The 71533-nt window shown below is 52.4% G+C and overlaps 2 protein-coding genes across 2 annotated transcripts; both read left to right on the top strand.

Moving 5' to 3' along the window:
• The first annotated feature begins 27219 nt into the window (after positions 1-27219).
• On the top strand, positions 27220-29750 carry LOC149346424 (uncharacterized). The gene has a single exon (XM_089586429.1). The coding sequence runs from the start codon at positions 27257-27259 to the stop codon at positions 28811-28813; it is 1557 nt and encodes a 518-aa protein (XP_089442555.1). The 5' UTR covers positions 27220-27256; the 3' UTR covers positions 28814-29750.
• Positions 29751-31185: 1435 nt separating this feature from the next.
• Positions 31186-38604, top strand: LOC149346423 (uncharacterized). Its single transcript, XM_089541325.1, has 2 exons — positions 31186-36960; positions 37089-38604. Exon 1 carries the CDS (start codon positions 31186-31188, stop codon positions 32488-32490), a length of 1305 nt encoding a protein of 434 aa, XP_089397451.1. The 3' UTR covers positions 32491-36960; positions 37089-38604.
• The last annotated feature ends 32929 nt before the right edge of the window (positions 38605-71533 follow it).

Here is a 71533-nt window from a genome sequence, read left to right as displayed (position 1 = left end):
CAAAGTAGCGACCACCACCAGCGGAATGACTCTGCTCTTCTATTGTCGATAAGGTACGCCGCTATGGCTTCAGACAAGACGGCGTTTTAAGGCGAAAGCCTTTAATGGCTCATACAGTCGTCCGTCCGTTAACAAAGCGTGTCGTTTAAATCGGGAACTAAAAAAGATAGAAGAAAATCAATGGTTGCTTCAGATAGAGGAGTAAAAAAAAGTAACCTAGAAGCCAAATTTGATGACTGTATAGTAAGTAGTTAAGTGATTGTAGGCAAAAATCTCGAAATTGCGTCCAAATAGTGCGGACGTCGATATAGCGACGGTAATGGTGTGCCGTCACATCCACCGGAAGTAGTCGCGGCATAGTGAAAATTGTCGCAGAATGGTCGGAAAAACGTCGGATTTGTGTCAAATTAGATGTAAAAAAGTGTAATTAAGCGTAATTAACACTTAATATCCCTGAAAGATGCATGACTTGGGTATCAATATAGCCACGGAAGCGGTGTGATGTCACACCCACCGGAAATCATCACAGCATAGTGTCCTTGGCTTTCGCCTCTCAACTTGCCAAAGTGCCCTTGCAATTTTTTTTTACGGTTTTTAGAAAAGTCGAAATGCATGCCGACATTTCTATATGCGAAAGATTTGTGTCTTTTGCGTCTTTTTCTGCAAGGGCGCAGCGTCCATAGAATAATATGTTTACATTTAAGTGCAAATTCTGTTCACCTTAGAATTCTGCTTTGTCCAGTAAAGACTTTTATATCAATCACAGTTTAAAAGCATAAAACTAAATGCCATGCTTGGTCCTCCTGATTGTGTTCAAAACTTCCCTTTTCACAGGTTTTATACGAAGAATATTTGACAGGCATTTCAGTTTGCCGCTACCTTTACAGGAGGCCTGTGGACGGTAATGCATACGCTCATCCTGTTCCAGGTGTGTGTTGTTTTAAACAAACACTGTGTAAAGGGATAATATCGTGAAACAGAGAAAACAGCTCATTTTCTCTTTCACAGTGTCCTGCAGGGTCGAACAAGAGACTGAAGCTCGAGCATGCGGACAGTTCGCCTTTCAGTTGCATATCGCCTGGCATAGAAACAACAGCGGTGTTGCATTTGCCGCCTCATTGAGGCTTGCTGAGGTTTCTCTTCATGGAGGCCGTATTTGCCTCAAGTATTCCCTCTCAAATCCAAGCGGAACCGATCTTCTCGCAGTCGAATATTTAACATCTCAATATACAACATCTCAAATCTCTCTCCAATACAAACTGCCCCCATTAGAAAGAGCACCGTCGTGAGTATGGAAAAGATGAAAAGAAAAATAAGGAAAGAAAGACCTGTCGCCCTTAGGTTGCTAACACAAAGATTTTATTGAGGCAGAAAGATAAAAGAACAAGAGAAACGGTGGAGGCCTACTTCATCCGAAAATGACAATCGCTGTCTGTAAGCTAGCCTTCTGTTATGCCGGTTGATAAAGAGGTCTCGTTCGTTGATAATTACTAATCTTGTCTTTATGTTCAAGGGAGGGAGCAGGATTCTGTTGGGTAAGGTTTAGTCCAGTGATAGCGATTTTTCCTCTTGCAATATGTCTGCACAAGTGCTCTAACTTGTTATCACATGACCCAGTTCTATAAAACGTGTATTTTTTTCTAATAAAAAAATTAGTTGCCAGCCAGTCAGCGCTTGTCTATGTCCTTTTTCTGTACGTGTTGCGTCTCTATTTCCGCTTTACCTTCCAATAGGAACCATTACCAACTTGCCCAACTGTCCATCCTTCTTTAGTGCAGTTGTATGGTAATTAAAATAGAATACAACACTTAATTGATCAACAGTTGATAAGCAACATATATTCATTGATAGCAGTGAAAGTAAATATTTAAAAATAGTGGTAGGTAATGATAATGATAGCGACTGATAGTGAAAGTGCTAGAGATAGATAGCGATATTGTGGTTTGGTTTGGTTTATGGGGTTTAACGTCCCAAAGCGACTAAGGCTATGAGAGACGCCTTAGGGAAGGGCTCCGGAAATTTCGACCACCTGGGGTTCTTTAACGTGCACTGACATCGCACAGTACACGGGCCTCTAGAATTTCTAGAAGCGATATTGTGATGGTATTGATATTGATAATGAGAGCAGCCGATAGCTGTACTTAATGCTGCAGGTATATGGTAGCAATGGTCTTGATAGTGGTATTGATAGCTGCTGAGAGCGATAGTGACAGCGAAAAACAGAAAAACGAATAAGGGAGGGAGCAAGAGAGGAAAGGAGAATGCTTTCACATTTCCGCTCTTAAGCAGACTTCAGTGCCACCCTGTAATTTTTCCTCCTTTCGCTCACACCTTCCCCTCTCTCTCACGTGAGATGCCCAGCGTGAAGTGAGAAGCCCCGCCAAGGCTTTGTTGCAAGCTTTTCGCCTCCATCGAATTCCGGCCGCACTGAACGCATTTCGATGGAGGGGAAACGAATCAGTGCTTAAGGAGCTCGTCTATTCAGCAAGAGTAACCACATTCGAACCCGACCATGGCGGCCGTGTTTCGATGGAGGCGAAATGCAAAAAGAAATCTCTGCCTCTCCCGTAACCGAGAGTAGAGTAAGCATGAAATGTTTACGGGCATAACACAAGTGTACGCGGACACGACGAGACGCAGGCCTGACAAGAATGTATATGCAGCGCGTTCGAAACTGTCTAAAGTGCGAAGAGGCGAAAGCGTTTTCCGCGCCACTTTGTCTATGTGACACTGGTGGCGTCACCACTTAATTACGTCACACATAATTGATGACAAAGTAATGAGACATTACTAATTAGTGACTAATTACTGAATAATTACTAAATACTAACTAACTGCTAATTAATGACGCTTAAGCTTCGCCTTTAGGAGTGGAACGCGACAGCGTGTTTGTAGGGCTGCCAGGCAGTCCACGCCACCACCAGTTCGGCGCGACGCCTTGCCCTTCGAACGCGACGCTTTTCGAGGAAAGGAAATTACGTAGTAATTCTCTATCATCTCTGTGGACACCCGAACCGCACAGTACAGCAAGGGAGGAACGCCACCACCCGTTCGGCGCGATGCCTTGCCCTTTGAACGCAAGGCTGTTTGAGGAAAGGAAATGGCGCAGTAATTCTTTGTCATCTTGGTGGACAGCCGAACCGCCCCCTAAAGGCGGGAACACCACCACCATTCGGCGTGATGCCTTGCCCCTTGAACGCAACGCTTTTTGAGGAAAGGAAATGGCGCAGTAAATCTCTGTCATCTCGCTGAACACCCGAACCGCATGGTACAGGGAGAGAGGAACGCCACCACCCGTTCGGCGTGAAGCTAGCGGCGCTTGTATGCCGGTCCTGTAGGAGAGCTTAGAGAGTCTCGTTAAATCTCGTTAAATCTCGTACGGTGTCCGGATATTCTCGTTTCAGTGCCCGGATGAGTGTAATTCAGTGCCCGGATGTTGGCTGTCGGTCTCGGCGTGACGTCACCACACTGCCGACAACGGGAGCTAAAATTTTTGCAGGCGTTATTAGAAATCGGAAATTACAATTCCGTGCAATATCAAATGCACAGCTCGACTGATATATTGATAAACATTGAGAAGACACTGACAGCAGTTATTTTTTGTGACTCGTTTGGAGAGCAACCGGCTCTTGTATGCTGGTCCCGTAGGAGGGCTTAGAGAGTCTCGTTGAATCTCGATAAGTCTCGTACGGCGCCCGGATGTTCTCGTTTCAGAGCTCGGATGAGTGGAATTCAGAGCCCGGATGATGGCTCGGTCTCGGCGTGCCGTCACCACATTGCCGACAACGGGATTTCAGTGTTCGACTTGAGAACCTTAGCTACGGGAGCTTCAAGTGTTACATCGGTGTGCTCAGCAAACATGGTATAATTGGTTTTTGAGGAAAGGAAATGGCGCAGTATCTGTCTCTCATATATCGGCGGACACCTGAACCGCGCCGTAAGTGAAAGGAGGAAGCTAGGAGTGAAAGAAGAAAGAGAGAAAGAGGTGCCGTAGTGGAGGTCTGCGGAATAATTTCCGCCACCTGGGGATCTTTTAACCTGCACTGACACCGCACAGCACACGGGCGCCTCTTGCGTTTCGCCTCCATCGAAACGCGGCCGCCGCGGTTGGATTCGAACCCGGGTACTCCGGCTCGGTAGACCAGCGCCTTACCACTGAGCCACCGAGTGGGGAATTCGGTAACCCGCGACACGTGTCCAGATCTTTCTCTCGTTAAAAATGCTAGACCGGCTGCTTGGGAGATTCTCTAGGCAGCGATCACCTCCTTCTCCGGATTACACTCATGGCGAAGGCAGCGCGCAAAAAATGGGGTCTGGCCAAGCTGACCGAAATTCCGAAATCACACTATCCCTCCCGTACTATTTTCCGGCGGCTACACGGAGTGGGCTAACCACATATACAACATTCAGAAACAGCACGTCACAACACTTCAAACCACCGAAGAGATCCCCGCAGTGGACACCCACCACCTGCATTTTTGGGAGGCGCGCCGGAGCTTAACTAAACGGTAGAAAAAGCAGAAAACTAATCGCAAATTACTCGACCGCATAGCCAAACTCACAGAGCAAGCTGCAGCGTATGCTGCCGAACTCTCAGATTCAAATTGGATAGCACGCTGCGACGCCGCAGCTCATCAGGAGGGGCGCTAGCGTCGGTGACGGGAGCGGTCGCATACCGCGTCGGCTCCGTGACAAATCGCAATCAATTGCGATACACCAACTTTTTCCCCTGCAAGCCTGGTATTATCGTCTCCAGGAACCTCAGCGGCACCCGTCTACACCACGTTTGTTAAGGTGGGGCCAATTTTCGACCACTTTTCGGTCATTTGAAGCTTTCGTCACGCCGCGGTGGTGCTAAGCCTAACGGCGCCGGGGCCTGCAATGGCCCCGGTCGGCGATCCCTCGGCCTTGGCGGCTCCAAATCACGTCACCGGGTACGACCCACAGTCCTTGCGGATCGTAACAATGGATACAAACCAATCCGAGGGTACTACTCAAGGCGAGGATCCTCTACCAACCGAGGACGATTACCTTGAAGATATGGTCCGCGTCTGGCGCGGAAAGAAGAACGCGGCGGCGGCATCGAGGGACGCTGGTGCTGGTGCCACCCAGCAACAGGCGCCGGCTAGCTCTACGAACGCAACCTCGAACGCAACCTCGAAGCGCTCCAGGCAACTCCGGTGGCGGCCGCAGAACACGCCGCGTATCGAAAAAGACGACATCGTCGTGGTGCTGAAACCGCGAAACACGGTCGACCTCAGAGCAACTTTTGGTCCCGGACAAGCCGGCGCTGCAATCCGCAGCATCCTCGGGGACGACGCAAATGCAGGACTTGCGGTGTGGCCTGTTTGGGACCAAAACGTGCTGGTATGTGCGTTGAAATCAGTCGACGCCGCGGAGAAGCTACTCCGGGATGTTGTGCTGCGGGTTGGGGAACGCGAGCTACCGTTCCGGGGACACCCCAAACTCTCCGGTGCGTTCTGTCGCGGCGTCGTGAGTGTTTCGCCTGACGAAACGTCTGAAACCGTTAAAACTCTGTGCGGAACCAAATGTGGTGTCTGTGCGCAAGCTGGGGAGAACCCCGGTTGCGGTGATCACCTTCGCGGGGACTAAGGTGCCACGGACGGTGTTGTACAGCTACGAACGGCTCCCTGTTCGCCTGTACAAGAAAACAGTGCCTGCATGCCACCGCTGTGGCACAGTGGGCCATCGGGCCGATGCGTGCCCGCGACCGCAGCCGGGGCGCTGCAAACGCTGCGGAGTCCAGGTTCCCGATGCCACTCCTGACGGCCCGGCGGAACATGACTGCGTTCCGAGCTGCCTCATCTGCGGAGGCGGCCACCCTACCGGAGCTCCTGGCTGTGCCGGGCGGTTCCGGAAACCCATCAAACCCAGCTCCCCATCAGGATCCAAACCGAAGACAAAGACGGGGCCCAAGCAGGCTCCTCCGCCCAAGGCCAAGAAAGCGTCAGCCGATCAGGAAACCAAGGCCAAGGCCAAAACCGGGCCATCGAAACCTGTCAAGTCCGCGACCCAGGCGGCGCCCCCGGTCCTCAACGCCAGGGACTTCCCGCCCTTGGCACCCGTCCAACCACAGGTGAGCAGTTGGAGTAGGGCAGTCTCCGGGCCCACTACCCGTCCCTCCCCTACCCGTCCCTCCCCTACCGAAACCGCCCTACAGCAGCAAGTAGAGGAGCTCAGGCGCCAGAACCAAATTCTAGCGCGCAAAATTCAGGAATTAGAGGCCAAACAGGCCGGGTCATCTGAACCAATGCAAGAAGCTGAGCCAGACGACGAGGATGACGGATCATCCGTAACATCTTGCCTCACTAGCGTCTCGCGGCAGAGCGGGGACACGGTAGTTGGATCAGCTGGTCGCGTCGCCGGCCTAGAGGCACTGCAGCGCCAAACCGAGCAACTGGAGGAGCAAGTGGCGGCCCTCCCGAACCAAATCATGTCAGCAGTCAGCGAGTCCTTCCAGGATATGTTCAAGGCAGCTTTAACGCAAGCACTTCCCGACCTTATGGCCCAGGTCACTGACTCGGTCCTTAAAGCCGTGCAGCCCTGGGTCAGCACCCAAATTAAGAACGCCACAAGCTGCGAATCCCATCACCTCAAACGTAAGACAGCCTTCCGTCAGGCAGCGGAGGAACATGGTTCAGGCTCGGCAGCTGGTGGGTCGGTGCGGCCCCTCACTGGGGTTGCGCCGGCTTCCGGCCAGAGCTATTCCGATCACCCTTAAATAAATACGACAAGATGGCTAGCAGATGTAATAGGAATGCTAAAAACTTTGAAAAATTCCAGATCATCCAATGGAACTGCAGGGGTTTCAGATCTTGGAAAAAGCGGTCACACCTCCAGCTTTACCTGCAGTCCCTAGGTGACATGCCGGCGCTCATTGCCCTACAGGAGCCCGGCATAGACGCTAAATTATCAGGCTACAGCACCTTTCAGGGGGGCCCCTTTACGTGCATCCTGGTGAATAAGGCTTACACCGTGGTTCAGGTCGACTTAGACTTGAGTACCGAGCAAGAATATACAATGGTCCGAGTATTGCCTCTCAGACGCCGCGACCCGTCAATACATATCCTCAACATATACTGCCCTCCGCGTAAGCCGCGCGTAACTTTCAATGAAATCTTCCTTCGCGCGATAAAATTGACAGCCAAAGAGCCTCTAGTGATCGTTGGAGACTTCAATGCTCCCAGCCTTCATTGGGGCTACCACTTCGAACAGGCAAGAGGACGTAAGCTGGCGGAGCTCATCTCCACCCTCAGCCTCACGTTGCTCACGGACCCGGCGTATCCCACTCGAGTGGGGAATTCGGTAACCCGCGACACGTGTCCAGACCTTTCTCTCGTTAAAGATGCTAGAGCGGCTGCATGGGAGAACTTGGGAGATTCTCTAGGCAGCGATCACCTCCTTCTCCGGATTACACTCGAGGCAAAGGCAGCGCGCAAAAAATGGGGTCAGGCCAAGCTGACCGATTGGCACAAATTCAGGAATCACACTATCCCTCCCGTACTATTTTCCGGCGGCTACGCGGAATGGGCTAACCACATATACAACATTCAGAAACAACACGTCACAACACTACAAACCACCGAAGAGATCCCCGCAGTGGACACCCACCTCCTGCATTTGTGGGAGGCGCGCCGGAGCTTAACTAAACGGTGGAAAAAGCAGAAAACTAATCGCAAATTACGCGACCGCATAGCCAAACTCACAGAGCAGGCTGCAGCGTATGCTGCCGAGCTCTCAGATTCAAATTGGATAGCACGCTGCGACGCCGCAGCTCATCAGATGAGCTCGAAGGGGACGTGGCGTCTCTTTCGCAGTCTAATCGACCCCTCCCAAACGAGAGGGGAGACGCAAAAGCAGCTCCGGCGGGCTCTGCAAGGGTATCAAGGTACGACGGCGCAACTTGCGGACAATCTGTGCGACAGATATCTCTGTCGTATGGAGGACCCGCCTGGGCAACAGTACATGTACTCTGGCAGGCCTAATGAAACACTCGATGCCCCTTTTGAGTTGCACGACCTTAAGGCGGCCTTAGCAAAAATGCGCCGAGGTACGGCTCCGGGACGGGACCACATAACAGTGAACCTGTTGGCGAACCTATCGGACTCAGCCTACCTTCATTTATTAGAATACATCAACCAGATCTGGGACGGGCGTCCACTCCCTCCCGAGTGGAAAACGTCACTTGTGACGTTTATCCCTAAAACAGGTAAGGCCGTGAATACGGACAACCTGAGGCCCATATCACTGACCTCATGTACGGGCAAGCTTATGGAGACGATGGTACGGGATCGCCTCTTTCCATACCTGGAGAGTAAGGGCTTCTTTGCAGTCACCATGTTCGGGTTTCGCCCTCACATGTCTGCACAGGATGTCCTTCTCCAGCTGCACAGGGATGTAATACGACCCACAACTATGCAACACAATGACAAAGCCATCCTCGCCCTTGATCTGAAAGGGGCTTTCGACAATGTGAAACACGGAAGCATCCTGGCCAACTTGAGTTCTACCGATTGTGGGGCTAGGACCTACGCGTATGTAAGAGATTTCTTGTCAAATCGCCAGGCCTTTCTTCGGATTGAGGGCGAGGAATACGGCCCTTACATGATGGGAACACGGGGTACCCCTCAGGGAGCAGTGTTATCACCGCTCCTGTTCAACATTGCTATGATGCGCCTCCCAAGCCAATTGGCCCGGGTGGAAGGCATTCAACACGCGTTATATGCAGATGATATTACAATTTGGACCACTCAGGGGAGCCTTGGAGACATGGAGGACCGCCTTCAGCAGGCTGCTTCCATAGTCGATGCGTATGCTAATGACTGTGGGCTCCAATGTGCTCCAGCGAAATCAGAGCTTCTGCATGTCAGAGCGAACCCAAAGGATAGGACAGCAATACACATCTCTCTGTCAGGAGGTCCTATTAGAGAGGTGGAGGAGCTCCGTATCCTGGGCCTTTTCATTCACCAGAGACTCAGACCGGACTCCACTATTGCGAAACTCAAGAGAGTAGGCGAACAGGTAGGGCGCATGATCCGCCGCGTTTCCAACAAGCGGGGTGGTCTGCGGGGCAGGGACGCGCTTCGGCTCGTCTATGCCTTCGTGACTAGCCGGATCCTCTACGCCGTGCCATATCTCCGAACTACTAAGCAAGACGAGGCGCGAATAGACGCCATCATCCGCAAGGCAACTAAGCGAGCCCTGGATCTCCCGGTGGCTACCTCTAATGCCAAACTCAAGGCATTGGGGGTGCTAAACTCCTACCAGGAGCTGCGGGAGGCCCACCTCGTGAACCAATACACGCGGCTCACGCAGACGGCTCCTGGGCGCCGCCTGCTAAACCGCTTACACATCCAACACGACTGCACTCCAGAGGAGGCGGAGCGTATCCCAGTACTATGGCGTCATATGCTCTGGGTCTCCCCGCTCCCCCGTAACATGGACACCGACATGCATGAAAACAGACGACAAGCGCGGGCTCGGGCTCTTGAGAGACAACACGGCTCCCGACCCGGTGTATATTATGTAGACGTAGCAGGGCCATCGCCCACGGGATTTTACTCGGCCGCTGTCGTTCACCAGGAAATGCACGTTGATGGACTCTCCTTTCGAGCCCCGAATTCAATGCGGGCCGAGGAAGTAGCGATAGCGCTTGCTGCCGCCCACGCCAATTCGAGAATAATCATCACCGACTCCCGAAAAGCATGTGAACATTACTTGGCAGGGGAGATCTCCCCCTTAGCTGCATGTATTCTACGACGGACTGCCACTGATCCAACACCCAAACGAATCATTTGGGCTCCTGGCCACCAGGGCTTACGAGGTAATGAGGCCGCTGACGCGGCTGCCCGAGCGCTTACTCACCGGGCTCCTCATCCCAGCTCTTCTGGCTCGGAGATTAACCAGCCGCTGCTGCGATTCAGGGAAATATTAACACATTATAGCGACAACCACCGCCTTTTCCCGGCCCCTGCAAAAGGGCTGAGTAAGACGGAGGAGCGAACTTTAAGGCGCCTGCAGACAGGTACTCTACTCTGTCCTGCAATAATAAAACATTACGATCCTAACACGGATGGGCGATGCCCACACTGTGGGGAGACCTGTGATATCTTCCACATGGTGTGGGCATGTACTCAAAATCCCCACCTCCCCCCTTCCCCTACCCCTTCCAGAGAGGCATGGGAGACTGCCCTCCTCAACTGCTCCTCGCTTGAGTCCCAAAGGGCTCTGGTGAAACGGGCGAGAGACGGGGCCTCGTCGTGCGGTGTCCCGGACTAGGGACGCCGACCATGTAGCGGGGCCACTCTGTGGCTCCCAAACTCTTTTTTACAATATAAAAGTTTTCACCACCACCAGCTCATCAGATGAGCTCGAAGGGGACGTGGCGTCTCTTTCGCAGTCTAATCGACCCTTCCCAAACGAGAGGGGAGAGGCAAAAGCAGCTCCGGCGGACTCTGCAAGGGTATCAAGGTACGACGGAGCAACTTGCGGACACTCTAGGCGACAGATATCTTTGTCGTGCGGAGGGGAGAGAGAGAGAGAGAAAACTTTACTTACAAAAAAATTCGGGGCACGCCCCAGGGTCTCCGCACGACCCCACTGCACTCAAGTGTTTATGTTCCTGAGGTCCATAACACTGGCAGCACGGCCGGTGGCGATGGTCTGCACGGCCGGGTCCTCCGAGCGCAGCAGGGTCTCCCAGTCCTCCCAGGTCTTGAGGTTCTCTAGGTCCCGCGGGGGAGGGTCCGCCGGGCAGAGGGAAAGGATGTGGAGGGAAGAAGCGAAGGGTTCTGGGCATAGGGCACATGCAGAACTGGGAAAGTATGGATGATAGTGGGCAAGGTTAAGGGGTGAGGGGAGAGTGTGTGTCTGTAGTCTGCGCCAGTGTTGCGTGTTTGTTATCTAGGGAGGGGTGGGGCGGGGGGTAGAGCTGGCGTGAGGCTCTGTATGCCTGGGTCAGCTCAGTGAATGTGTGCATGCGCTCCTTCGTGAATCCCCGATCCGAGGCCACCTGCCCGGGCTAAAAGGTTGGCAGCCTCGTTTCCGGGATTCCCGGAGTGCGCAGGCACCCATATCAGCTCCACATGGCGGGGCGGGGGTGCATCGGGCGAGTCCAGTATGCCAAAAGCAGGGACATGAACTCGGCCTCGAGCAAAATTTAAAATCGCAGTTTTGGAGGACCCACCTGGGCCTGAGTGCATGTACTCTGGCAGGCCTAATGAAACACTTGATGCCCCTTTTGAGTTGAACGACCTTAAGGCGGCCTTACCAAAAATGCGCCGGGGTACGGCTCCGGGACGGGATCACATAACAGTGAACCTGTTGGCGAACCTACCAGACTCAGCCTACCTCCATTTATTAGAATACATCAACCAGATCTGGGACGGGCGTCCACTCCCTCCCGAGTGAAAAACGTCACATGTGACGTTTATCCCTAAAACAGGTAAGGCCGTGAATACGGACAACCTGAGGCCCATATCACTTACCTCATGTGCGGGCAAGCTTATGGAGACGATGGTTCGGGATCGCATGTTCGGGTTTCGCCCCCACATGTCGGCACAGGATGTCCTTCTCCAGCTGCACAGGGATGCGATACGACCCACAACTATGCAACACAATGACAAAGCCATCCTCGCCCTTCCCCATCCATCCCCCCCAACCCCAACCCCACCAGAGAGGACTGGGAGGCGGCCCTGCTCGGCTGTCAGGACCTAAAGACCCAAAAGGCCTTGGTTCACCGGACGCGGGCGGCGTTGCTTGCCAATGGGGCCCCGGAATAGGGGCTCCACCTAGTATTGTTAGGGGAAAGGGCCAATAGGGCCTACCCCAATCACCTCTCTGTAAATATTTATTGCATTATAAATGTTTTTCACCACCACCGCCCTTGATCTGAAAGGGGCTTTCGACAATGTTAAACACGGAAGCATCCTGGCCAACTTGAGTTCTACCGATTGTGGGGCTAGGACCTACGCGTATGTAAGAGATTTCTTGACTAATCGCCAGGCCTTTCTTCGGATTGAGGGCGAGGAATACGGCCCTTAGATGACGGGAACAGGGGGTACCCCTCAGGGAGCAGTGTTATCACCGCTCCTGTTCAACATTGCTATGATGCGCCTCCCAAGCCAATTGGCCCGGGAGGAAGGCATTCAACACGCGTTATATGCAGATGATATTACAATTTGGACCACTCAGGGGAGCCTTGGGGACATGGAGGACCGCCTTCAGCAGGCTGCTTCCATAGTCGATGCGTATGCTAATGACTGTGGTCTCCAATGTGCTCCAGCGAAATCAGAACTTCTGCATGTCAGAGCGAACCCAAAGGATAGGACAGCAATACACATCTCTCTGTCAGGAGGTCCTATTAGAGAGGTGGAGCAGCTCCGTATTCTGGGCCTTTTCATTCACCACAGACTCAGGCCGGACTCCACCGTTGTGAAACTCAAGAGAGTAGGAGAACAAGTAGGGCGCATGATCCGCCGCGTTTCCAACAAGCGAGGCGGTCTGCGGGGCAGGGACGTGCTTCGGCTCGTCTATGCCTTCGTGACTAGCCGGATCCTCTACGCCGTGACATATCTCTGCACTACTAAGCAAGACGAGGCGCGAATAGATGCCATCATCCGCAAGGCAACTAAGCGAGCCCTGGATCTCCCGGTGGCTACCTCTAATGCCAAACTCAAGGCATTGGGGGTGCTAAACTCCTACCAGGAGCTGCGGGAGGCCCACCTCGTGAACCAATACACGCGGCTCATGCAGACGGCCCCTGGGTGCCGCCTGCTAAACCGCTTACACATCCAACACGACTGCACTCCAGAGGAGGCGGAGCGAACCCAGTACTGTGGCGCCATATGCTCTGGGTCTCCCCGCTCCCCCGTAACATGGACACCGACATGCACATAAACAGGCGACAAGCGCGGGCTCGGGCTCTTGAGAGACAACACGGCTCCCGACCCAGTGTATATTATGTAGACGTAGCAGGGCCATCGCCCACGGGATTTTACACGGCCGCTGTCGTTCACCAGGAAATGCACGTTGATAGACTCTCTTTTCGAGCCCCGAATTCAATGCGAGCCGAGGAAGTAGCGATAGCGCTTGCTGCCGCCCACGCCAATTCGAGAATCATAATTACGGACTCCCGAAAAGCATGTGATCATTACTTGGCAGGGGAGATCTCCCCCTTAGCTGCTTGTATTCTAAGACGGACTGCCACTGATCCAACACCCAAAAGAATCATTTGGGCTCCTGGCCACCAGGGCTTACGAGGTAATGATGCCGCTGACGCGGCTGCCCGAGCACTTACTCACCGGGCTCCTCATCCCAGCTCTTCTGGCTCGGAGACTGACCAGCCGCTGCTGCGATTCAGGGAAATTATAACGCATTATAGCGACATCCACCGCCTTTTCCCGGCCCCTGCAAAGGGGCTGAGGAAGACGGAGGAGCGAACTTTAAGGCGCCTGCAGACAGGTACTCTACTCTGTCCTGCAATCTTAAAGCATTACGATCCTAACACGGATGGGCGATGCCCGCACTGTGGGGAGACCTGTGATATCTTCCACATGGTGTGGGCATGTACTCAAAATCTCCACCTCCCCGCTTCAACTACCCCTTCCAGAGAGGCATGGGAGACTGCCCTCCTCAACTGCTCCTCGCTTGAGTCCCAAAGGGCTCTGGTGAAACGGGCGAGAGACGGGGCATTGTCATGCGGTGTCCCGGACTAGGGACGCCGACCATGTAGCGGGGCCACTCTGTGGCTCCCAAACTTTATTTCAGTAATTAAAAGTTTTCACCACCACCACCACCGCGGGTGGTGGTTGTGGTGAAAACATTTATTACGAATGAGCAGGAGGTATGTTTGGATCAGCCCGTAAGGGACCGATCCTTACAAACACTAGGTGGAGGTCCCTAGTATGGGACCCCAGTGGCGGTTGCCGCGCCCGGGCGCGCCCGACTAAGGCTTGTTGGGCCTGTAAGTCGTGGCAGCCGAGCAGGGTCGCCTCCCAGTCCTCCCGGGTTGGGTTGGGGATGGGGGGAATAGCGGGGCGGATTCGGCAAACGTGGACAAGACCAAATACAAACATCCACGGATGTTTACTTTTCGGAAACATCTCTTCAAGACACAAACAGTGCTGTCTACCTCATGAATTTTGCACTACTATTGCGATTTACAGCCACCTTCGCTATATCCGGGATATTTCCTCATTATATCAATTAATAAATTTTAAAAACGTGTGCATCACAATACAAATCGTTTGACACCATCCGAAACACCCCAACACAAACGGTTCGGCCGTAATGGCCGTCTGAAGGTTTCCGAATGCACAGTTTGGGGGCGGAAGCGTCGTCGTTGCGAATCCCGCACAGCTTCGGCGAGCGCGGCTTCGGCCGCTTATCTGTTTTTTGAGCAGCGTCCGCTCCGGCGGACGCAGTTGTTGCTGCGACGCGCGTTTTTCTTTCCTTTTTCTTTTTCCTCTGCTCTTTTAACTCTCCTCTATCTGCACGTGGCAGCGGTGGTGGCTTGGCTCGAGCCAATAGCAGGCCCGTGCAATTTCCTTTTCATCCTTCTCTCAGTCACAACAACAACAACATATTTCTGACTTCATCTTAATTAGCAGTTTAATCCTCAGGATTTGGCGAAGACATTCGAGTCACTTGGAACCTTCCAAGGTCCAACGGGGGGTCTCACTTAGATGGCCGTTATACTAGCGGATGTATAACGGATCGAAAAAAATCTCTGCCTCTCCCGTAAACGAGAGTAGAGTAAGCATGAAATGTTTACGGGGGGGGGGGGCTAATGTCATCTCGGTGGACACCCGAACCGCACCGTACAGGAAGCGAGGAACGCCACCACCCGTTCAGCGCGATGCCTTGCCATTTGAACGCAAGGTTTTGAGGAAAGGAAATGGCGCAGTAATTCTCTGCCATCTCGGTGGACACCCGCACCGCACCGTAAAGGAACGGAGGAACGCCACCACCCGTTCGGCGCGATGCCTTGCCCTTTGAACGCAGCGCTTCTCCCCCGGGCCCCTGTGCGCCTGCGCGGCTTTGCTTCGATGCGCGAAGCCCCTAAGAGATCACGTATGACAACGAAGTGTAACGTGGCATTTATGTGCTTTTTGCACGCGTTATTAGAAATCGGAAATTATAATTCCGTGCGTTATCAAACCCAGAGCTCCACTGATATCTTGATAAACATTGAGAGGCACTGGCAGCAGTTATTTTTTGTCTCGTTTGGAGACCAACCGGCGCTTGCATGCCGGTCGCGTAGGAGGGCTTAGAGAGTCTCGTTAAATCTCGTTAAGTCTCGTACGGTGCCCGGATGTTCTCGTTTCAGAGCCCGGATGACTGGAATTCAGTGCCCGGATGAGTGGATTTCAGTGCCCGGATGACTGGAATTCAGTGCCCGGATGAGTGGATTTCAGTGCCCGGATGAGTGGATTTCAGTGCCCGGATGATGGCTTTCGGTCTCGGCGTGACGTCACCACACTGCTGACAACGGGAGCTAAAAGCGTTTCATGCTTTAAAAAAAATCTCTGCCTCTCCCGTAACCGAGAGTAGAGTAAGCATGAAATGTTTACGGGCCTAATGTCATCTCGGTGGACACCCGAACCGCACCGTACAGGAAGGGAGGAACGCCACCACCCGTTCAGCGCGATGCCTTGCCATTTGAACGCAAGGTTTTTTGAGGAAAGGAAATGGCGCAGTAGTAGTAGTAGTAGTAGAAAACTTTTATTTAGATCTTTTAAGAGATTCGCGGATTCGAAGCCTCCGTCGTCTTTCGTGGCGCCGGCGACTTGAGGCTTCTCTTCAGCAAGGTTGGGCCCCTAGTCCAGGGCTCCACTGAGTCGCGCTGCATCAGTAGCGTGCCGCACTAAGGCCCTTTGGGCCGCGAGCTCGCTGCTGGTGAGCCGGCTCTCCCATTGCTCCGCACTCGGGAATTCGTGTTGGTGGAATGCTTTATTTCGTTCGCACTCCCATGTGATGTGGTATAGTGTGGGTGTGTCGCCGCACCAGGGGCAGTTTGCTCTGTATTGTGTTGGTGACATCTTGTTATAGATGTACAAGTTGGGGAAGGAGTTTGTTTGTAGCCTACGCCAGCCGACTGCTTCCTCCCTCGTGAGGGCTTTGTGTGGTGGTGGGTACTTGAATCTAGTCCCTCTGTATAGTTGTAATGTCTCTCTGTATCCCCCCTCGCATGCTAGTAGCTGAAGCTCCAGAACATCTGACATGCCTGCTCGGTATGTAAGCCCTCGAGCTAGGCTGTCTGCTGTTTCGTTCCCCGCTACGCCTGCGTGGCCTGGGACCCAGATTATGTGTTGTATGGGTGTCTTCTCAGCAGAGGCTGCTGCCCCACTGATCATCCTGAGGGCCATGCCGCTAATTCTGCCCTTCGTATAGTTTTTACACGTGTCTTTCGCGCCTGTTAAGATGTTTAGGGATCGGCCTTTCCTATAGCCTTGTGCTACCGCCAGCGCGACGGCAATTTCCTCGGCCTCCGTTATGCCCACGACCTCCACTGAGGCGCATGTGGCCATGTCTCCTGTGCTATTAACTACCACCGTAGCGGCTAAGCGCTTCCCTGCATGTACGTACATGGAGGCGTCCGTATAGACTGTGTTCTCTGATCGGCCTAGCCTCCTTTCTATCTGCTCGGCCCTTGCTTTTCGTCTGTCCTCGTGTAGGTTAGGATCCATGTTTTTAGGCAGGGGTCCTACATTAAAGGTCTTTCTAAGGTCGTCCGGTACGTCCGCGTATCTGTCTATGAGTCCGCACGTGTTCCGACCCAACCTTCTCAGGAGCGCCCTTCCCGTAGAGGAGCCTCTGAGTCTGATGAGTTGTGCCCCCAATTGAGCCTCGGCAAGCTCATCGAAGGTATTGCTGATTCCGAGTTGGAGTAGCTTCTCGTTTGATGCGTTTCTGGGCAGGTGTAGAGCAATCTTGTATGCCTTCCTGAGAATACAGTCGGCTTGCTCTCGCTGCGCCTTTGTTGTTGCGTGGTAGGGCAAGGAGTACATAACTCTGCTAACGATTAGGCTGTTGACGAGTTTGAGGGTATCTTCTTCTTTCATCCCGTACCTTCTCTGAGAGACTCTACTGATCATTCTGCCAACCTGCTCCGCGGCTCTTCTCAACAGGCTGATGGTATGGTCGAACCCTTCAGCACGCCAGAATCTTACGGGGAGGCAATGAAGGCGTTGTTGGGAGCGCGCAAGAAGTACTCGGCTCCGGCGGTTATCCTCGACAGAGAGCAGCAGGCCACCACGCTCAGACGACTACAAACAGACACCTACCCAAGCAGAGCCATGTATCACAAAATGTGGCCGAACAGATACGCGAAAGAGTGCGTGTGGTGTGGGGGCTACGCCACAACGTACCACGCCACCTGGGGCTGCGAAAAAAGCCCTTTACTACCAAAGGTAAATAGCCCTAGTCTAGAGCAGTGGGAGGCCCTCCTGGCTGACTCCGACCCGAGCACACAGCTTATGCTGGTGACGAGGGCCAAGGCAGCGGCGGAGGCCAACGGGATCCTGGACTAGGGAATACCGACCACTGAAGCTCCACATCTATCTATCCCCATCCCCCTACTCCCTAACTCTTCCTTTAAAAAAAAAAGAAAATAAATGTTTTCACTACTACTACTACTATGGCTGCATTTTCGGCTGCTCTGCAGCCACATGCCTAGGATTCGTACCATGTTCTGTTCTTGGATCAGTTGCCCCTCTAGAACTACTTCCAGCGAGGCTTTGGTAGGATTTCTTCCGATCCTGATGATTTCCGACTTCTCCGTCGAACATCTGAGGCCTCTCTCCCAGACGTAGGTCTCTACGCAGGTCGGTGGTGGTGGTGAAAAACATTTATAACGCAATAAATATTTACAGAGAGGTGATTGGGGTAGGCCCTATTGGCCCTTTCCCCTAACAATACTAGGTGGAGCCCCTATTCCGGGGCCCCATTGGCAAGCAACGCCGCCCGCGTCCGGTGAACCAAGGCCTTTTGGGTCTTTAGGTCCTGACAGCCGAGCAGGGCCGCCTCCCAGTCCTCTCTGGTGGGGTTGGGGTTGGGGGGGATAGATGGGTTTGACTGACACGCCCAAACCATGTGGAAGGTGTCAGCCACCTCCCCACAGAACTGGCATTCGCCATCAAAGGATGTATTGAAATGTTTAAGCACCGCCGGGCTCAGTACAGTGTTAGTAAGAATTTTGATGAGGAGGCGCTCGTCAGCGCGATCCAGACCCTTACAAGGGGCCGGGTAGCGCCGGTGCTCCTCCTTGTAGTAATTGGTGATTTGTTTGAATGTAATGGCCAGATTGTCTGATTGGGAGTACCATTCCAAGGACAGGGAGATAGCCCGGGGAGAGAGTGCGCGGGCGGCCTGATCGGCCTGTTCGTTTCCCTGGAGTCCCTGGTGACCGGGGGCCCAAATCAGGCTGCGTGGAGTTGGATCTTCAGATCGACAGCTATATTCCAGTATGCGCCAGGCAAGCGGGGGAGCCCAACCCAACTCGTAGTTCCGACAGGCCCCTCGCGAGTCGGTGATGATGTGTTTCGACTTGGGAGTAGTGAGAGCAAGAGCAATGGCAATCTCCTCCGCGTGTGTTGCGCTGTAGGCTTTGAAAGTGAGCCCGTTGACTGTGTTTGTGTTGTGTACGACTGCGGCCGTGTACCACACCCCGTGGTGTGGGCCGGCAACGTCCACGTAATACACATGTTGTTGGCTACCATAGTATCGCGCCAATGCTTCCGCGCGCGCCTGGCGACGACCGCTATGGTCTTCTCTGGACATGTTGCGGGGAAGGGGTCGGACCCGGAGGGCGCGTCTCCAGGGTGCTGGCACTCTCTCCCTTTCCTCAATATGGTAGTCATGTTTGATGTGTAGCCGGTCCAAGAGGCGGCGACCGGACGTGGTCTGTGCAAGACGCGTGTATTGGTTGACTAAGTGGGCCTCTCGAAGCTCCCGAAATGTGTTCACCACGCCCAAGGCCAGAAGTCGCTGGTTGGACGTGGTGACCGGGAGGTCGAGAGCCCGCTTGATGACTTTCCGGTGGATGACCTCCAGTTGGTCATCATCATGTTTGCGCAGGTGCAAGTAGGGGGTTGAGTAGAGGATTCTACTCGTTACGAAAGCATGGGCAAGCCGCAGTGCATCCTTGCTTCGTAATCCGCCCCGCTTGTTGGAGACCCGGCGGACCATGCGGCCCACCTGGTCTCCCACCGTGCGAAGTTTGGCTAGGGTGGTGTCGACTCTGCGTTGGTGGTGTATGAAGAGACCAAGGACGCGGATCTCCTTGGACTCCCGGATCGGTCCCGAGGGGAGACTGATGCAAAGCGGAGTTGTGTCCCGAGGGGAGGGACGTATGTGCACAAATTCTGATTTAGACGGGGCGCACTGGAGTCCGCAGTAGGCCGCGTAGTCGTCGACTAGGGTCGCCGCTGCTTGCAGGCAGGATTCCATGTGGCCCAGGTTACCTTGCGTGGCCCAGATTGTAATGTCATCCGCATAAAGAGCGTGATGTATCCCGGGCAAAGAGGACAATTTGGAGGGAAGATGAAGCATTGCCAAATTGAAGAGGAGGGGAGACAGGACCGCGCCTTGAGGTGTTCCCCTCGAGCCGATGGTGTATGGCCCGTGTTCCGCATCTTGTATGCGTATGTAGGCTTGACGGTCTGTAAGAAATTGTTTTATGTAGTTGAATGTTTTGTGGCCACAGTTGGTGTTACTGAGGTGGTCCAGGATTACTTCGTGTTTGACGTTGTCGAATGCGCCTTTAAGATCCAAGGCCAGGACCACCTTGTCGTTGTGGGGACATTCGACAGGATCTAAGATGTCGTGGTGAAGCTGCAGAAGTATATCCTGTGCAGACTTGTGAGGGCGAAAACCGAACATGGTATCCGCGAAAGTGTGCTGTGTTTCTAGAAAATCGGAGAGTCTGTCGCGCACCATCGTCTCCATCAGCTTGCCGACACAAGACGTGAGGGAGATGGGGCAAAGGTTCTCCACATCAATAGGTTTGCCGGCCTTCGGAATAAAGGTCACGAGAGCCGATTTCCAATCGAGAGGGAGAGGAGTCTCTCCGTCCCAAATGCTATTGATGTATTTGAGGAGCGCGGCGTAGGCTGCGTCGGGAAGGTTGGCCAAGAGCTTGACCGTAACCTTGTCGCGCCCGGGTGCAGTGCCCCGCTTCATTTTGCTCAAGGCCGCCCGGAGGTCGTGGAGCTGGAACGGCTTGTCCAGCTCCGTGTTCTCTTCTCCTGCATACGAGTACGCCGCCTGCCGGGGGTCCTTAGTGGTGCACAGGTAGCGATCCCTGAGCGTGTGCGCTAGTTGTTTTGTCGTTCCTGTAAAGTTGTGCAAGGCCCTACGTAATTGGCGTTGGGTTTCCGTGCGTGTTTGTATTGGATCGATGAGAGCGCGGAACAGGCGCCACGTGTTGCGGCCAGACATCTGGCGAGCAGCCGCGTTGCACCGGTCCACCCAGTTAGTGTCGGCTAGCTGAGTAGCATATTCCGCTGCCTGTTGTGTGAGTTCGAGGATGCGGTTCTTTAGGCGTCTGTTATGTTTCTGTTTCTTCCATCGCTTCGTGAGGCTGCGACGGGCCTCCCAAAGGTGGAGAAGGTGGTTGTCCACGTCTGTTTGTGTTTCTGTACGCTGTATCTGCTGTTCGTGTTGTGTGAGTGTAGAAGTGAGCGATCTGGACCAGGCGTCGTATCCCGACTGGAGGGGGTCTACAATAGGTAGAGAGGTGCGGAAAGTCGTCCAATCAGGGATACGAGCTTGTTTTAGTGGGCGTTTCAGGGGACGCATGTAAATGGTTGTGTTGATTATACAGTGATCACTACCTAGAGTGTCCTCTGTATTCAGCCAGTCGGCATGTCGTATGTTGCGTGTAAATGTAAGGTCCGGGCAAGTATCTCGTTGAATGGAATTGCCGACACGTGTTGGGTTGGCGGGGTCAGTGTGCAGGGTGAGTCCAAGTGTCGAAATAAGTTCCGCAAGCTTCCTCCCACGCCTGTCCTCCCGGGGGTATCCCCATAGCCTGCTCGGGGCGTTGAAATCGCCGACGATTAGGAGGGGATCCCTACCCGCCACCTGCATAGCTTGAGTGAAAATTTCATTGAACGTGACGTTGTTAAGTTTCGGTGGGCAGTAAATATTTAGAATGTGTACAGGTGGGTCAGACCGCTTTAGGGGCAGCACTGAAACCATCGTGTATGGGAAAGACGGTGTTGTGGGAAGTGTGACCGCCTGCGCAGTGTATCGCTTGTGAACAAGTATACATGTCTGCGGGTTGTGTTGAAATGTAGTGTAGTTTGTTAGTTTGGCACCGGCGCCGGGTTCCTGAAGGGCAACCACGGCGACGAGGAACTCAAAGGTCTCAAGATAGAGGCGGAGATGAGTCCGCTTCTTGTGGTCGCAGCTTCTTGTAGTCTGTCTTGCTTCTCCCCTAACGATCCTTGGGTGACCCACACCGTGATGTCGTCGGCATATATCGCGTGTTGGATGCCCGGGATTTCCTTGAGTCGTCTTGCTAGCCCGATCATCGCCATATTGAACAGGACGGGCGATATCACGGAGCCTTGGGGTGTTCCTTTGCAAGGCGTGGTGAAGACGTCGCTTCTCAGCTCGCCTATTCCCACGGTCGCTGTTCTGTCGCTCAGGAAGGCCCTGATGTAGTCGTGGGTTCTTCCCCCGCAGTTGGTGTTGTTGATGCCTTCCATGATGGCGGCGTGGCTCACGTTGTCGAAGGCTCCCTTTATGTCGAGGGTCATGACAACGTTTTCGCCACTTCTCGGCATTTTCTCGAGTACTTCCTCCTTGAGTTGGAGTAGTACGTCCTGCGTAGACAGGTGGGCTCTGAACCCGTACATGCTGTCTGGGTACAGTTGGTTCTTCTCTAGGTGCGACTGGATCCTTTTTGTGATTACTTTCTCGTACATCTTGCCCAGGCACGACGTGAGGGAGATCGGCCTGAGGTTCTCGACCTGGAGTTTCTTGCCTGGCTTCGGGATCATTACCACTACCGCGTGTTTCCACTCGGCCGGCACTGTTCCTTCTTGCCAGAGCCTGTTGAAGTAGGCTGTGAGCTGATCTATGGCTCCATCGCTGAGGTTTCTTATGAGCGAGTTCTTGATTCTGTCCGCCCCCGCTGCTGTGTTTTTTGTTGCCGACCTGATCGCCTCGACGACTTCCTCTCTCGTTATGGGCCGATCCATGGTTGGATTCTATTCGCCCTGGTACTCTTCTTGGTAGCTTTCGACCTGGTCTCTGCCGTAGCATTTGACCCGGACTTCCTCGAGTAGCTGTTCGTCCGTGCCCGTGTACTGGTGCACCAGCCTCTGAATCGATTTGCCGCTTTCTGATTTGTTCTTGCTCGGGTCCATGAGGGACCTGAGGATCTGCCACGTCCTGGCCGTGCTGAGGGTGCCGTTCAGCGCGTTGCTGAATTGCTGCCATCCTTGCCTAGCCAGCTGCGTTGAAATGGCGCAGTAATTCTCTGCCATCTCGGTGGACACCCGAACCGCACCGTAAAGGAAGGGAGGAACGCCACCACCCGTTCGGCGCGATGCCTTGCCCTTTGAACGCAGCGCTTCTCCCCCGGATCACGTATGACAACGAAGTGTAACGTGGCATTTATGTGCTTTTTGCACGCGTTATTAGAAATCGGAAATTATAATTCCATGCATTATCCAACCCACAGCTCCACTGATATCTTGATAAACATTGAGAAGGCACTGGCAGCAGTTATTTTTTGTCTCGTTTGGAGACCAACCGGCGCTTGCATGCCGGTCGCGTAGTAGGGCTTAGAGACTCTCGTTAAATCTCGTTAAGTCTCGTACGGTGCCCGGATGCCGTTACGCTGCCCGTCGAGCCAGCGGATCATCGAGCTTTTCGTGTCCAGGCGGGCCCCGGATCCAGCGTCCCGGAGGTCCTTCCTGCCGTCCTGCTGCTCTCAGCGCTTCATCTGGCGACGCCGCCTGCAACCAACCCAAGGTAGGCAGCTGGGCGAGGGTCGCCTCCTCTCCTTCTTCTCCTCCCTCACCAGCACCGCCGAGACGCAGGAACTCAAGCGCGAGCTCGCCCTTTTGCGAGCTCAAAACGAAAAACTAGCCAGCGAGCTTAACTCGCTCAAATCCCAATTCCATACTCCGCCCGCGTCGAGCGACGAGGCAGAAAACATAACAGAAAGGGAGATCCCTCCTCCTGTGGAGAGTAGCGCCGCGGCCATGGAGACCCGGGTGACCGCAATTGAAACACAATTGGCTGACCTCCTCAAAATTATCCATGATACCATCGCGCGTCAGGTGGAGAGTGTCATCGCACAGGTGACACAAGCCGTAACGCACATTATCCAAAAATGGATAAAAGACAATCCGCGCGTCCTTAAACGCGTAGGACCCATCAGGGACGCTAACCGCCCCTCAAAATTCAATAGAGCTATTCCCAATGAGTTTGACTTTTCGGAAGACTCCTGCACGTCTGCGCCGGGCACTAGCGGACTGGGGAGTCTAAACAACGTGACCCCACCCTCCGCCTCCGACAATGGCCCCCAACCCTAAGTCGCGAGCAAGAACAACTCAGCCGCTTACACTAACGCAGTGGAACTGCCGGGGTCTCAAGAACCACAAGAAGCGGACTCATCTCCGCCTCTTTCTTGAGAACCTTGAGTTCCTCGTCGCCGTGGTTGCCCTTCAGGAACCCGGCGCCGGTACCAAACTCACAAACTACACTACATTTCAACACAACCCGCAGACATGTATGCTTGTTCACAAGCGATACACTGCGCAGGAGGTCACACTTCCAACAACACCGTCTTTCCCATACACGATGGTTTCAGTGCTGCCCCTAAAACGGTCTGACCCACCTGTACACATTCTAAATATTTACTGCCCACCGAAACTTAAGAACGTCACGTTCAATGAAATTTTCACTCAAGCTATGCAGGTGGCGGGTAGGGATCCCCTCCTAATCGTCGGCGATTTCAACGCCGCGAGCAGGCTATAGGGATACCCCCGGGAGGATAGGCGTGGGAGGAAGCTTGCGGAACTTCTTTCCACACTATGACTCACCCTGCGCACTGACCCCGCCAACCCAACACGTGTCGGCAATTCCATTCAACGAGATACTTGCCCGGACCTCACATTTACACGCAACATACGTCATGCCGACTGGCTGAATACAGAGGACACTCTAGGTAGTGATCACTGTATTATCAACACAACCATTTACATGCGTCCCCTGAAACGCCCACTAAAACAAGCTCGTATCCCTGACTGGACGACTTTCCGCACCTCTCTACCTATCGTAGACCCCCTCCAGTCGGGATACGACGCCTGGTCCAGATCGCTCACGTCTACACTCACACTACACGAAAAGCAGATACAGCTCACAGAAACACAAACAGACGTGGACAACCACCTTCTCCACCTTTGGGAGGCCCGTCGCAGCCTCACGAAGCGATGGAAGAAACAGAAACATAACAGACGCCTAAAGAACCGCATCCTCGAACTCACACAACAGGCAGCGGAATATGCTACTCAGCTAGCCGACACTAACTGGGTGGACCGGTGCAACGCGGCTGCTCGCCAGATGTCTGGCCGCAACACGTGGCGCCTGTTCCGCGCTCTCATCGATCCAATACAAACACGCACGGAAACCCAACGCCAATTACATAGGGCCTTGCACAACTTTACAGGAACGACAGAACAGCTAGCGCACACGCTCAGGGATCGATACCTGTGCACCACTAAGGACCCCCGGCAGGCGGCGTTCTCGTATGCAGGCGAAGAGAACACGGAGCTGGACAAGCCTTTCCAACTCCACGACCTCCGGGCAGCCTTAAGCAAAATGAAGCGGGGCACTGCACCCGGGCGCGACAGGGTTACGGTCAAGCTCTTGGCCAACCTTCCCGACGCAGCCTACGCCGCGCTTCTCAAATACATCAATAGTATTTGGGACGGAGAGACTCCTCTCCCTCTCGATTGGAAATCGGCTCTCGTGACCTTTATTCCGAAGGCCGGCAAACCTATTGATGTGGAGAACCTTCGCCCCATCTCCCTCACGTCTTGTGTCGGCAAGCTGATGGAGACGATGGTGCGCGACACTCTCCGATTTTCTCGAAACACAGCATACTTTCGCGGACACCATGTTCGGTTTTCGCCCTCACAAGTCAGCACAGGATATACTTCTGCAGCTTCACCACGACATCTTAGATCCTGTCGAATGTCCCCACAACGACAAGGTGGTCCTGGCCTTGGATCTTAAAGGCGCATTCGACAACGTCAAACACGAAGTAATCCTGGACCACCTCAGTAACACCAACTGTGGCCACAAAACATTCAACTACATAAAACAATTTCTTACAGACCGTCAAGCCTACATACGCATACAAGATACGGAACACGGGCCATACACCATCGGCTCGAGGGGAACACCTCAAGGCGCGGTCCTGTCCCCCCTCCTCTTCAATTTGGCAATGCTTCATCTTCCCTCCAAATTGTCTTCTTTGCCCGGGATACATCACGCTCTTTATGCGGATGACATTACTATCTGGGCCACGCAAGGTAACCTGGGGCACATGGAATCCTGCCTGCAAGCAGCGGCGACCCTAGTCGACGACTACGCGGCCTACTGCGGACTCCAGTGCGCCCCATCTAAATCAGAATTTGTGCACATACGTCCCTCCCCTCGGGACACAACACCGCTTTGCATCAGTCTCCCCTCGGGACCGATCCGGGAGTCCAAGGAGATCCGCGTCCTTGGTCTCTTCATACACCATCAACGCAGGGTCGACACTACCCTAGCCAAACTTCGCACAGTGGGAGACCAGGTGGGCCGCATGGTCCGCCGGGTCTCCAACAAGCGGGGCGGATTACGAAGCAAGGATGCACTGCGGCTTGCCCATGCTTTCGTGACGAGTAGAATCCTCTACTCAACCCCCTACTTGCACCTGCGCAAACATGATGATGACCAACTGGAGGTCATCCACCGGAAAGTCATCAAGCGGGCTCTCGACCTCCCGGTCACCACGTCCAACCAGCGACTTCTGGCTTTGGGCGTGGTGAACACATTCCGGGAGCTTCGAGAAGCCCACTTAGTCAACCAATACACACGTCTTGCACAGACCACGTCCGGTCGCCGCCTCTTGGACCGGTTACACATCAAACATAACTACCACATTGAGGAAAGGGAGAGAGTGCCAGAACCCTGGAGACGCGCCCTCCGGGTCCGACCCCTTCCCCGCAACATGTCCAGAGAAGACCATAGCGGTCTTCGCCAGGCGCGCGCGGAAGCTTTGGCGCGATACTATGGTAACCAAGAACACGTGTATTACGTGGACGTTACCGGCCCACACCACGGGGGGTGGTACACGGCCGCAGTCGTACACAACACAAACACAGTTAACGGGCTGACTTTCAAAGCCTACAACGCAACACACGCGGAGGAGATTGCCATTGCTCTGGCTCTCACGAATCCCAAGTCTGTTTTCATCATCACCGACTCGCGAGGGGCCTGTCGGAACTACGAGTTGGGCTGGGCTCCCCCGCTTGCCTGGCGCATATTGGAATATAGCTGCCGATGCGAAGATCCAACTCCACGCAACCTGATTTGGGCCCCCGGTCACCAGGGCCTCCAGGGAAACGAACAGGCCGATCAGGCCGCCCGCGCACTCTCTCCCCGGGCTATCTCCCTGTCGTTGGAAGCCTACTCCCAATCAGACAATCTGGCCCTTACATTCAAACACATCACCGATTACTACAAGGAGGAGCACCGGCGCTACCCGGCCCCTTGTAAGGGACTGGATCGCGCTGACGAGCGCCTCCTCATCAAAATTCTTACTAACACTGTACTGTGCCCGGCGGTACTTGAACATTTCAACGAATCCTTTGATGGCACGTGCCAGTTCTGTGGGGAGGTGGCTGACACCTTCCACATGGTTTGGGCGTGTCAATCCAACCCATCCATCCCCCCCAACCCCAACCCCAGCAGAGAGGACTGGGAGGCGGCCCTGCTCGGCTGTCAGGACCTAAAGACCCAAAAGGCCTTGGTTCACCGGACGCGGGCGGCGTTGCTTGCCAATGGGGCCCCGGAATAGGGGCTCCACCTAGTATTGTTAGGGGAAAGGGCCAATAGGGCCTACCCCAATCACCTCTCTGTAAATATTTATTGCACTATAAATGTTTTTCACCACCACCACCACCCGGCGCCGCGCTCCTGCCGTGGTGACCCGGGCCCCGTCGCGATGGAGAGACCCTGCCCTGCAGTGCGCCCCACAAAGGCGCAATGCTTTTTGTTTACTGTGCCGGAACCTGTTCCGGCCGATCGCCTCATCGACCTGCTCGAGGAGGTGCTCGGAGTCGGGGGGCTGACATATTTGCAGCACCTTGGTGGTTTACGTTTCCTGGCGGCCGTGGCTTCCATGGCGCAGGCAGCGAAAATGGTGGCGTTGGGCTCGCTGCTCATCGCCGGAAAGGAGGTGCCACTGGAGCAGATGGGGGTTCCAGTTGTGCACGTGACGGTTTTCCGTCTCCCCCCGTGCGTCAGCGACGAGGACCTCGCCGCGGCGATCCAACCGTACGGGAAGGTGCGCGCCATCACCGAGGTCGCCTTCCAGTCCAGGAACCGCATCGGGAACGGGACGCGCCTGGTGAAGCTCGAGATTACCCGGGCTCCGCCGAACTTCCTGACGGTGGCCGGTGTTCGAGCCATGATTGAATACCGAGGCATGAAACGCGTCTGTTCCCGGTGCGGCGCCGAGGGCCACTTCGGCGCTACGTGTAAGGCGGTGCGCTGCGGCCGGTGCGGCGCGTACGGACACATCGGCGCCAACTGCAAGCCGGCATGCAAGAGGTGCGGAGGCGACCACCCGTCCGCCGACTGCGTCGTGCCGCGGTCCTACGCGGCGGCCGCGGCTGCTGCGGCAGCCATACCTTCCCAGGAGCCTGGTGTGCAACCCGGGCCGAAGGCGACACCTGAGGGGGCTGGCGCCGGTTCGAGCGGCGCGGCACAGGAGGCGGCGGCGAGCCCTCTCGAGGGGGCTGACGTGCGGGACGACGCCGCGACCAAGCCCGATGACGACCAGGCGGGCACGGAGACGGCGGGCACCTCGTCCGGCCAATCCGCGACGGAGCTGTCCATGGGCAACTCCGACGTCGCGGAATCGACCTCGTCCGAGTCTGACGACTCGCAGGGCGAGTCCTCTTTTGTGGAACCTCCGAGTTTGGAGGTTTCGCTGCTTGACGCGCCCACGGCGGCGCAGCACGAGGGCACGGGCACGGACACCACGTCGCCTGGCTCGCCCTCCCCCAGTGACGCCCTGCACACACCCGTGAAGGACGCCCCGAGCAGCGACGGCTCAAGCGAGTCGCGACCGAAGCCGCCGCACATCCCGGTCGCCCTGCCGCCGCAGGGCCCGTGCGCAGCTAAGTTGGTGCGGGGGGCGCGCAAGGCTCTCGAACTCGACGACCCCAAACGCCAGCTCTCCTTGTCGTCGGACGGCGGCGCGACCTGCTCTTCGGCCACCCAGACGCCGAAGAAGAAACCGAGGACGGCAGACGACGACGGCGACGGCGTCCACATGGACGTCGAGGGAACGAATAGTTTCCGCCATGGCGCCTCCTCGCCGGACTTCAGGCCCTGCTGGGCCTTTTCCTCCTCCCCTCCCTGCTCGGCGGCCGCCCGAGCGCCGTTCTTTCGACGCTCTACGGCGCCGTTATCTTTTCGGCGCGCTGGCTCCGTCGGCGCGTTTGGCGAACGATGGACGGTGTTTGCGCGGTGGAGTGTGTTGGTGCGTGTGTGACTGTGTGTTGCTGCCGCGCGCATCAGCCGGACCTTTCCACCGCGCAACCATTAGCACCGCTTGGCATCGTCGTCCCGCCGCCGCGGGGCCGCCAGCCAGGACGCCAGCAGGGACCCGGGACGCCTCCCAAGCGCCTCGACGCCCCCCCCAGCGCCGCTGTATCAACGCACTCGCAGACTCTATCCGCAGAACTGTACTGTGAGTCCGTCAGCGTTTTGTTTTGTTTACTTGTTTCGTTGTTTATTTTTGTTACATTGCTTCCTTTATTTTCATGATGGCTGTTTTTCGTTTCGCCTCCTTTAACGCGCAGGGTTTTCGCTCTCCCGATAAGCAACAGGAGGTGCTTCACCTTGCGCGTTCGTACCAAATTGATGTTTTGTTTTTGCAGGAGTGTAATTTTCGCACCCCTGCAGACGTTATTTCTTTCCGTTCACGCTTTCATGTCGATGCTTTCTTTTCCTTGACGGACTCACGGTCTTGCGGTGTGGGCGTTGTTTTCCTCACGCTGGCTTTCCGCGCAGGTGCGCATTGTACCTTTGGTTACGATGGTCGAGTACTGGTGGCGGACATTTTCCTCGACGGGCGGAGGACTCGCTTTGTAAACCTGTACGCGCCCGTCACGCGATCTCTGACAGGCGAGTTTTTTCGCTCTCTTACATCCCACCTGCTTGAATCCGTGTCATATGTCCTGCTGGGGGATTTTAATTGCGTCCTAGACTCGTGGCGGGACATTCAGGGCCCCAGTCAAGGTGCGTCCAGTTATTACGCCAAGGAGCTAGGCAAACTGGTTCGTCAGCTGCACCTTACGGACGCGTGGGTCGAACTGCACGGGAACCTTTTCGTGGCCACACGTGCTAGGGGCCGTAGCGCCAGTCGAATCGACCGGGTGTACCTACCTCCAGCCCTCGTGCCGCAACTAGTATCCTGCGAGGTAGTGCCATTTCCACCAGGCGCCCGAGCACTCAGCGACCACTTACCTGTCGCGGTATCCTTGAGGTGCGCTTCGGGCCGAATTGCGACGTTCTCTACTTGGAGAATGGACATCTCACTCTTGGTGGACGACCAGAGCATTCGCGACATCCGTGCAAATTTGCTGGACTCTGTTGCCCTCATTGAGTTCAGTCCCTTAATTTGGGACGCCCTGAAAACACGATGGCGAGAAGTTCTCATTCGGGCTGGCAGAGCAAAGCACGCGCGGAAGACTGCGGCGCTCAACGACGTGCTACGCCGCATGCGTATCGTGAAGCAAGGGGGTGAGCTCACCTTTGCGATGCGAGAGTACCTGGACACTCTTCGCGTCCGGTACCACCGCATCCTGGAAGAGGGGTCCCAGGCCTCCTGTACCGCAGCGAATCTCCGCATGCCGTCGCAGGAACGCGCTGACCTCTTTCACGCGAACAGCTGCCGCCACAAGTGCGACCGACCGGCCCGTATTGGAAGCGTAACTATGCCAGATGGCACGATTTCCGAGCAGGTCCAAGACATCGAGCACGTCTTCCGTGATCACTTTGCCCATCTCTTTGCGTCGCAAGGCCTGTGCGAGTGGGATGGGTTTGACGCTGCTGTAGACGCCTTTTGCGACGCCCTTCCCCACGCGCCCGACGACGCGGAATCGGCTCTTTGCGCTCGCGCCACGCGGGAGGAGGTCTACGCAGTCTTAAGCGACATGAATCGCGCCTCCGCACCCGGACCAGACGGTCTAGTCTCCGGGTTTTACTACACCTTCTTTGATGTGCTCGGGGACTTCCTCACGCATTTGGTGAACGCCTTCCTCGAGGAAGGAGCTAAGCCACCGTCTTTCGGTGCGGGCCGAATCGTGTTGATACCAAAGCAGGGAACAACGTCGTCATGCCCGGCGGCGTGGCGGCCGATAACCCTGCTCAATACTGACTACAAACTGGTCGCCTCGATTATCGTCGCTCGCTTGCGTCTTCTTTTGCCAAACCTCGTTAGCCCCTTCCAGGCTTGCGCTGTTCCTGGCCGTTCGGTCTTTGCGTCGCTCACGCTCACGCGCGATGTGTTCGCATACGCACACGCGAAAGGGACTAGCGGGATTTTTGTTTCCTTAGACCAAGCTAAGGCCTTTGATAGAGTAGAGCATCGCTACTTATACTCCGTTTTGCGGTGCTTTGGGCTGCCTGCCAGCTTCATTGAGCGCATCAAATCGTTGTACTCGGGCCTCACGGCCGAACTCTTGGTGAACGGGTCAGTCACCGCTCCTTTCCCCGTAACACGTGGCGTGCGCCAGGGATGCCCTCTTTCTCCAGCTCTGTTCGTCCTGTCTTTGGACCCCCTGCTGCGCAGCGTCGCCTCCAACGAACGCATCCGCGGCTTTCCATTGACAGGACAGGAAACAATCGTCGTCTCGGACTATGCCGACGATATTTCAATTTGTCGTCCGAGACACCCGGAGTTTTGAGGGCTTCCTGGCCCTATTTACTACTTACGCGGCGCTGTCTGGTGCCGAGCTCAACGCCAGCAAGAGCCGGGCGCTTCGCTTTGGGACCTTCAGCGATCCCCTCCCGGTGCCCATTCCTTTCGTGGACGGGGTCCGAGTGCTAGGAGTCCTTTTTGAGCAGAGCGGTGTGTCGGCCCGGACATGGGATGAAGTTGTTGCGCGCACGACGAGCGCGCTAAGGATGGCAGCGCAGTTCGGCCTCTCCATGGAGGCCAGGGTGAGCGTCATCAAGGGCCGCGCGTGTGCCTTTGCCCACTATGTGGCCCGCGTAGCAGTGATGCCGCGTCGTACGGCGGGTCGGCTCGCGTCCCTTGTGGGCGCCTTTGTCTGGGACGGTGGCACGGCGCAGGTCGCTCGACGCCTTTGCCAGCTGCCGCCTTCTAGAGGAGGACTCGGGCTGCCCTGTGAAGCCACCATGGCACGTGCGCTCAGCGCCAAGCTCGTAACCACGCTGGTGGAGAGCGACGCATACCTTGGGCGTTCGCTCATGTTTTATTGGATGAGCACAGTGCGGCGCTTCTTCACCACTGAGCGCCATATAGGTCCACAGGCCGAGAGGCCTCTGCGCTTCTATAGAGCGGCTGCTGGTTTTAAGCAGTCTGTTTGTACTGACTTGCCAGGAGTCGACCTGACTGAGACGCCCGCGTCTCGGCTGAGCGAGATGATCGCGTGCGTGCGCCTTGGCGCCGACGACCAGCGGCGCACCGCGGTACGTAAGTGGCGCACGTGGTGCACAAGTCGTCTCCCTCCGCAGGTCCGCGACTTTGAGTGGAGGAGGAGATGGAGAGTCCTCCCCACGCGCGAACGCCTCTTATCATGGGGCCTTGTGCCCAACGCCCAGTGCGCGCAATGTGGAGCGCGAGAGACAGCGCGACACACTTTCTTTGAGTGCCGTGTTGCCCGGATAATGTGGTGGCAGGTGTATCGGATGTTTTCAGTTCGTGCCGGGCCAGGCACCCCGCAACCACGGGATTATTTTGGCAAACTAGTGTTTATGTCCGCTATGTTTGTTTTGTGGCGTCGCCGCTGTTTGGCCGAAGCCCGGCGTCAACCGGCGACGGCTATGTACCCCGCGTTGCAGAGCCTGCGTCTCCTCATCTGGCAATACCTGTCCGAAAGGCTTGCAGCGGATGGGGAGGCGCGGTTTCTGCGACGGTGGCACACACGCTTCTTTGTCGTGCACGAAGGTCGGCTGGTTATGCCGGCGCTGCGGTATTAGCCGGGCCAACCCCCCCCCCCCCCCCTCTCTTTACCGACTATGCTGGTTTGTTCGAGGATGGTGGTGGTGGTGGTGGTGGAACTTTATTTCCAGCGGATATAGAGGAGCGACCCGAAGTCGCCCCCCGCTTAAACGGCGGCCGCTATCCCTTGGGCAGCGGCGGCGTCTTCAGCCAGCTGGAGGAGCTTGATCTGTGTCCCCGGGTCAGGGCTGAGCAATAGAGCCTCCCAATGATCAGAGTCGGTAATGAAGCGACTCGCGGGTAGGGACTGCGGGCAGTTCCAGATCATATGATTTAGATCGGCTTTGGCATCACAATTTTTGCATTTGTCTGAGTACAGTCCATCCGAATAGAAGCTACACAATTGGGGATTTGGATAGGTTTTAGTTTGAAGTTTACGCCAGGCTTTCGCCTGTTGCTTAGAAAGAGTTTTATCTGCTGGGGGAAATCTGAGTCTTGCAAGCCTGTAGTGCTGCAGGATTTCTCTGTAAGAAAACAACCTGTCCTTGCCGGAGTATAGGGCGGGTGTACTGCACGACCCAGCTCGGCGGGATAGTTCTCGAGCTAGGTTATGAGCCGCCTCATTACCAGCAAGGGAGGCATGAGCAGGCGTCCAGATTAGGCGAATGCGCCGCGTGGGCTGATAATTTAGCAGAATCCGTGCCGCTTGTGGAGAGATTCTTCCAAACGTGTAGTTACGTATTGCCAATTTTGAGTCACTGACAATGGTTTCTGCCGAGGATCCCGCAATGGCTAGAGCAATGGCTGTTTCTTCTCCAACATGTGTGTGCTGAGTGCGTATAGTGCCCCCCGTTATGAGTGTACCACATTCCGTGGTGACCACAGCTACCATCTTGTCAGCCGAAGAATCTGCTGCATCAACATATACCACAGAGGTATCATTAAGGAAGCGTTTGCCTAATGATTTGGCTCTCTCTGCACGACGTTCAGCGTGGAAATCGGGGTGCATGTTCCGAGGTAGTGGAGGAATGACCAGAAGCTGGCGTATATGTTTGGGAAGGTCAGTTGTTGGTCCGCCTTGTCGTTCGTATGTTATGCCGAGTGTGGACAGAATGTGTCTGCCAGTTGGGGTGGCCGTTAGTCGTTCGTACTGCGAGACGGTTACCGCTTCAATAATCTCACTTAGGATGTTATGAAGACCGAGACCTAAGACTTTCTCAGTCGCTGTGTGCATGGGTAGCCCAACTGCCTGTTTTACACATTTTCTGATTATGGCTTCCACTTTCTCTTTTTCAGCTGACTTGAGATGTAGGTAAGGGCATACGTAAGCGATGCGGCTGATCACAAAGGCTTGTACTAAACGGAGAGTATTGCTTTCCTTCAAGCCCGAGTGGCGGTTACTAATGCGGCGAATGAGTCGCATAATTTGCTGCGAGGTTCCCTGAAGCTTCTGAATTACGTCACCATTGAAGCCGTGTTCTTGTAGAATTAGGCCCAAGATTTTAATTTTGGGTACTCGAGGAATGGGGACTCCACGAATACTGAGTTCGATGGCCGGTGGGGGTTGCGCAAGGGATCTGATTTTGCGGTATATGAGAAATTCAGATTTGGCTGGAGAGCACCGCAGCCCCCTGGGGTCTACATAGCTCCCCACGATATCGATGGCACGCTGGAGTCTCTCTTCGATTTCGGCATCACTGCCCTCGGCGGTCCACAAGGTGATATCGTCAGCATAGAGGCTGTGGTGGAGTTGCGGGATCTGCGCTAATTGGTGTGGAAGTTTCAACATTGCAACGTTGAAGAGAAAGGGTGACAGGACCGATCCCTGCGGGGTACCCTTGTTGCCGAGGGGGAAGTCACGCGAGTGGAGACCTCCTACTTGAAAATGCGCCTTTCTACCTGAGAGAACGTCGCGGATGTAGTTGAAGGTGCGGGCTCCCACCCCGAGTTCATGAAGGTTCTCCAAGATCGCATCATGTCTGACATTGCCAAAGGCCTTTTCCAGGTCGAGTCCAAGAATTATTCTGGTGTCCCGCGTTTTTGCCTCAATAATCTGATGTTTGAGCTGAAGCATTACATCCTGCGTAGAAAGTTTTGGTCGAAAGCCAATCATGGTTTGGGGGTAAAGCTCGTTCTCCTCCATAAACCGGTTGAGGCGGGTATGAACTACGTGCTCCATGAGCTTGCCCACACAAGACGTGAGCGAAATTGGCCTGAGGTTCTCAAGGCTGAGTGCCTTCCCAGGTTTTGGAATGAGAATGATCTCTGCCGTTTTCCATATTTGTGGGATTGAGCCCTCCGACCAGCATTTCTGCATATACTCAGTGATTGTAGCGACTGTTCATCTAGGTTGCGGAGGATCTTGTTGGATACTGCATCTGGGCCAGAGGCGTATTTACAGTTTAGGCTGGCAATCTCTGCCCTAACCTCATCCACAGTAATCGGGGAGTCGAGCTGCGTGTTTTCCGGACCAGCATAATCTGGGAAGGCTTGGATAGGAGCATTGCCAATATATCTGTCTTTAAGTTCAAGGAAAAGGTCCTCTGGTGTGCCTGCATATGCATGCACAAGCTTTCGCAGGTTCGGCCTCTGGGTGGTTTTGCTACCTGCAGGGTCAAGTAGATGACGGAGCAAGTTCCAAGTCTTAGAGACTCCCATATTGCGATCCATGCGGTTGCATATGTCCTCCCAGTTTTGCTGAGTAAGTTTGACCGCATGATCCTCGATCTCCTTGTTTAGCCTAGCTATTCTTCTGCGCAGATTGCGGTTCCACCGCTGTCGTTTGAGTCGGTTCTCGAGTCCTCTCTTTGCCTCCCATAGGTGAAGAAGCCGGCTGTCCGCAATCTCCAGGCGGTCAGCCTGCTCTAACGTACGGGTGGCTGCCTTGGTATCTTGACAAAGATCCTGTGCCCAGATATCTATGTCTAGTATATCGTGGGTATCAGCTTCTCGGGCGGCCCTTTTAGCGCGGAACATGTCCCAATCGACAAGGGTGGGAGCTCGAGCGCTACTACGCTTGGGGCCAGTTGAAGCCACTATTTCCAATATGTAGTGATCGCTGCCGAAATTTTGTTGAGTGTTTATCCATGTTGGAGTGCCCGAATTTTTAGCAAAAGTCAGATCGGGAGTCGTATCCCTGGAAACACTGTTGCCGCAGCGGGTGGGGACTACTGGGTCTGTAAGAAGAGTCAACCCACACTGTTGTGCGGTGAGCCACAATTTTCTACCTTTAATGTCCTCCTGTGGGTACCCCCAAGCCGGGTGTTGGGCATTAAAGTCTCCCGTGAAAATGACGAGGTGATTGCCTGCAATTTTCAGGGTCGCCTGAAAGAGCGGGCCAAAGCTTGCTTTCCGTAACTTTGGGCTGCTATAGACATTCAGCACAAACAGACTGTGGTCAGGTTTCCTAGGCGGAATTAATTCGATAGCACGTGTGTGACTTTGTGACTGGGGTATCGTGCTGGACAACCGTAATATTTCGTTTCACGAGAGTCGTGACTCCAAGCGTTTCACTCCCCGATGAAAAGGATTGATATCCAGCTAGCTTGCTATTGGTTTGTGTCTCTTGTAGTGCGATTAAGTCCGGTCCGTCCCTATTGTGGAGGAATTGTTGGAGTACAGCTCGTTTGCGGCTAAATCCTCGGCAGTTCCACTGCCAGATGGTGTAGTTTGGTTGTGGCGCCATATTGTGCTAGTCTGATACCGCTTCAGAAGAAGCGGATTTGCGAATTTTGACGGGAAAAAGCCTACTCTCTGCTTCCTGCTGCCACGTGCCTAAGTTAAGTAATTCCTGCCGGTGCGTGCATAATTCTTCCATGATGGAAGTCATTGTAAGCTGCATTTGAATGAGGGTGTTAGTAGTCTGCGTTTGCGCTTCTTCAATTTTGTGAATGCTGTCGGCTAGTTTTTGGTCTTCGGAGAGGGAACCGCCCGCTTTTCGCTTAGGCGGTGGTGCCCGCGGTGATTCAACATGCATGTCCGCTCCGGCGGAGGTAGAGGGGGTAGGGTTATTGGCGCCACCGGTCATAGGCGGTGACCCAGTCTGCATTTGTTGCTGTTTTAGAGCGGCATTTTCTTTCTTTAGTTCCACCACCTCGCGAAGTAATTTCCCTACCAGCACTTTCAGGTCTGCTAGCTCAGAGGGGTTGGAGTTAGATTTCTGGGAGGCTTTATCTGCCCAGCCTACCTTTTGCGTGCCGACGGCGTCCTGGTTCAAACCGGGGTTCCGTGCCTGGTGTGAAGGAGTCCTGGATTTGGAGGCGGACCGGCCTCTCTGTTGCAGTCGTGGAAAAGAGCTGGATCGATGTCTAAAGTCCGTCCGCCCCCTGCTTTTGGAGCGGCTGCGTCGCTCTTTAGACTGCGGCGTCTCTTGGCTATTCTCGGTCTGATGTTGGCGTTCCTGTTCCCAGCGGCGTTTGGTCACAATGTATGGAGTGCGGTAGATCTCGCGGCATTTGTTGCTGCCCAGCTCATGGCCCTTACCGCACAAGGCACACTTAGGCTCACAGGTATGCGTTTCAGGAGGGTTGGCCATGCCGCATCCGCGGCAGCGAGCGTTTTTCGGGTCCGGGCAAACGTCTCTGCGATGTCCGAGTTGTCCGCACAAAGAACACACTTCGTATTTTTTTTTTTGTAGAGGCAGCAACGAATCATGCCACCGCCGAAGCTGATCCAACGGGGAACTCTCTCACCGTTGAAGAGAATGAGGACCGTCTGCGACTGCGCACCCATGCGCCGGACACCACATATTGGAGGATTTCTGGGATGCTGAAGGTTCGCTAGGATGACAGCGTCCGATAGATGTTTGGGAACGCCTTGGATCACTCCTTTACCACTGCCTTCCGGCGTGGCGACATACGAGGTGATGGCGATCTTGTTCTCGCCGTAGGTGAGCTCCTGGATGCTTAAGTAGCGTTCCACTCGTGCCGCGGAATGGGTGGCCACCAGTATGGTGTGTTGCTTGAAGTTGAGGAGCATGCAGTCTTCAGAAGATTCCGCCAAGGTTACACCCGCAGCGTCACGAATGAGTTGAAAGATTCCGAGTTGGCCACAGCTCTCGAGTATACGGAGGCCGCTCGATGGCCGGAGAATCACTTTGATTACGCCCTTGGGTAGGCGAGGTAGGTTCGACGCCACCGATTGTCGAGCAAGTCGTCGGCCAATCTTTTTCGCAGAGGAGTCGGCAGATTGCCGCATGCTGCCCTGTCCCTGGGCGCTATCGGTTCCATTGTGTGCCGCGGGGTCAGTCCTTCGGCGTTCGCGACCGGATCGTTGAGATTCACCGACGGTGAACCAACCATATTGGTGCGAAACTTCTTCGGGGGCTATATCAGTCCCCTCCACGGTGACTTCCATATCCAATGTTGGGCGAAGATCCCACTCAGAAAATGCGGCACAGCCCCGTCAGAGCGGGGTCGCTAGGCCTGGCGTAGGCCTAGCGGTCCGTGCGTACCGGCGAGAGCCGAATTGCAAAAAAGTCCACACAAACAGGCAAAAAGGGACTTGCCGATGCGTTCGACGGCGTTATCCGAGCTTCAAACACGAAATCCAGGCGAGAGCGGTGTTGACCGTCGCTGAATTCAGCGGTGGGCATGGGTGAAGCGAGGAGCGTTCGCACGAGCGTCCGATCCACGCCACGTCCAGCCAGGGACTAGAGTGATGGTGGTGTATAATTTTGAAAGGGCCAATCACCCTGAGAAAGATCCTTGCCCCCCCCCCCCCCCCCGTGCTTCGTTGCTACGGGAGGCTGATTCTTCTTTGTCCAGTGTTCGTTCTATGCACTATAGGCTGTAATTTGTGATATATACGGTGTGTTAAAATAAGGTCATGGTGTTTCTGGGTGGCCACCCACTTTGTATACATTTGTTTTGCCCTCAGTCATGAGTATGTTTCCAATGTTTTGTTTGTTTGCACTGTTGAATAAACTTCCCTTTTATTCAGAGCCCGGATGACTGGAATTCAGGGCCCGGATGAGTGGATTTCAGTGCCCGGATGAGTGGATTTCAGTGCCCGGATGACTGGAATTCAGTGCCCGGATGAGTGGATTTCAGTGCTTGGATGAGTGGATTTCAGTGCCCGGATGAAGGCTCTCGGTCTCGGCGTGACGTCACCACACTGCCGACAACGGGAGCTAAAAGCATTTCATGCTTAATAGGCGGGGGCTTAGCTTTGGTTAAGCCTGGTAGGTTGCGAAAGCAGAAGCGCAGCGCCTCGAACTGGAGGAACGCCGTGCGCCGCGACTACAGGTCACGCGTGGCTACCGGCCACCGCTGCGCGACGACTCAAAGCGTCTTCGGTCATTTTTTTTATATTTTGTTTTTGATGCTGTTTCGACTGAGAGAAAGAAAACATAATCTACAGCTGGAGGAGGAGGTGAAGCGAGCGTGGCTTCAGCCGCTTATCTGTTTTTTCAGCCAGCGTCCGCTTCGGCGGACGCGGTTGTTGCTGTGACACGCGTATTTCCTCTTCTTTTTCTCTTTCCTCTGATCTTTTAACTCTCTTCTATCTGCACATGGCAGCGGTGGTGGCTCGGCTCGAGCCAGTAGGCAGGCCAGTGCACTTTCCGTTTCATCCTTCTCTCAGTCGCAACAACAACAGCTGGTGCGACGTCACAGCGGCGGTAGCGCCACAGGTGCGCGGCGCGGCGTAACTGCAGCCGGGCTATCTGAAGGAGAGTGAGTTGGTCGCCCATATTCACTCCGCTAAAGGTCAAACGTAACTGCGGCCGGGTCACGCGAAGGCTTGAAAGTGCGAGTAGTATTGCTTTCGCCATAAAAAAAAATTAGCGGCGGCTTAGCTTCGGTTAAGCCTGGCAGGTTGCGAAAGCGCGCAGCGCCTCCAACTGAAGGAACGCAGTGCGCCGCGTCTACAGGTCACGCGTGGCTACTGGCCGGCGCTGCGCGACGACTCAAAGCGTCTTGGAACGCAGTGCGCCGCGTCTACAGGTCACGCGTGGCTACCGGCTTTTTGAGGAAAGGAAATGGCGCAGTAATTCTCTGTCATCTCGGTGGACACCCTAACCGCACCGTAAAGGAAGGGAGGAACGCCACCACCCGTTCGGCGCGATGCCTTTTTGTTGCGACTGAAAGAAAGAGACCTTGTAGAACGCCGCCGGGCTCGCCATTCTGCAGCATAGGTGCATTGCTTAGCCAACCGCTCTTGCCTTTCATCATCTGTCTCCTCGGCATGGCGCCGGCGTTTGCGCGCAGCAGGTCGCTCCAGCGACGCCCTCTACAACTGCTCAGACATGACTAAGCGGAGCGCGCCTGCGGCGCCCCGTTTATCCTCTCCTAGCGAGCGCCCTAACGCGGCGGGCCGAGGAGGCCGTCACGTGGTAGCCGCCGCGCCGAGCGTAGGAACGACTACGGCCGAACCATGGAGGAAAAAGATGCCCAGGCTTAGCTTGGTTAAGCCAAGAATGCGTTGCATATTGCGCGGTCTTTTTGCGCGAGGTATTGCTTGGCGGCACTCGATTTTCTCAGCAGGATGGATGGATGGAAAAAAACTTTATTGTCAATAAATTGGTGTTCGTGACCCCTACGGGTCACTGGGCGCCGTGGTCGATCCTTGGTCCAGGATGCCGCACTTGACTGCTGCCATCGTGGCTCGGCGCACAAGGAATCGTTGCGCTTCCTCGTCCTCGCTGGCCAGCAAGTGCTCCCACTGCATCACACTCGGGTTTATTCTTGGCTCTAAGTCTGCCTCAGGGCAGGTCCATGTGATATGTTCTAGTGTAGGTTTACCCTGCCACCACGGACATTCGTCTACATATCCACGTTGCAGCTTTTCTTCCGTCACGTCACACGCCGGCGCAGCACCCCTAGCGGGAGGAGCGGGAGTCAGGTGGTGGCTGCGGCCGCGCGCGACCGCGCGAGTTGGGGCAATACAGGTATTGGTTGGGGCCCTGCTTTTCCTCCGTGACGTCACGCGCCGGCGCAGCGCCCCTAGTGGGAGGAGCGGGAGTGAGGTGGTTGCTGCGGCCGCGCGCGACCGTGCGAGTTGGGGCCCAGCTTTTCCTCCGTCTGTCATGACGTCACGTCACGTGGTTTGGTGGCTGCCCGGCCGCGCCCAAGGGCTGAACTGAGTGATTGCAATATGCTACGCATAAAAAAAACTAGGCCGAACAGACGAGTTGGCGCCCCTGCTCTCCTCTTGTCGTGACGTCACGCTGCCACGTGGTCGTGCGCCGGAGCGAAGGAACGACCTCCACCGACGGCAGAAAAGTGCTAGCAATATTGTTTTCGCAGTAAAATTATCGAAGACACTTTGGAAATTCTAAAGTGTGCTTGGCGAAAGCCTTGTGGTCAACCCACTGCCGCTTCCCGCATGTGCGGTTTTTTGGCGACTACGGTCGCTTTTTTTATTGTAGTGTTTGAGAGCGCAGTTCTTTGTACCCGTATCGCGGCGTCGCCGTCGCCGTTGCCCGTTCGGCGTTCATTGTGTTCATTGGCGTTGGCGTTTTACTCTCCGATTATTTTAAAGAAAGGAAGTGCGCAAACATGCTCCCTGGGTCAGTGGACTCCTGAATCACGCTGTTGTGTTGTTGATGCGGCCGTATGAGCCGTTGCCTAGCAACCGTCGCGGTGGACACCCGGACCACACCGTACAGGAAGGGAGTGAGTGAAGAAACTTTATTTCCGCCAGAAGAAGACCCGTGCCCCTCCGGGTCCGCACGCAGGCGTCCGGGGAGGGGCAGCGTCGCAGCTGGAAGACTAACGGTATAGTCGCGCAGCTTCTGCTGCCAGGCGGGTAGCGTATCGTTGTATGCTAAGGTCGGCACTTCTGAGTATGGTCTCCCATTCCTCTGCATTATTGATTCTGCCATATCCTGGGGCACTGGGGCATCTCCATAGTATGTGTTCGAGTGTAGCGGTATGCCCGCAGAACTCGCACACCTCCGCATCCTCCCTCGTGTCACCTCCTGTCCAGCTCCTCCAGAGCGGGGATGCGAAGTTTCTAGCTTGGAGTCTTCTCCAGTCATAGGCCTCAGCCGAGCTAAGCGATCTATCCGGAGGAGGATAGATCCTTTTGTTCTTTTTCTGAATGTCTGTGATGCTATTAAAGGTATTGGTTTCCTCTTTAGTGCTGAATTCGTATGAGGTGTCCACGGCTCCCCGAGGTAAAGAGGAGCGGGCGAGCCTGTGGGCGGCCTCGTTTCCAACCAGACCCGAGTGGGCTGGGGTCCAGATAATTAGAATATTGTGGGCTGGGATAAAGTCTTTTAGATATTTAGCCGCCATTTCGTGGATGCGTTCCTTGCTGTAATTTCTAATTGCGGCTTTGCAGTCGCTTACTACGTATTTGGTACCTGGCTGAGTTAGAGCGATAGCTATTGCAACCTCCTCCGCCACAAGGGGTTTTAAGTCAAGGTGTCTTACAACGCGTAACGTTCTGCCTGAGTCCCCGACGGCTACGGAGACGGTGTCTCCTAGCGTGCCTACCGCGGCATCAGTGTAGGCCACGGTTCCCTGTGGCATCTTGCCTAGCTTAGCAGTCAGCTGTGCGACCCTGCTTTTCCTTCCGCCTTTGTCGTGGATGGTATGCATGTTTCTAGGTATGGGAGCGATAATAAGATGCTCTCTTATTTCTCTTCCCAGATCTGTTCTGGTGTTCACTGTGCTATCTACGGTTGCCCATTTCGCTAGCTGTAGGTATTTCCTTCCTGCGGGTGTGGATGTTAGCCTTTCGATTTGCGATGTTCTAACCGCTTCAGTCAGTTCTCTCCAATTGTTATGCAGGCCCATTTTCTCCAGTATATCATTGGACGTGGAAATGGGCAGCCCTAGCGCTCGTTTGACACATTTTCTGATGATTGTGTCTAATGCCTTTTCTTCGGTTTTGTTTATTTTCAGGAATGGGGTTGCGTAGCATATCCTGCTAACGATGAAGGCCTGCGTGAGTCTTAGTTTGCTGGACTCTGAGAGTCCTTCCCCCCTTCTAGATACCTTTCTGAAGGCTCTGACGACAAGTTCAGCTTGCGCTTTGAGCTTGTCTAGCGTACTTTTGTTTTTCCCTTTTCTGTTAATATACATGCCTAGGATTCTTATTTCCTCGACAATTGGTATCGTTCTATTTTCAAGTGTAACCTCGATTGCCGGTATCCTTTGACTGCGCTTGCTCATTGCTACAAATAGCTCAGACTTTTGCGGAGAGCAGCTGAGACCCACGCATTTCGCATGCTCGTTAATGATATCCGCTGCCTTCTGTAGCTTTTCTTTCATTTCTGATTCGCCTCCTTTCTTTAGCCAGACATTTGCATCATCTGCGTAGAGGCTGATGTTTAAGCCTTCTATCTCTCTAAGCTTGCGGGGAAGGTCCCTCATTACCAGATTAAAGAGAAATGGGGAGAGGACAGCCCCTTGTGGGGTTCCTCTGCATCCCATGGGGAACTCATCGGATGTGATGCCCTGAAAGGTAATGATAGCAGTCCTGTCCCTTAGGAACGATCGGATGTAGTTATAGGTGTTTTTTCCTACAGCTATCTCATTTAGCCCATCAAGGATGGCGTCATGGCTGACATTGTCAAAGGCTTTCTTAAGATCTATACCTAAGATCGCCTTCAGGTTGCCGAGGTCCAGCTGATCTACTATATCTCCATAGAGTCTTAGCATTGTATCTTGGGTGGTGAGCCCAGGCCTAAATCCGACCATTTCATCTGGCCAGAGGCCGTTATCCTCCATGTATTTGGTCAGTCTGGTCAGGATGACCTTCTCAAGCAGTTTCCCTACACATGATGTTAGTGAGATCGGCCTGAGGTTCTCCAAGCTCGGAGGTTTGCCCTGCTTGTGTATAAGCGTGATCTTGGCCTTCTTCCACTCCTCGGGGACAGCGCCTGCTTTCCACACTTGGTTGAGATACCTAGTGAGGCTATTTATTGATTCTTCATCCAGATTTCTCAACATTCTGTTTTCTACTCTGTAGAGCCCCGGGGCTGACCTTCGTTTTAGCTTCAGCAGTTCCATTCTGACCTCGGCTCTTAATATGGGGGCATCCAACTCCTCATTTGGTTGTCCCTTATAGTCGTCATATTTAGCGGCCCCATGGGGAGCAATATACAGTGACTTGAGCGTGTCAATAAGTTGCTCATCTGTGCCATTAAACTTATACCTAGCTTTTATTTGCTCAGTTCTCATAGCCGTCTTAGATTTATTTGGGTCTATAAGAAATTTGAGCAACTGCCATGTACTAGATTTTCCCATGCTTTTCTCCATTTCCTCGCATCTATTATCCCATCTCTGAGATTCCAACTGTCGAGCATACCTTTCTAATTCTACATTGTGTCTAGCTATTTCCCTCCTTAGGTTTCTGTTCCACCTTTGGCGCTTCAGCTGGTTATTTAGCTGTTCCTTCCTTTTGTACATGCTGAAGAGCCTGCTGTCCATTCTATCTTGGGAGTCATCTACCTTAACCTCCTCAGTTGCCCTTTCTACATGCTCAAGCAGCGTTGCCGTCCAGTTCTGGATACAGGTTATGTCACTATGCCCATGTTCTTCTCTGATAGCTCTGAATTTATACCAATCCGTAAGCTTCTCTTGCCTGTAGGTTGTAGGTTTCACGCTGACTTTTCTGTTGAGCTCGAGCTCCAGCAGAAAGTGATCGCTACCCAAATCTTCCTGTCGGTTCCGCCATTTCACAATACCAGCGTTCCTACATAGCGTAAGGTCGGGAGATGTGTCCGCTGTAACGCTGTTACCAGTCCTCGTGGGACAGGAGATGTCATTGGCTATGTAGAAATTGGATGCTACTATATCATCCAGTAGGGCTTGACCCTTGGCGTTGTTGCTTACGTAACCCCATTCCTGGTGCCGGGCGTTGAAATCGCCCATTATGATCAGGGGGTTTTTCCCCGCGAGTTTAGCTGCCCTTCTAAATATGGGGCCAAATTTTACTTTCATCTTTTTTGGTGGGCTGTAAATATTTAGAAGGAATATGCTACCCCTATTCTTTTTTCCAGTTAAAATTTCTACGCATACTGTCTCCGTTTCCTGGTTTCCAATGTCGTGTTGGATTACCGCGATGTTGCTTTTAACATACGTTACTACCTTGGTGTCGTTGCCATCCTAAATAAATAAATAAAATAAATAATAAAATAAATAAATAAAATAAAATAAATAAATAAATAAAATAAATAAATAAAATAAATAAATAAATAAATAAATAAATAAATAAAATAAGTAAATAAGACAAAGAGGGGCCGTAGTGAAGGAAATGAAAATTGTATATGAGGAAAGGAAATTAGGCGCTAACTTTGTAACGGCGCTAATGGACACCGCGAGCAAGGACGGACACCGCGGGCATGAACTATTAAAGGCTTTTGCCTTAAAACTGATTTAGTTTATGTGTTGGGTTTAACGTCACAAACCGGCACAGGCTATGGGGGCCGCCGTAATGAAGGGCTCCCGAAAATTCTACCACCGGGGGTTCTTTATCGTGCACTGACATCGCACAATACACGGGCCGTTAGAATTTCGCCTGCATCGAAATTCGACCGCCGCGGACGGAGTTGCACCCGCGTCTTTCGGGTCAGTAGCCGAGCGACGTAAGCACTGAGCCACCACCGCGGAAGCATCGGTGTCTACGCGTATTAGACCAGTGTTGCTATGTTACATTGTGTGGTCAGGTCGTTACTGTTTTGGTCACTGAACTCCATTGCTGACAGACGCGTCCTTGACAAACGTAAGTAGTAAGAGTTAACGCTCCTAAAAGCCGCCCGTGTGCTGTCCGATGTCAGTGCAGGTCAAAGATCCCCAGGTGGTCGAAATTATTCCGACCACTACTGCGGCACCTCTTTGTCTCTTTCTTCTTTCACTCCCTTCCTTTATCTCTTCTTCTACAGCTCGGTTCGGTTGTCCATCAGAGGAAGCCGCCATTGCACTAGCTATCACTCGCACGGAAGCCCGGTATATATTGACTCCAAAACAGCGATTTTAAATTTTGCTCGAGGCCGAGTTCATGTCCCTGCTTTTGGAATACTGGACTCGCCCGATGCACCCCCGCCCCGCCATGTGGAGCTGATATGGGTGCCTGCGCACTCCGGGAATCCCGGAAACGAGGCTTCCAACCTTTTAGCCCGAGGTTCTTTAAACAGGGCTCAGGTGGCCTCGGATCGGGGATTTACGAAGGAGCGCATGCACACATTCAGTGAGCTGACCCAGGCATACAGAGCCTCACGCCAGCTCTACCCCCCGCCCCACCCCTCCCTAGATAACAAACACGCAACACTCTGGCGCAGACTACAGACACACACTCTCCCCTCACCCCTTACCCTAGCCCACTATCATCCATCCTTCCCACTCCCGCATGCGCCCTATGCCCAGAACCCTTCGCTTCTTCCCTCCACATCCTTTCCCTCTGCCCGGCGGACCCTCCCCGCGGGACCTAGAGAACCTCAAGACCTGGGAGGACTGAGAGCCCCTGGTGCGCTCGGAGGACCCGGCCGTGCAGACCATCGCCACCGGCCGTGCTGCCAGTGTTATGGACCGTAGGAACATACACTTGAGTGCAGAGGGGTCGTGCGGGGACCCTGGGGCGTGCCCCGAATTCCTCTGTAAATAAAGTCTTTCTTTCTCCTCTTTCTCTGTGAGACAGTTACCGCATTATTTCCTTTCCGCAAAAATAGGTGCGATGTAACTACTGCTGAACCTGGTTAGTGGTGGTGGTGAAAACATTTATAATGCAATAAATATTTACAGAGAGGTGATTGGGGTAGGCCCTATTGGCCCTTTCCCCTAACAATACTAGGTGGAGCCCCTATTCCGGGGCCCCATTGGCAAGCAACGCCGCCCGCGTCCGGTGAACCAAGGCCTTTTGGGTCTTTAGGTCCTGACAGCCGAGCAGGGCCGCCTCCCAGTCCTCTCTGGTGGGGTTGGGGTTGGGGGGGATAGATGGGTTTGACTGACACGCCCAAACCATGTGGAAGGTGTCAGCCACCTCCCCACAGAACTGGCACGCGCCATCAAAGGATGTATTGAAATGTTTAAGCACCGCCGGGCACAGTACAGTGTTAGTAAGAATTTTGATGATTAGAGAGCGCAAGCTGTGGCGTATCGGGTACTCTACGCGGCTTCGCGTCTGTGACGTTGAGTGCGTTCAAGGAACTGGATAGGCAGCGCGCCCACCCTACCACCCTGGCTGGTGGTAGTTAATGGTTTATGGTGAGAGTTAGGACAGGATAACTTTATTTAGCTCTAGCGCAAGTGCTTTTATGCGGTCATATGAGTCCATCAGCAGCGGTCGGTTGCCCCTATTCCAGGGCTCCGCTGGATGCTGCCGTCAGCTTAGCTCGCCGTATCAAACCGTTCTGGTCATCTCCTCAGTCGCTGGAGAGAAGACCCTCCCATAGCTCCGCACTTGGGTTTGGTATAACTGGGACGACGTCGACTTTTTGACATGCCCATGTTATGTGATACAGTGTAGGTTTTTCATGGCAAAACGGACAGTTGTGGCGTAAAGTGTGGGGTAAATTTTATTTAGTGTGTTTAGATTTGGATATGACCCCGTTTGAAGTTGTCTCCATGTGACAGCCTCTTCTTTGTTTAAGGATTTTGCGGTGGTGGGCACCGCATCCCGCGTTCTTTGTAGTTGCTGAGTATGGCCGAGTATTCCTGAGGTACTTGCAGGGATTCCTCTAGGTCGTTGACGTTGGGTGCTCGGTAGTTAGTATATCCTCGAGCTATCCTGTCCATATCTTGATTTCCTGCCACCCTCGCGTACCCCGGTACCCAGATGATCTTATGCTTGATCGTCTTGTGCGGTTCTGCATGTGTTTGTTGCGTCTTGCTGTCTACAGAGCGGAGTATGCGGAGCGCTTTGTGACCCACTCTGCCGCAAAAATAGTTGCGGCATGCTGCTTGTGAATCAGTAAGAATTGTCAGTAACCGCCCAGTCCGATAGCCCTCCGCAGCCGCTACTGCGACGGCCGCTTCTTCAGCCTCAGCTATCGTGCAGTCTTACAGTGAGGCGCTGGTAATCTCGTGTAATTCCGAGTTGACTACAGTTGCCACTGCGTTGTTGGTGCCTTTTCCCCTTGCCATGGCACAAACCCCGCCGTACCCGCTCGCATTGGCACAAGTGTCACCCGCGACACCACACCCGATCTCACATGGCCCACAGCGAACATAATCGTTAAGTCTCACACGGTGCTCCAAGACAGCCTTGGAAGTGACCACTTTCCAGTCTCCACTATTATTGCTTATGATTCAAAGATTTTCAACCCTTGTTCGCAGCTTCTCACTGACTGGGACAAATTGCGCTCATACTTTGCAGCTGGTTCTACAGAACCCCGTACTGTCACTGATTGGACAGACAATCTGGTGAAGGCCATCCAGGTGAACAGCAAAAACATTAAAAATACCCCTAAGGCACCGCAGGTTGATCCGCATCGGGCTCATCTCTGGGAGGCCCGACGGGCACTTCTCAAGCGCTGGCGTCACCAGCGACACAATCGAAAATTGAGAATCCGCATAGCCGCTCTCACTCGCGAGCCAGAAGAATACGTGAACACGCTAGCCCGCGCAAACTGGGCAACCTTTTGTAACGACCTCAAGGGTACATTAAGCACAAAACGCACGTGGTCCCTCCTACGCGCTCTCTTAGATCTAACAACCACTAATTCTCAGACACAAGTAAACACACAACCTCTAATACAACTAGAGCTCCAAAAGGGCACCGACGTAATTGGCCAACTACGGGACACTTATGTACCCACACCCCTTCAGTCAGCAGATCCACCCAATCTACCTCCACATAACCCAGAACTTGATGCCGACATTCCCTTAAACGAAATCTGCCGAGCACTCTTCAGTATTCGCCGCTCTACGGCGCCGGGGCCGGATGGCATAACGTACAAGGCACTACTCAATCTGGACGAAGTCTCCCTCCAGGAACTCACGGAGCTCTTTGATAACCACTGGCAAGCTGGGACGCTCCCATCAGCCTGGACCCATGCCAGCATGCGATTTATACCCAAACCGGGCAAAGCCCTCACTCTTCAAAATTTGCGCCCCATCTCCTTAACGAGCTGTGTCGGCAAGCTCTTCGAGCATGTCATTCTCAATCGCCTGCAACCATTTCTAGAAACAACAGGCTTTCTCTCCAACGTTCAATTCGGTTTCCGCCCAAACATCTAGGCGCAAGACGTACTTCTTGCCCTTAAAGAGTCCCTCTTTTGCACCAAGCGCCGTACAGCCAGTACGCGAGCCATACTGGCCCTGGATATTCATAAGGCTTTCGACACAATAAGCCATGACCATATCCTCACGACATTAGCCACCACGAGATGCGGCACCCGCATATGGCAGTATATTCGGGCATTCCTTCAGGGACGCACGGCAGAACTCCACCTTGGGGATATTGCCTCCCAGCCTTTCCCCCTGCCTAACTAGGGTACCCCACAAGGGGCGGTTCTGTCACCTTTACTTTTTAACATTGCCCTAGCGCCACTGGCAAAGGCCTTTGCTGCTATCCCAGGGCTCCACACAGCCATATACGCAGATGATATAAACCTCTGGACAACGGGAGGATCCCATGGAACAGCCCAGGATATCCTGCAATCTGCCATAGACATGACCAGCACTCATTTAGCGAACACAGGCCTCCGTTGCTCTCCAAATAAATCAAAACTCCTGCAGCTGACGCCCCTTCCCAGTGACCCCTAGATTGAACTGCACATGTACGGGAATCCAGTGCCCACTGTGCCTCAGGTGAAGATTCTCGGCCTTCTCATTAGCAACACACTCGATGCAACCGCCACCCTTCAGCTCTTGCAAAGACAGGCCAGACAGGTCGCTGCATTTATCAGGCGGGTGGCAGCACGCAATCATGGGCTGTCTGAACGCGAGACTCTCAATATGACAAATGCACTAATCATTAGCCGCATTATATCCCACCTCCCTTACCACATACTCACTCAGCGCCAAACACAAGAGGCACACATCCTAATATATATATAGTATTTAGCTCAAGAGGAAAAGTCATCCATAGCAACCAAATTAACATTTTTATTAATGGCCACTCACTTGAACGAACACACTCATTTAAGTATCTTGGAGTCATTCTAGATGAACATATTCACTGGAAAAATCACATTAACGCCGTCTGTTCGAAGTTGGCCTCAGGCTGTTACGCCTTACTACAGGCCCGCGATTGTTTTAACACACAAACACTGCGTACCCTTTATTTTGCACTTATTAATAGTCATTTAACATACTGTATAGAATCATGGGGTTTGACATACAATACTTACCTTGATCCTATCCGGCGATTACAAAAACGGGCTATCCGAATTGTAACACAAAGCAAGTAAACCGAGCCAAGTAAACCACTTTTCCAGTTATTAAATATCCTTCCTTTTGACCTTTTGCGCTCTTTAAAGATAGCGGTGTGTGTAAACAACATAGTCAAATATAATCAACCTTTCAATGCCTCCCTGTTTCGCTCATCTTCTCGACTCACAAGAAACCTTACACATAGTAACTTTAATCTACCACCGAATTATAACGTTTACAGCGAAAGATTGGTGCAGTTTTCAGGAGCCAAGGTTTGGAATGCTTTACCCCCAGATATAAAACAGTCTCATGAAACAAATAGAGCATTGCGAACATACTTTATGAGCCTTATTTGACATATGTGACAATTGTCTTCGGTTTGTGTCTATTGTACCATGTTGTTCATGAAAGATTTTTTTTTCCTTCTGCTGTAAAATGCACATTATTTTATTTTTTCCTTGTTGTATGATGCATTTGGGTCTTTTGCCGTGATTTTGTGCTTTTCATTTTTCACAAGTGCTGTGTCATTGCCTTGATATATTTTGTTTCTGAACCCCACACTAGCCTCTGGCTATGGGTTCAGTCAGTGTTTTGGTAATTTGTATGGCAAAAGTAGAAATAAAATGAATGAATGAATGAATGAATGAATGAATGAATGAATAATGCGCACGGCTGTCACCTCCGCCCTACGTCTTCCACGGACAGTTAGCACGAATCGTCTCCTGGTCACTGGTACCCACAATACAGTGATCGAATTAATAGAGGCTCAACGCACCAACCAATTAGTCCGCCTGAGTCACACAGAAACAGGACAACGTCTACTGCGACAGCTACGTCTCAATCCACCCATTCCCACCCCAACAAGTCCTACACCTTACATGATTTCTCTGCGCACTCAGGATCACATATATCAGAAGCTCCTACCGCGCAATATGAGCACATGTCTCCATCGTGGTAGGCGGCAGGCATGAGCGAGCTATTACACCAAAGCATACAGCAACCGCTCCGATATCCTTTATGTGGACACAGCACAAAATTCTAAAGGACGATATTTCACGGCAGTTGCAGCCTATGAAGACGGCACAGTGGGGGCTGCCGCCACTATCCGGACTAATTCGCCTGCAGAAGCGGAAGGAGCCGCTATCGCACTTGCTCTGGCCCACTCCATCATTGACAAAAACGTAACCGAAATTTTCAGATTCCCAGGCCGCGTATCACCACTACCTAAAGGGCGTGGCGACGCCGGCAACACGTCGTATTCTTGCCACAGTCACCTCTCTCGACCGAACGGTTCCTCTGTCGTGGGTCCCTGCGCATGCCTCAATCCCCGGTAATGAGCGCGTTCATGCGCTGGCCCGGAAACTATCCTCCCGGACCCGGATGATCAGGCACCCAACCCGGCGAAAGGGGCTACATCGGTCCTGTCTACATATCATCAAATCACAACGTTCTACAAACTCAGCCGCATGACACTGCCATAATCCCACAGTACCTTGTTGCCCTCATCCAGCGCCACATGGCGACAATTACAGACAGGCTGTTTTATTTCCCCCCACCGTCTCTCATGCTTTCACCCCACCTTTCCTCCTGATTCTACCACCTGTGGCGTGGGGTGCGCAATCCACACTTTGCCACTACCTTTGGGAATGTCCTTCCCCAAAGGCAGCACCCCCCATCCCCAATCCCACTCATTCTTCCTGGGAGGCTGCTTTACGTACCACTCAGCCCGCAGGCCAGAAATGGCTAGTGGATCTAGCTCTCCGTGAAGCACAAGCCCGTGGACTCCTGGACCAGTAGAGGACCACCCTGGCGTATGTTACAGCTTCCACATACACTTGTATCCTGGGATGCGTGTGTTTTATTATTGCGAACGCAATACTACTCGCACTTTCAAGCTTTCGCGTGACCCGGCCGCAGTTACGTTCGATCTTTGGCGGAGTGAATATGGGCGACCAACTCGCTCCTTCAGGCCCGGCTGCAGTTACGCCGCGCCGCGCACCTGTGGCGCTACTGCCGCTGTGACGTCATACCAGCTGTAGATTGTTTTCTTTCTCTCAATCGCAACAACATCAAAAACAAAATATAAAAAAAATACCGAAGACGCTTTGAGTCGTCGCGCAGCGCGGCCGGTAGCCACTCGTGACCTGTAGACGCGGCGCACTGCGTTCCTTCAATTGGAGGCGCTGCGCCTTTGCTTTCGCTACCTACCAGGCTTAACCAAAGCTAAGCCCCCCGCAAATGTTTTATTGCGAAAGCAGTTTGAGCCCTTCAGCGTCATCCCGGCGGTGTAACCACGTTTGACCTTTAGCATGGCCTCCGCTGTGATGTCGCGCCAGACGGAGAGAGACAGAGCCCCAACTCGTCTCGTCGCGGTCGTCCCAGCGTAACCACGGTGCGCCGTGCAGCAGCTGCGCCCCCAACTGAGCTCGTCGCTGCTGTCCCAGCGGATCCGCGCCGCGCCGCGCAGCAGCTGCGCGCAGCTGTCGCGAATAAAATAAAAAATGAAAAAGAAAAAAAGAATACAGAGAAATAAAAATGAAAAATGAAAATAAAATAAGAAATGACATAGAAAAATAAAAATAAAAAAGATAATAAAAATGAAAAAGAAAAATTACAAATGAAAAAAATAAAGAATAAAGATAATAAAAAATTTGCGAAACAAAAGCTGAGCATGGTGGCAATCGACACCACCCGTTTCAAAAGGGGCGCTCCTATCCATCCATCCATCCATTCAGCGGTTATCCGTAACCTCGGCCGCCGGCTTTGGCCGCGTAGCTCGGAGCTTCTAGACAATCATCCCTTAGCGTCAGCCGCTCGTTTTGGCGACCGAGGCACGCATCAATCTCCCAGCACATGGGGGCCCTCGTGTGTTGAGTATAATGCCATGTGAAACAAATGGACAAAACTTAGATAAACATAAGCTTTACTAAGAGCACTACCAAGACACACCACCAGCGAAACCAGGCGCAGCCAGGGCTTTCGCAACTTACCGGGCTTAACCAAGCTAAGCCTCTGCCAAATTTTTTAAGCGGTCAGCCCTTGCCTCTCTGCGCTCTTTGTGGAGGTTAGGGTTCATATTTCTTGGTATTGGTGCCACCTTGAGCGTGCTGCGGTACTCTTTGGAGATCGTTCCAGTTGAAGAAGAAGAAGAAGAAGAAGAAGTTTATTCACATCACATTACATGATGCAGGAAGCCTGCAGAAAAAGCTGCCAGAAGCCAGCTTGAGAGGGCCGCAGGCCCCCTTTCATTGGCAGTTGGCGGAATGTCGTAAAAAAAAAGTTTATACACAGCATATTTTATCACAACATGTAAAGAAAAATTTATCTCAATATCTCAAGTTCTCAATATTTATCGAATTTGCTCGGTGTAGCCCAGTTTCTTTTAGAGAACTCTGTCTGTGGGGGTGTGCTGTAGTCTGCGCATTTGTGCAACATGCTGCGCTTCCCGTAGTTCTTCGAACGTGTTGTGCTGTCCCAAGGCTAAGAGCTTTTCAGTTGAGGTGTTATGGGGTAGTCGAAGCTCGGTTTTATACGCTTTGCGTAAAATCGCGTCCACCTGTTGAATTTGACTCTTGATATGGTTGTAGTACGGGAGACTGTATGTCGCCCGGCTGACCAGTAGGCTCCTGACCAGCTTGAGTGTGTCTTCGTCTCGCATGCCATGACGTCTGTGTGAGATGCGCATAATCATGCGGGCCACTTGGAGTGTAGATGCCTTTAATAGTGCAAGGGTATGAGTACAGTGCTGATTTGACTGTATCCACATCCCTAGGACTCGTATGAGTGTCTTCTCTGGTATTGGTTCTCGCGAGAGTTTGCTCACACAGTGAACGCTGCGGCCTATTTCTGAAGTGCCGCGTGTCTGCCACAAGGCTGTCAGCGCTAACTCATGCAGCCCACATCTCTCTCTCACTATCTAACGTACCTCAAAGCGGGATTCAGGCGTCCAGTGACTCCGGAAGCCAGCTAGGCACACTTTTTCTTAAAATAATCGGAGTCTAAAACGTTGTTAATGTTGTATTACGTGGTTCATGCGAAGGAGCAGACAAGTTCCCAGGGGTGAAGCGACGTTTATTGCCACATGTTCGTCGGTGCGTGGCTGGTCGAGATAAGCCCGCGCACAGGTGTTGTTGTGACTGAGAAAAGGATGAAAAGGAAATTGTACGGGCCTGCCTACTGGCTCGAGCCAAGCCACCACCGCTGCCACGTGCAGATAGAGGAGAGTTAAAAGATCAGAGGAAAGCGAAAAAGGAAAGAAAAGACGCGTGTCGCAGCAACAACTGCGTCCGCCGGAGCGGATGCTGCTGAAAAAACAGATAAGCGGCCGAAGCCGCGCTCGCCGAAGCGAAGACAGATACCCGCGCGCAGGTTGCTGCGCACGCCTTTTATTATTTTCGCGTGCCTGCGCATTAGCGACAGCGGCGATAAGCCGGACACCACAGTTAACGCCAACGCCAATGAACAAAATGAACGCCGACGGCCGCGTTTCTGCCAAAACGTTGTCCATTTCAACGCATGCAACGCTTTTACTACCGCCACGTAGCTTAAAGCACGACTAAGGTGTCCCCTGTTCGGGGGGGGGGGGGGGGGGGGGCAGTTATGCGCTTTGTTTTCGAAGCGGTCGCTATTCATCAGCATGCTGGCCACATCTCTCTCCCTCTCACCACACCACGTACCTCAAAGCGCGCGATTCAGGCGACCACGTACACGAATGAGATGTCCACAGTCCCAGAGGGGAGGTGGGGGGGGGGGGGGGGGGGCGTTATGCGCCTTCCCCTTGCCTGCCGCTTGCACGTTTAGAGAGAGAGAGAAAGGAATTTTAATGAGGGAAAGGTGGAGAGGTCGGCCGGTGGTAACATGGCCCTGGCCTGCTACTCCACAGCTTGCACGTTTAATGCACGTTTAACAACCCCAGGTGGTCGAAATTATTGAGGAGCCGGCTCCCTCCACTACGGCGCCTCTTTCTCTCTATCTTCTTTCACTCCCATCTTCTTCCCTTCCCTTAAGGCGCGGTTCAGGTGTCCGCCGATATGTGATACAGATACTGCGCCATTTCCTTTCCTCAAAAACCAATTTACCAATTTTAGCCGGCTCCGGAAAAAATTCAGGGGGGCACTCTGTTGACCTAAAGTGCGGTGAGGCGAAAGCCTTAAGCACGGTGTTGCTGCTTGTGTCACTGATGTGTGACTAAGATGTTAAGCTTCACCTCTAATATCCTCTTTACACTGGCAGCCTAACTATAGTTAACGTTAACTGCAGTTATAGGTCTTAACAATGGTTAGCGCAAACCATAGTTACCTGCGCTTACACGCGGTTTGGGCATGTCGGTTAGAGTGACAGAAACCACCATGTGATTTCCTTCATTGTGAATTTTTTTGCAACTACAGTAGTGGATTATTAAACAAGATTACATTAAAAAAGGATAAATGAAAGAAAGAGAGGTTGTTTCTCGCACTACTACCTGCAGGGCAGAGCACGGAAACGCACAGGCGCACACTCTCGCCCGAGATCTCAGCTGCCGAGCAGAGTGTATGATCGGCCTCCCTGCTTCCTCTGACACTAATATCTCACGCGCTTCTCTACTCAGCACTTACACGGACATACTACAGCACTACCGGCTCGAAAGATGTATCTATCCTTCCGCACACCGTGATCTAACAAGACGCGAGGCCGTCCAATGGCGCAAACTACAAACTGGCAGTTTTCCATGCCCCCTCTTATACAGCAAGATCTTTCCACAACAGATAGACCCCATGTGCAAACACTGCTCAACTCCAGCCACTCTCACACACATGGTGTGGACTTGTACACATTACAACACAAACAACCCAAACACCCCAGAGACGTGGGAGTCTCTCCTGCGTACTTCCGAGCCGGCAGACCAACGCCGGCTTATCCAGCGCGCGGTGGAGGCCGCGACATCCCAAGGGATCCCCGCCGACCTCCTCTAAGCCAGCGCAACCGGTCCTTAGACTGGTCCCCTGTTTTGGGAGCAATAAAAGAAATCACCACCACCACCGCTTGCGCATTTGCGGGCATTAACGAAAACCTGAAAGGAAGTCTACAAACAATGATCATAGTTGACTTTATAGCCGACAATAGCCACCTGTACCCACTACTTTCCTAGGAGCAGCAATGCTTTTCTTCCTCAATGAATGTGAGCATTGTGCCTACAGTGAACTATAATTGTGCCGCTTTTGACAGCAATCGCAACGCGTGTGCGTCATTAGAGGAGTCAAGCGCGGTGCCTCGACTGGTGTGCGATATCGTGTCTTGTGAGCGTATCATTCTTTTCCGACGTTGAACACTGCGGCTGTGATGGCTTTGAGCAGGCCTGTGGCGGACGTTGCGGACGACGCCGACGCTGAATTTTGGGCTGATTTCGCAGCGCATCAGGCAGCACTTCAACGCCTCCGCTTGCAGCAGCTTGCTCTGAGCGCCGACATCGACATGCTGGAAGCGAAGAGCAGGCGTCATCGAAGGCGAGCTAAACGCCTTTTGTTGGCGGCGATGGTGCAATGCACACGGCAGCGTGGTGTATGGATGCACCCGTGCCCAGAGTCGTGGTATGAAACGACGTTGCCACATCTTCCGGACAGCAGCTTCCGCGAGAATTTCCGAATAAACTGCTCCACATTCCAATACATTGTGGGCGTTTGTGAGAGCATGCGGCGGCAAGATACGAACATGCGAAAGGCAATTACGTTCGAAAAACGTGTGGCGATTGGCCTTTACCGCCTCGCAACATCAGCTGAAGAGCGGACTGTCGCCAACCTCTTTGGCGTGAGCCCTGCCTCCGTCAATCTGGTGTTCAGAGAGTTCTGTGGAGTGATTTTGCAGAACTTGGAAGCGCGATTTGTGGGCTTCCCGAAGTGTCATGAATTGCATGAACATATGCGCCAGTTCACAGCAATTTGTGGCTTCCCACAAGGTGTTGGTGCACTGGATGGCTGCCATATTGAGGTGTGCCCTCCAAAGGAGGAGGCGGCAGATTATTACAACTATAAAGGGTGGTAGAGCACCATCCTCCTTGCTGTGGTTGACCACACTTACAAGTTCCTGTACACGAACAGTGGGAGTCCTGGAAGGAATAATGACTCTGCCGTGTTTCAGACCTCACGTCTTCCACGTATTCTATCCAGTAATCTCTTCCAGTCAGCAACAAAGGAAATTCAAGGGGTACAAGTTGGTCCCGTCCTCCTTGCTGACCAAGCGTTTGCTCTGCAGAGGCATGTTATGAAGCCTGATCCCTTTCCTGGTGCTGCTGGGTCGCCCGAACAGACCTTCAACTAGCATTTATCAAGCGCCAGACGTGTTGTTGAAAACGCGTTTGGACGAGTGAAGGCACGCTTCAGAATGTTGTTGAAGGGCCTTGAGTGCGATATTCACAATGTGAACAATGTGATCCGCGCTGCTTGTGTGCTGCACAATATCTGCGAGTGCCTCAGTGATCAGTGCGATGCAGGCTGGCTGAGTGTGGTGCAAAGCGCAAACGAAAGGCGTCCTCAGCCATTATGCACGAGTAGCCGAATAGAGCCATCGGGAATAGCTGTGAGGAATGCCCTAGCCAAGCACCTTGCAGACAACTGAAACATTTTGCAAGAGTCTGCTATGTCAGCTGCTGGTCCTAATGAGAGTGAGCGTGCCACTTTCTCCTTCTTTTGCTCTTTGAAGGATTGGCATAGCTAGTGCGACTAGGCGAGCGAACAGTACAGTTCCATCACCACATGCAGCACCACTTTGTACTGTGCTTCTACTCGGGCTGTCTGCATTATGCCGAAGTCATAGCACAATGCCATATGCATCCCCCCCCCCCGCACACACACCAGAACAGCTTGCATAAGGGTACGTGCTCCATTATGGCACCTCCAAACATAGAAATGATCCTCCTGATAAGCAAGAAAGGTTGTGTCATTTGTGTTTCATGCCTGTCTACTGGTTTGGTTTGGTTTATTGGGGTTTAACGTCCCAAAGCAACTCAGGCCATCAGGGACGCTGTAGTGAAGGGCTCCGGAAATTTCAACCACCTGAGGTTCTTTAACGAGCACTGACATCGCACAGTACATGGGCCTGTAGAATTTCGCCCCCATCGAAATTCGACCAACGCGGCCGGGATCGAACCCGCATCTTTCGTGCCAGCAGCCGAGCACCATAACCACTGAGCCACCACGGCGGGGCCGTGCCTGTCTACTACTGGATGGCTGAATGAACTGGAATTATTTTAGCTGGGGTAAATGAAGGTTTTCTTTCATTGTGGGCCACATAAATGTACTTAGGGTGAATACACAGTCTGCTCCTGCATGGCAGCTTCAAAGGAGATGCTGTTTAACACAAGTTGCCTGCTCTGGCATTGCTGGATTTTTTGTTGATTTTTATCGTTTGGTTTTCTTCAGCCTCAGTATTCATACTTTTCTTGGACTGTGGTTTAAGCTGTCATATTTTTTCTCACATGTGGGCTTCTGATGAATATGCTGCTCCTCTCTTTCAAATTATCTGCGACATTGACTTTGCGGTCCTGCGACATTGATCTGCGGTCCTCTTTTCATCACTGTTCAGTTTGTGATGGGTCAGACAGTTGCATCTGACCGTCTTTCAAGGTTGGCTAATCCTTGGCATGTCTTTCTTGACAAAGATTGTTGTTTGGCTTCCAGTATGCTTTTCATCTGTCACGTTCATTAATATGGGTTCCAACAGCTTTGCTGCCTTGAGCAAAAATATTCTTGCACACTGACCCACCAGCAGCTGTACCAGGCTGGAAATCAGCCTATGGCAGCGTGTTTGAGAAGTTAATTCTGGCTTGCTTTCTTCTGACAGTACAGTTCTGATGCCGTGTTTCCTGCCTTTCTTAGTAGTGGATGGCTCGATGAGCTGAGCAATTCTAAATGCTTGGGCTAGTTGAGGTTTAGTTTTGTTCGGGGCTACGTAGATGTGCTCAAGATGAATAGATGTGTGGTCCTGCTGCGGAGCAGCTTGAGAGATGTGGCACTATGTAACAGGAGTGTGCTCTGTGTTTCTATTGAGGATTAGGGGAAGATGGTGGCCGCAGGTTGGCACACGAGTTTTGCTCTCGCTGCAGCAGAGCTGATGGGTTGCTGGTCAGCTGGCGCCATTTATTATTACTTCTGTAAGAAAGAGAGTTGGGGTTTGCTGCCTCAGCGGCTAGCGCTGCCGAAGGAGAGGAAGATGCCAGAAGACGAAGCTGACGAAGCTGACGAAGCTCGGGTGCGCGCTTGCGAACGCCGGCCTGCTGAGCAGCACTGCTGGGACAAGGACTGTGCCCGACCACACTAACTGTGCGAGTTTCCACATTACACTTGGTGGAGGTGCTGCTTGTTCTCCCCGTGGATCTACGCCACGATGCCCAGGCTACCAGGCTCTACCATGACTTCCGACACCTCGGTCCAACCTACCCAGGCTGTCATCTGTTCCGGTGCCGTCCGTCAGCGCGACCCGACAATCTTCAGCGGCACTGACGACACCGACGTAGAAGATTGGCTGGCCTCCTACGAACGCGTGAGCGCCTACAACAAATGGGATGACGTCGTTAAGCTCACGAACGTCATCTTCTACTTGACTGACGTCGCCAACTTGTGGTTCCGCAACTACGAGGCGGATTTTACTACCTGGGCGGCTCTCAAAACCAGCCTGACTGACGTCTTCGGCCGCCCCGTTGTCCGAAAACTTCGTGCCGAACAACGTTTGCGCAGTCGTGCCCAGCAGAATGGCGAGAATTTCACCAGCTACATCGAGGACGTTGTTGACTTGTGTAAGCGGCTCAATCCATCTATGAGCGAGGCTGACAAAATCAAACACATTCTGAAAGGGATTGAGGACGACGCATTTCAGATGCTGGTGTCTAAAGATCCTCAAACCGTCTCAAACGTCGTCTCTTTGTGTCAGAGCTACGACGAGCTCCGAAAACAGCGTCATGCCACCCGGCGTGTCATTTGCCCGGACGGCAACCATTCGAGCTTGGCGGTAGGCGGTCCTGCTAACGATCAGCCGACCCTTCTTCAGCACATCAAGCAGTTTGTGCGAGAGGAGGTCGCCCGTCAGTTATCGCTGGTTACCTCCCAACCCGCCCCAACGCCATCACTATCGCCTTCGATTCAGCGTGTAATCCAGGAGCAGGTAGCTGAGGTCCTGCTGCCCACTAACCTACTCTGGTCACTGCACCGTTGACATACGCTGAAGCAGTCATCCGGCCAAGACCTCAGCCGGTTCTTCCGACTTATGCGCCGCCTGTCAACGTGTACCCTCAGCAGCAGCTCACCCCTGCACTGCCACGCACTCACCATCCTTTGCCTCGCACCGGTCCCCGCCCTGTGAATCCGTGGCGCACCCCTGACAACCGCCCCATATGCTATGCCTGCGGTCTCGCTGGTCATGTGGCCCGCTGTTGCTGTACGCGCGGATCCGGTCCTTACGACTACGGGCGCTCGCCAACGAACGACGCTTCATTTCCCTCCGTCCCTGTCTCTTCTCCTCTGCCGCCTCCGAATCCCTCTCCGCCTCGCTCCGACTCCTACAACCGAAGCCATCGGTCACCGTCTCCTCGACGCCATTCGCTCTCTCCTATGCGCCGCCGGTCCCCACCTCTTCAAGCGGAAAACTAGGCGCCGCAGTTCCGGAGGCAAGAACTGCGCCGTCAACGACCGTCTCAAGCCCTATGAACGTTATTGAAGTGATCGTTGAAGGTGTTACTGTTGACGTGCTTATTGACACTGGTGCTGCCGTGTCCATCATTAGTCGCAACTTCTGCCGCAAATTAAAAAAAGTGATGACGCCGCTTTCTGACCTTTCGCTTCGCACCGCCAGCGCTGACCCCATTTGCCCTACCGCAGCGTGCACTGCCTGCCTCGTCATCCAAGGCCTCTCATACACCATTGAGTTCTTCGTTCTCGCCCGCTCCTGTCATGACATCATCCTCGGGTGGGACTTTCTGTCCGCGCATCACGCCATCATTGACTGTGCACGTGCGGAAATTGATTTGTCGCCGCTGTGTGATGCTCTTCTGGACGCCTCCCCTGTTACCGCCGCGCCTATTCTCGCCGCTGACGACGTCGACGTACCAGCTTTCTCTTCTGTTCTCGTGCCGCTGACTTGTGCTGCCCTCTCTGACGCTACTGTCCTTTATTCACCCTCACTTCTTTGTGCGCACCGAAAGTCTGTCTTGCTCCCTCATGCCGTGCTCACACTTGCTGGTGGTTGTGGCGCTCTGTACGTCGCGAACCCGTTGCCTTTCCACCACTTTACTTCGGGGAGAATCACTTGGTACGGTTGATGTCATCGATCTCGACGACGCTTCTTCTGTCCTTGATGACCCTAACGCCATGACATCAACGCCCTCACTCCTCCCGCCGACATCGCCGACTCGTCCTCCCCGGATATGTTTTCCCATTCTGTCGATGCCGCTCTACCACCTCACCAACGCGCCCAGCTCATCGCTTTCCTGCAGCGCTTCCGCCCATCCTTCGACTCTCCTCAAGCACCGTTGGGTCGTGCCGCAGCGGTTCGCCACCATATCGACACTGGCACCCATGGACCCTTGCGCCAACGCCCCTACCGCGTCTTCTCCGCCGAGCGCCGCATCATTGATGAGCAGGTGAACGACATGCTACATTGCGGCGTGATCCAGCCCTTTCACAGCCCGTGGGCTTCTCCAGTCGTGCTCGTCAAGAAGAAGGACGGATCCATTAGATTCTGCGTAGACTACCGCCGGCTAAACAAAATTACTCGGAAGGATGTCTACCCCCTGCCTCGTATAGACGACGCGCAGGATTGCCTGCAGGGAGCGGAGTACTTTTCTTCGTTGGATCTGCGCTCTGGGTACTGGCAGGTGCCGATGGCCGACGTCGATCGCCCGAAAACAGCTTTCATCACGCCTGATGGGCTGTATGAATTTAATGTGATGCCCTTCGGTCTCTGCAACGCGCCTGCCACTTTTGAGCATATGATGGACAACATCCTCCGTGGCCTTCAATGGCAGACATGCCTCTGCTACTTGGACGACGTTGTCATCTCTCAGAATTTTGCGTCTCATCTTCTTCGCCTCGAGAGTGTTCTTCGCTGTCTCAGTGACGCTGGCCTGCAGCTAAACTTGAAAAAGTGTCGCTTCGGCGCTCGTCAGCTGACTATCCTAGGCCACGTCGTGTCCAAGGATGGAGTACTCCCGGACCCTGCCAAGCTCCGCGCATTTGCTGATTTCCCGAAGCCCACATCCCTGAAAGAACTCAGAAGCTTTCTTGGCCTTTGCTCCTACTTTCGCCGTTTCATCAAGAATTTTGCTGCCGTTATCGCCCCGCTGACGCAACTTCTTGCTGGTAGCCACGACTTGTCGACTTGGTCCCCTGCATGCGACGAAGCTTTTGCAACGCTGCGCAGCTCCTCACCTCTCCTCCGATCTTGCGCCATTTCGACCCTTCCGCGCCAACAGAACTGCACACAGACGCCAGCATTGGTCTCGGTGCTGTTCTAGCTCAGCGGAAACCTGGTTTCAATGAGTACGTGGTAACAAGATATTCCTCAGATGCGTCTAAACCTTCATGTAGCCATGTGATGTTTTGGTGGAAGGTGTGCCGCTTGCATACTTCTATTCAGATGGTGACTGTCGGCAGAGGCTATGAAGTGTACGGCTTCAAGGTGGACAAGACAACTCTTTAGCCAATTGTGTTGTCAAGCTTTTGCTGCTTTTTTTCCAAATCTCAGGCGCCGCATGAAAGACTGTTCGCGCTTATCCTCCAGAGCCCTACTGCGAGGCAGCCACTTTGCCCTCCCCTTGAGTTGCAGTGATCATCTTTCATCAAGCAGTTATGGCGACAAATATGACTGTGTGGCCAGCGTCGACAGTGTGCAAAGTGTGTGTGGGTGTGTTGCGCAGCATGGCATGAAGGTACTATCTAGGATACTTTGCTATTACGCTACGGGAATTAACCCCCTGTAGCAACATGAACGTGAATCTCTTCAACCACACGTTTGTAGTCCTGTACGTTTTGTCCAGCCACGAGTAAAGTGCAGTGCGAAAGTTTTATCTTGCGCTTATCGTACATTATGTGCCAGGATTTTTTTATTTCTTTGTTACTTGTCATGATTTATTTTTGTGAATGATTCTGCTAGTGGACAGTTCTGCCCGGGAACGAACCAGTCCATTCATATTGATGCACGACTGTATCCTCCTTGCTGTGACTTAGCATTTGGGGAATGCTAGGAACCTGTTCGTGACATGGTGTGCACAAATTTATTCCAGTAGAAGTTCAACTATCTCCAAGTTCAGACTTGTTTCCTTTATTGTGGATGGTTTAGGCAACACATGGCTAATTATTTTCCCATAACAAAAGTTATTGTATGCTTATGCAATCTGAAAATCAAGAACACAGGCCCTGGTAACAAAGCTACAATAAATCTCCAGTTCATTGTGTCAAGATTCTAGGCATTTTAATTGGCTTTTGCTAGTGAACAGGACTTTGAAAAAGTGTGATGTAATAAATATGTTTGCAATGACCTACTTGCATGCAATGCACGTTAGACGTGCATGATTTTATGTCAGAACTAATTCATCAGCATCAGCCTGATTACACCCAATGCAGGGCAAAGGCCTCCCATTTTTCTCCAGTCCTTTGCCAGCTGCGGCCAAAGTATCCCCGCAAACTTCTTAACCTCTCCGCCCACCTGACTTTCTGCCGTCCCCTGCTACGCTTGACTTCTCTTGGAATCCACTTTGAGAGAAGGTTATATTTAAATTCCCAGTCTCAGCTGGAATACTCACTTTCATAGCGGAAGCTCATATAGGTACAAACCAAATGAAATCCCTGTAGCAGAGATTACTCAGTGCGCAGGCACTGCTTTGCTGCTGTGAGGCAGGTGGTATGATACTGTAAAGATTAACTATTTTAAGCCAAATGTTTGGGAGAATAGGTACATATGTAAGGATAAAAAACAGCACAAAATAAAGGATGAGAACTTGACAAAACAAAGTGCTGATTGTGAACTCGTCTTCTATTCCACTTGTTTCAAATTGTACAGTTTGAGAAGGGAAACACTGCTGTGTAGGAAAATGTGAGATGGATAGATGGGTTGCTGTTTAATACATTACTAAACACCACTGCCAATCTGTAGAAATGGGCACAGCCAGCAAATTTGGCCTTGCATTACAAGTTATCCCCTTAAAGAGCTTGCCCCCTTTACGTTATAGGACATGCGTCCTGAAAAAATATGGAAGCTGGAGATTCACCAGCTAGGTCAGCCTGCTTGAGGAAGAAATGCAAGATTGCTAGACTACACAACTCCTTTAGTGTCTTGGCCCGGGCCTTAGTTTTTGGACTTAATAATTTAAGTGGCCCTTGCAAGTTATATAACGGTCAAAAATTATGCCCAAATATTTAATACTGATTTAAAATTTAATTGTAGATTTGCAATTATGGTAATTTGATACATGAAGGAGCAGCGGTGGGTTACAAAAAGAGGTTTAGTTTTTTGCTGATTGACAGAGATTTGGTTGTTTCATTAACATTTTATAAAAGAACAGCATCCACTTGCAAAAAGGTCATGCCATAAGTAAGAGAGGAGTGACAACAGAAATGAATGGCATCTAAGCATATTGAAATAATCTAGGATGAGTAACAACACAAGACAAATTGGTAACATATAAATTAAACTAAACTATGAACAAAACTGAACTTTGACGTACACCAGATTGTAAAAACTACAGAGAATGTTTACTACATTTGAATCGGAGCGAAAGTGCGGACTTGTGCTACGTAGAAGACGACGGTGAGCAGGCAGTGCTGCAGGACGGAGCAGATGGAAGTTGATGAAGACCACGCTCTCCAATGTACACTGCGAGAGTGTGGTGCAGTTTAACATGAGCCGTGTTGGCTGCGGTGACAGCCTAGTGGTTTTGCTGAGCGGCCATTAAAGGAGATCTGTTCGCACAGCCGTGGGTTCGGCTCCCAGCCATGGATATTGATTCAATTTTTTTATCTTTTTCAAGGTTTCACTTCGAACTTGCATCTCAAGCAAACTAGGTTCGTCCCTGATTTATTCGCCGCGGGACGGAGCACATGGAAGTTGATAAAGACGACGTTCTCCAATGCACAGGGCGAGAGTGTAATGCAGTTTAACATGAGGCGTGTTAGCTACGGCGATAGCCCAGTGAAAAAGAAAAAAACGCAAAACAAGCCGATGCACTAAGTGAGCAAGGCCTATTCCACCAGACTCTACAGGAAGAAATAGGTTATCGTGACGCAAGGGTTCCCATTGGGAACGCCATACGAAGGTAGCAGATATTCTATGCATCACCTGCACTTTCTTCCTCGCACAGTGGCGAACCTGCAGCACAGAGGCAAGCAAGTTTGGCGAATAAAAAAATGTTGCGTTTTTTCTTTTTCTGTTTCAAATTGGAAAACAACCCTTTTTAGTAGCTGTGCTCATTAGGCGTCTCGGTGCTCATTTGTCTTTCCTGTTCGCACCGACTGGAAACACTCGTGAGGGGCCTTTATGAGGATTCCTTAAGTTGCCAACACCTTCAATTTCCTCACTTTGCGCTTTTCTTTAGACTACCTGTATAGCCTCTCCAGAAGGCAGGCACTTACAGAGTATTTGTTTCCTGTACCGTTGGATCGGCAACCTTTTCTGGAGTTCCTTGACACCAGTGTTTTAAAACATGTTAGGTGAATGTGCATTTCTTCTGCTGCCAAAACATTCCTTAAACTACACATATCTATGCTGCCTGTCAAGGCATGGCTTCATGCTAAGGATATGCTTGCGCCATGTACGGTGAATTGCTGCCTGTGCACTACACCAGAGACCATAGTTTTATTCTATTCTTTGATGCTGTGCTCTTCTGGGACATATTACAACAAACAATTAAGAAGGACATGGACATCGCACCCTACAGCGTCCGTTTTTTGCCTGTGGAGAAACACTGTTGTGCCATATGATCTATTTATGTTGCTGGGACTGTTTAGTCTCTGGAAGAGCCGCATAATGGACCACCATGCTGAATCACCAGGGTCGTTGAAATCTGTGTTTCGTGAACAATGCGCTTTGGTGCGGGGAGTATATGCTGCCCTGCAAGAGCCGCCTAGCTGGCTCTCCTACCTGGGTCCATGTGTGTGCCTGCGAGACTTTTGATGTTTTGGAAGGTTGGGTCATTCCGAAGTATGGTGGCCTAGTTTTTTGTGGTGTAAACATGCTTAGGTTTTTTTTTTCGGCACTATTTCCATGCAATAAAGCAAAAAATGCGGCGATAGTCTATAGAGCTCTCGCTGAGCGGCCCTTAAACGAGATCTATTCATGCAGCTGCGGGTTCGACTCCCAGTCATGGATATCGATTCAATTTCTTTTTCTATTTTTCATGGTTTAACCTCTAACTCAGCTGAAGGTAAAAAACTAGGCACCCGGCGATTGAAGCACGAGGTCCCGTAGTGAAGTTTTCGCTTCAAAAGTAGCTTGTTTGAATGATGTGAGCATGGTTACAAAAGTAGTTTTTCAAAAAACTAATAATAATCAATGTATTGTTTCGCAAATCTTTCATGTCTTGTGTTTCGCACTGTGCTTTCTATGCTCTGAAAGCGACAGTGACGTTACTGGTCACCTGCACCCACTCATTCACATCTACTCTTGTAGTGCATATGCATGCTTACTGAGTAGAAGTTACTCTTGTAAAATATATTTGTTAACCTCATCGCATGCTGTTGTATCACGAACAGCAGACCAACAAATACGCAGCACTCACGATAAAGCGTTATTTATTTATTGGTCGTTATTCTCCTTATTTTCTTTTGAGACTAGATATCTGTCGAGCAGGCGAACCAAACTGGCATTGATATCATTTCCCTCTTGTGTCATGCGCAACATGTTCTTGCGGAACTTGTGAGCCCTTTTCTCGGCTTTTTTTGCTTCTGCTGCCTCATCTTTGTGGAGCGCAAGAAGCTGGTGGAAAACAGAAGCATTTTGCCGCTTGCGGCGGCTTCTGTCACCTCCAGTTCTTCCGCCACTAATGTCCGCTTGGTCCATGGTGCCACTTGTGCTGGGTAGAACAGCAAGAGCAGATGTGCTCAGCACTGCAGCAGTGGTACTGGTACTTAGCGTGCTGGCAACGCTGACTTGGGGGTCTGTGGTAGCTCTGAGGGGCCCGTCTTCCCCTGAAGCAAGCACCTCGGCATCTCCTGGTGCCTCAGTGACGACTGGCAGCTGCACATGACCAAATATAGTATATTGCATTTGCATCGTCCCAGGCGAGGGGTCAAGTTGCCCTAATGGTGTGCAATCATCAGCTGTCCCAACCTATGCCAGCAAAAAGAAAGGTACAATTCGAGAACTTTAATCTGCACATAACTGCATAGATATATTATTGAAAAACTTAACAGTACAGGCTAGTGAGCTGATCACTCAAAAGCAATAATGAATAGTATGTTTAAAACGAGTGAGACATTGGAGCGCCATTCTTTATAATCTTGGCAAGAGGCCAAACCAATTACCCAAAGTAGAGATTAGGTTGGGACTTTAGTGGACATTTTGGTTTGAACGGGAGTGGGATAGTAAGTACCTTTTTTCGTCCTTAGCTGACAGCCACGGTTGTACAAGGGTTATTTTTTTCTGTGCAACCTCTCCCTCTTTTTCCTAGTCAGTTCTCTAACATCTGCATCCGGCCTGCCTTGTACAGTATTTTGTACATTTAGATATTAGTAGTCATGGAAATCGACAGTGATTGAGTGGTCTAATAACAGCTAATGTTTGAAACTGCCAATTACCTCCAAATTTTCCTCTACCCGTCCATCATCATTGATGGGTAGGCTACCGAGGAAACTGTGAAGCGGCCAGTAAAACTGCCACGGGACACCAGGAGACCCAGTGGACGTTGCTGTTCGTCTAAGCTGCCTGGAAAGATGGAAATGATTTGATCATTAAATGTGCTGTTTGTGATCTCTGCAGTTCTCTTCAACATCACTGTGAACACTGGGGCTGCAAGACTAACGTGACAAAATTATGCCTAACCACCTGGAAGGTACTGGTAAAAATGTGACTTAACTGCACCAGTTGGAGCTTTTCTAGTGGTTGGCTCAGCTGACATCATTCTAGCAACATCTGCATAGTAGGCCAATGAGGCCTACAGTTATTCTATGTATATAAACAATTGAGAAATTTGCTTAGCTGTTACCCTAGCTGGTAGCCAGAAGTACCCAAGCACTCTGTGAAGTCTCCTTAACTCAGGCAAAAAAAGGAAAACTTTGAACCACATGTGTTCGGTTCACCACACAATGCTTACACTTAAGAAGTTGCCTGACTGAGAATTTGGCCTGCCGGTCAATGAGTGCTAGTTAAATAGGAGATGAGTAAAGATCACAACGCTCCGTGCTCTAGTCATGCCTGCTGACTGCTCTATGGCAAGGTCACTAGCTGTGTGGCAGTTTGTAGACGAAAATCTTGAACGAGAACAGTCCGCGCGAAAATGAGAACGACGAAGTTTGCATGCAGAGCGGTGCATGCACGCGTACGCAAACGAAGGCGAAAAAGAGTACTTATTTACGAAGAGTACGAACGAAAAAAAAAAACGAAGAACAGTCTGGCACTGCATATTGAGTGCAACATACGCTGATCCTGTCACGAGGCCTTCGTTGTTCAGTTCTTATTGAGACGCTCGCGAGGTAAACAATAGGCGACGACGGCGAGAAGAGTTTGCACATTGGTGAACCAACACATTACTTCCGCATGTGGGGCTAACGTCGCACCATGAAAACGGCGCTAGATGAGCAATGCGATTGGGATAAAGAGCGCACTTACCGGTATTTCTTGTTCAGGTTATCCATTTTCTGCTTAACCTGTTTTGCCGAGTAGGGGCCTTCGGCCGGCGCCAGACCGGCGTTTAACTCTGCTGCTATAGCAGCATATATACGCGCATTGCGCGTATTTCCACGCAATGCGGGTAGCTGGTCCTCCCAGATACTAATCAAAGCCGTTGTTGTCGCATCAGGCCAGCTGACACGCCTCAGGGAGGACGATTCCTGCGACACCGCTGCTGCACCAGCCATCCCTTCCGTGGGCGTCGCCATTTTGTATGTTTATCGCAAACGGTAGTTAGCCAGCTCGGTTACGTTAACTACAGTTAGTGGCGTAACTATAGTTTGACTTGTCGTGTGAGCACGGCTAACTATAGTTACGGAGAACCATAGCTACATTAACTATGGTTCAGGGTGCCCGTGTAAATACAGTATGAGTGGAACGCGACAGCGTCTTGCAACGCTGCCAGGGAGTCCATAGAACGCCATCGTCTGTTCTGTTCTACGCCTTGCTCGTCGGTAAATTGGTTTTGGAGGAAAGGAAATGTATCTGTCTCTCATATCTCGGTGGACACCTAAACCTGGTCGTAACGGGAAGGGAGGAAGGTGGGAGTGAGCGAAGACATCGTATTCACTAGACGCGGCTTTGTTCATTCCAAACCATCGAGCTGGCATGCTCGTCTCGAGCTCCGGCGACCGAGGTTTGATTCCCGAGCTCGACGAATTTCCTACTCGCTTTTATTTATTTATCTGGCCTTACAAGAAAGGTTAATTAGGCTGGTTCGGTAATTAAGCATTTAACTAAACCCAGTCGCACTTACTTGAAGCATCACTATACGATCCCTTTATTCGGTAGATGGTTACTAACCAAAGTACAATTGGCCCCGTTTGAAATTCGCGCACTGCGACGTCACGACCGTTTCGACCAATTGAAAAGCGTGACATTTCTGTCGACAACTGCTGCTTACAACGGCGAGGCATTAAAGGCTTCCGCCTTAATAATTTGAACCACGTGGGGATCGTTAACGCTCCACTAGCATTGTGCCTCTTTCTCTATTCTTTCCCTCCCACCTTCCACACCTCCCTCACGGAGCGGTTGAGGGGTCCACCGAGAAGTGAGAGTTACTGCGGGATTTCCTTTCCTCAAAAAGCGACTATTAAAGCCATGCCGTCACACAGCGCACAGGGCCTCTAGTATTCTGCCTCCATCGAAATGCGACCGCTGAGGCCAAGATCGAACCAGCGCATTTAGGCAGCAGCCGAGCACCATAACCACTGAGCCACCACGGAGGCCTTGTCATGGCCGCTAAGAAACGAGGCAGTTAACGCGCCTTTCCTTTTGTTGAAAAAACACTTTTATTTTTTTATTCATCTGTGCCCACAAAAAAGGACATAGATTTTGGAACTATATAGTAAATAAATTTGTTAACTTTAGTCTTGCATATCGTTCAGAATAGCAACACAATGCGCTGCATGAAACCCAGCGTTGCGCTTAGGAGATTGCGGGCAGAATCAAATATTTTTTACGTATGGGGGCAAAAATTACCAGCAAAGCTTGTACAGCTGCGAAACTTTCAATGCAAGCCTTTCAGGATAGAATCGTAGTAAAGCACGGTTCTGCTGACGGTCCAGTAAGTGTTGATGCTGCTTTTCGTGTTTTTAGGATTTGCCATCGTCTTTAAGATGACGTGAAATGGCGTGTCGTCAGCACATTCCATATGGCGCGGATGTGCGCGCGCGCGTACTCGCCTCTGATGCACGAAGTCCGATCAACGACAAGAAAAAAAATTCAGGCGGCACTTGGACTGTCTAAACAAGCATTTTCCGCATCACTTTGGCTCTGAGCCGCTGGTGACGTCACCACTAAATGACGTCACACATAATTAATGACAAATCACTAATTAATGGCTAATTACTGATTAATGACAAAAAAATCTCTGCCTCTCCCGTAACCGAGAGTAGAGTAAGCATGAAATGTTTACGGGCAGAACAGATTGATAATCATGGCGTTGTCGGCAGGGGCGAGCAGTGTTCTGCTGTGGCGTATCACTCGCAAAGCGATCGCTTTCCGCAAGGCGCTTCCTAGCTCTCCTTCCATCAGGCTCCATTGCTCGGCTTAAGCTGCTGTGACGGTGGCGGCATTGCAATGCAGGACGATGCAGAAGCGTAAGCGGACACGACGAGACGCAGGCCTGACAAGAATGTATATGCAGCGCGTTCGAAACTGTCTAAAGTGCGTAGAGGCAAAAGCGTTTTCCGCATCACTTTGCCTATGTGACACTGGTGACGTCACCACTAGATTACGTCACACATAATTGATGACGAAGTAATGAAAAATTAATGACAATTAATGAAGTAATCACAAAAGTAATGACACGGCCAACACTACGTGTATCTGCGCGCCTACTTTGGCGCGTAGAACAAACAGTCGAGGACCAAGCCTATATAAGAAGGGCGTTGACCGATGTCAGATTAGTCCGAACCGCCGTTTAAGCTTCATCGAAGCGCGCCCGTTCGACTCCCGGGACAACACCGCTCGCCCAGCCACGGACCAACGAGGCAACGTGCCCCAGTCTGCGGGACGGAATCGTCGTGGCCCTCTGGTCGTCGGACTGTAGCAGTGCCCGGTGAACAAATTGTGTTTTGTTTGTTTGCCTCTCTCTTGTGTTATTGCCCTTTAGGTGCAATATTGCCTTTGTATTGTATTCTCTCTCGAGTTTAACTTTGCACGAGTTGCATTGTTTTGTTAATCACTTTCTATGTGTCTGTACTAATGATTGTGAAATCCTCTGTATCGTCTCTTTGCTGTATAAACTTTGTTTTGTTTTTGAACCTACACCTCCGACCCATTCTCTGGCTTACGACCGGCGGAAGCTGGGCATCAAACGACCAAAAACCTCTTGTCACTTGGTGTCGCGAATCGGGTTGACGCGTCCCAGACTGCTGAAGGGGAACGCTTTCGCGTGCAGGTTCGGAGAAAGGAACAAAGAAATCGAACAAAACAAAACGAAGCCGTGTTTATATTTTAAAGGAAATGG

The sequence above is a fragment of the Amblyomma mixtum genome, chromosome 4 (assembly GCF_055824585.1).
Source record: "Amblyomma mixtum isolate Tamu chromosome 4, ASM5582458v1, whole genome shotgun sequence".
In the NCBI taxonomy this organism is placed as follows: domain Eukaryota; kingdom Metazoa; phylum Arthropoda; class Arachnida; order Ixodida; family Ixodidae; genus Amblyomma; species Amblyomma mixtum.
Note: the sequence above shows the minus strand (reverse complement) of the source record. Positions and strands in the feature narration are given on the sequence as shown.

Coding starts and splice junctions, on each gene's coding strand:
- LOC149346423 (XM_089541325.1), top strand. CDS start 31,186: ATGCCGACGATATTTCAATTTGTCGTCCGAGACACCCGGAGTTTTGAG.
- LOC149346424 (XM_089586429.1), top strand. CDS start 27,257: ATGGAGAGACCCTGCCCTGCAGTGCGCCCCACAAAGGCGCAATGCTTT.